The following is a 72,089-nucleotide window of genomic DNA, read 5'->3' on the forward strand; positions in this document are numbered from 1 at the left end:
ATAAACCATCTTTTCAAGCTCATCTGCAGCGCTGTGTCCTTTCGCAGATTTATAATGTGAAATGTGGAGATGCATAAGAATTTAAACAATCTTATGATGGAGAGTTGTAAAGTGTTGCAAAGTGGGAAAAGTATTTAGACATTTTACTCGAGTACAAGTTATAATCCTACTTAAGTAGCATGCCACAGGTTGTATATTCAAATGTATTTAAAGTACCTAAAGTAAAAGTATTCATGTGTAATGACACTTGGAGATTATTGGAACATAATCAATGAATTATTGATATGTATATTTCTTTAATGTTACAACTGTTGATGGTTTTAATTACTTATATGTTGCTCAGTAGCTTGACATGATAATAATGTTATTATTAAAATAATAAAGCTTTAAAAATAAATAGTATGGATTATGGAGTGTAATAATTCAGTATTCAGAATATACTGGAGTAAAATGAAAAATATAATATATTATATAAATTATATTCCTACTGGTCCTATCCATGGTCTCATCCAGTGATGTTGGGGATTGTCAGTTTTAACTTGGCTGTGTTGGGGTGGCACTAGTGGGGACCAATCATATTTAAAGGGGGCTAGTGCCCCCTTTAAATACTTCCTGCTTCCTGCTTTGTGGTCATCCTGATTGTTTTCACCTGTGTTTCCTGTTTCTTGTTAGTTTGAATCACAGACAATGTTCTGTGTTGTCCATAAAGCTCTGTGTATTTGGGTTACTGTTTTGTGGATTTTGTGTTGTTTTGGGACTTTAGGTGCATTAGTTTCCTGCATCCTGTCCAACACCTCTACGCTCCAATCGATGACGACCAACAACCCCAATGTAAAAGCTAATTCACAAGGGAGCTGCCGTTATGACAGGTGAATTAGTTAGCCGTCATTGCTAAGTGTTGCATAACTACGGTGATGACAGAGTGTCCTGAAAGTTTGCTTCTACATATAGAAGTGATGACATTATTACACAAAGAGGGAAGCAACAATGACAGGTAACATAATACAAGAGGTTAATCCAAAGTTGCACAGTTCTCAGCTGTGCTGTAGCAGTGTACCAGTAAGCATTGGTCTCTGGTGTAGTTCCTGTTTGGATACAAAAGCTAGTTAGGTACCTGCTGCTGCCACTGTTGTTGTTATTGAATGTCTAAATTTATATTCACTGTGTGTGCCAAGGAGGTTTGGAGAAAAGCTCTCTTAATTCCAGGCGAGCAGATGCAGACCTCATGTTTGATGTCCTTGCCAGGGAATCGGGAGAAAATGGCTGAACCCCCTTGTAAACAACAGTATCCGAGGTATGTGCAGTGTGGCAGAAGACAGGGTGGTGTTAAATGGGTTGTTTTGGAAAGTTGGGCAATGATACTGTGGAGGAGGAGGAAGAGGATAGAAACAATCAAAACCCCAGGGGACAGTCAGACATCATGCTCCCAAAAATACAGCCACCGGTTGTATAACGATAGCTTATCAGGCATACATAGCATTACATCAGTGGTGCATTGTGAAGTCATGTGATGATTTCCCTCTGCATGAAAAACTCCAAATAGAGAGAAAAGCGCAGACTGGTTGTCTGCAGGAGACGGACACATACGGAAATAGAAGAAGCTGACAGATTATTCAGTACCGTGTTTGGATACATACAAAATAAACACTCAAGACAGTAGCTTTTTAATGCAGAAAGTTACAGCAGGCAATCACTTCAATGAAATTATGCTGTCAATCACATGAGAACAGAAAGTAATAAGAAAAAGGCACCAAGTGCGACATGTTAAAATGCAATGTGTCATAAATATATAATATAAAACTACACTTTAGGGCACCTGTGTGAAATAGTGTTCTAATTCCATTGTTCTAACAACTTTTTTCACTCATTCCTTGATTTTATTGATTGTTTCATGTGACAGGCTAAATATAGAGATGCAGTGATTTAGAAAAAAAGAGGAAGAAAAAAAGAATGAGGCAGCAACACTACCTCCACCTCTCTCTCATTCTCCTTCTACCAATTAGCATCCAGTACTGTGCCTCCAGGATACCTGAAACCATGACAACAGCAGGCTACTGTTCCCATCTGAGATCTGGAGCTCCATCTGCTGTTGCTAAAGAGGAAATACACGCTGTGTATCCCTCTTTCAAGTCTCACTTTAGGAAAGGATTATGGAGGGGAGGGAGGGGGGAATTCTATTGAACACATATATATATATATATATATATATATATATATATATATATATATATATATATATATATATATATATATATATATATATAAGAAACTGTTAAGTGTAATGTTGGCTTTATGAATGAACTTTCATGCCCAGAAGACACCTATTTTGGGTCAATCGTTAGTCACCAAGCATTTCTGAAACTGTAGATACACTAAACTGATAAAATGATCTCTGAATGTCTTCTTAAGAAAGAACACTGATCTCAAACTGCATCACTATCTCCATATTTTGGTTATTTTTGCATCTTGTGTGCTTTTGATCTCAGCATTTCAAATGCCACAATGAGGGGTGCCTCTTACGGTTGCTTTTTCAAAAATTCCACCACCACATAACATGGTGAGTCAGAAAAACAAAGCAGCCCTTTCTCCAAGGGAACAAAATGATCCGGGTCTTGGTACATGCAAAGATCCCACAGCCTCCCTTGAGACTTGCTTTAAAAGGAAGGAGACTGACAAAAGGCCAGAAAGGTGCAGCCCACACAGTTTATATTCGTGGTCAGGTACCCAGACTGGCTGGGTACAGCGCTATTGTTTTCCATGCCTCACACCATACTGTGCAAAGGTATTGCCTCAAAAGCCCTGTTGTTGCATCAGCATTGAATAATGAGTAGCAGCTTACAGTTACCCACAGCGTTAGACTTGAATTTGATTGTGTACACCTAGCACACGTGGCCTAATTGTAAAAATAATTATAGACTTTTATAACAGCAATAACATATTTTTAATGTGTTTTTTAAAAAGCAGGGCATAGACCATGGAGGTGGCCACCTAAGGCATCACCAGCTGGACAGGCACACTCTTAAAAGTCTGGCACTGATATGCAGTATGCCCTATATATTGCTAAAAACATTCTTCACTAAACACCTAATACTGAGAATTACAGACAGTCTGTAGGAAGGGGAGGAGGAACCTAACGGTCTTTGTTTTAGCTTTTCCAACTTCACACTGCTTAACAATGTTACTGACCTTCCCTGCAAACCTTCTGATATGATCCAGACTATGATTATTTATAACAAGAATAATACTGGCTGTTTCCAGGTATGTCCTGCAGCAGGGTCCACATGAGCATCCTGCTGCAGGGTGGATTTACTCACACAGGCCACAACACTCACGGTAAAAATGAGAGATTAATTATTCCAAACACAGAAATGGGTGTCGATCAGAATCTAACAGCAAATCACAGTTTGTTGTTTTTGACACCTAAAACGTTTGGGTCAAAGGCATCAAATCCTAATTGCACCAAGAGCAACTAAATGGCTACAGCTGGCTCTACATATTAGAATCTCTTCTACACATGAAAGGTTCCCTTTATGGAAAAAAAAAGTCAGAAGCAGTGTTAGGACCATACGTACTTGAATAATGAATCATATTTTTGTAATTTTGCCTCTGTACACCACCACAGGGGATTGTAAATCAAACAGTCCACATGTCATTGAAGTGCAGGCTTTCAGCTATAATTCAAGGGATTTAATAAAAGTATTGCATTAACTGTAGCCATTTTAAAACACAGTCCTAGATTTTCAAAAAGAAGGAATGCACTGATCAGCAACACCCACAGGCCTAGAAGGACACAGGAGACAACTAGTGGATGATCGCAATTATTTCCTAAGTTAAAATAGACCCTTGACAGGATCTAGTCAAGAACACTCTTGGTGGTAGGCATGTTATTGTCAAGACAATCGGGAGATGCCTGTATTTACAACAAGCTGCAAACCACTGGTTACATTAAAAAGCAGGAAGGGCAAATTAGACTTTACCAGAAAATATCTTAACAAGCCTAAATAGTTGGAAAATTCTTAAAAATTCTTTGGCTGGGTGAAACCCATGTAATCTTGTAGCAAAATGGTGGGAAGATGCATACCACATTATCTGTCAAACATACTGAATGCAATGTTATGGTACTGGTATTTATGGTTCCAGTGGAATTTAATCACTAGTGTTTGTTGATAGAAGTAGCAGGATGAATTGTAAAGTGTAGAGGTCTATACTTTCTGCCCAGATTCACACAAATTGCAAAGATGATCCAATAAAGTAGATGCTTCACAGCGCAAAAACCAAAGAGTTTCTCAAGGCAAGGAAATCCAATATTCTTCAATGGTCAAGTGAGTGACCTGATCTCAGCACAGAAGAGCGTGCTTTTTAGTTATTAAATACAAAACTGAAGGCAGACAGAGCCACAAAGAAGTAGCAAGAGGAGAGGAACATTTTACCAGTTAATGGAATACTTTGCAAAATCTCATGAATCTGCATTTCAGTCATATCTTGACTGCTTAAATTAAAATCCACTGTAATGATGTACAGAAGCAAAATATTTTAAAAAAGCAAGTTTTATTGTCAAAATACCTACTGAACTTTATTGTTTGTCTACTGCTAAGACCTCTGCCACTTCCTTAATCACTGCAATATATCAATAAAAATTAAAGAGTATACTAGAAAAAAAAATGAAAAAATACAAAAACAACAACTTGCTGTTGCAGTTTCACTATTTAAGCGAGTAGTCCACAAATGAAATCTATATACGTTGAGGTTTGGAGAGAAAAGGGGAGTATCTTTGAAGGATACTTAAACCTTCTTCACCTCTTTCCTGATTTCATCTTAGGTGGAGCAGTTAAGAAAAAACTTAATCATTAGTCTTTCTTGGTACTATCAGTGGCAAGATATTTAACTCAAATCTAAAGGGAAGATATTTATGGATAGCACTAAACAAAAAATTCAATAATCACCAAAATCTGCTGGTTTTAGTTTTTGTGGCTAGAAAAATCAGTACGAGTCAGAAAGGAAGAAGATGGTTGATTATAGAGCACCTCCTAAAACTGTGATAGAATTAATTAAAAAAGGGCTTGGTTTAATTAATTTAAATTTCATCGCAGTCACTACAAGTACCAGTGCCCTTCACACATCCTAAAATCCAACCATGACACCAGCTGCCTAACACTTACCCAGTCAACTGTGAAATTTAATTACCACCATTGCATCAAAGCTCTAATGAGACAATTAGCTTGTGCCATCTTAAAGCTTTGCTCCTCATTAGCGCTGATGGCCGCAGCACATGTTGGTGGCTCAGTCACAGTCCTGCCCTCACACTTAGGTTGGAGTCTTCCAGCCAGAAGCAGGTTTCTGTAAAAACTAATGAGTCACTAGAGTGAGACTAATGCATGAGGTATGCAGGCCTGAGTGATTTCTCTATCCACACAACACAAAACAGAAGAGGGCAGGAAGAGATATATTAAAGGTAAACCACCCGAAGACTGCAGCTGTCTGATTGTACTTATTAATGCACCAAGTTTCATCTAATTTTGTAAACAGGCCTATCATATTAATGAAGAACATATTTATTTCAAGTCCATTAACATTTTTCTTTTCTGTTTCACTGTGATGAAAATAAGATTAATCTAAGATTAATGGCTGACAATTAGTTCTGACTCATCAGTGCAATTTTAGTTTATACGTACACCTTTAGCAGCAATAACCTCCAGTGATCATTGTCTCTATGACTTCATCAGTCTCTCACATGGTTGTGGAGGAACTTTGGCCCACTCCTCTTTACAGCGTTCATTCAGTTCATTGAGGTTTGCTCCCACCACGCATTTCAGTTAGGTTGATGTTTGAGTGGGCTATTGCAGCACCTGCATTATTTTCTTTTTCAGCCATTCTGTTGTAGATCTGCATTTGTTACATGACCCAGTTTTAGCTGAGTTGTAGCTGTAGGACCGCTTGTCAAACATACTGTGGTACACAGAAGTTCATGGTCAGCAGGATAACTGCAAGGTTCCCGGGTTCTGAGGCTCCAGAGTAAGTCCAAATCATCACACATCCACCACCATGCTTTACAGATGGCATGAGCTGTGCTGATATAATGTATTTAGCTTTCACCAAACATGGTGTTGTGCATTATAATCAAACATCTCTTTTTTGTTTTGTCTGTCCCAAAGACACTGCTCAAGAAGTCTTATAGTTACTTGCTAAGTCTTTTTCTAACTGTGTTGTCATGAAATCAACATTTAACATGCCAGCTGAGGTCTGCAGGGTCTGAGGTGGATTTTTTTGGAATTTCTCTAAGAGTTAGACGGACCGATCCTTGGGTGAATTTGCTGCGATGTCCACTGCAGGGAAGAGTGTGGCATCACGTTACACACGTGAATGCCACAGACCAACAAATCGCCAAAACGTCTGTTTTTATAGAGGTTCACACATTTGCTGAAGATCAGTTCATTTGATCAGAATCTGGCTGCTTCTTACCCTCTTAATTCCCACAGAAGGAGTAAGGGTGCACTTAACACACACACATGCACAGTAATGGTAAAGTTAACACAGTATGTGTTTATTTACTTTAATAACTCCCACGTGATTGGAAAGCATTTCAGATTGGATTTGTAAGGTTCAAGAAAAAGATTAAAGAGTCAATAACTTTTCTGATATAAACTTTGTAAATGGACTATGTAAAGTTTGCGTTGTATACACTGTAGTTGTAGAGTCTGAATGTTTCACTAAACCAGTTTCAGCAAAGAAAGATAAGGTTTTCTTTAAAACACCTATATGGTTGTATTAACAGTATGTTTGTGTGAGAAGGAGAGATGAAGAGAAACACCACTGTCCCTGTGTCTCGGTGAAAGTGAGAAAGCAATGTACTGTTTCTTTGCACTTTCTATTAAAAGCACCTGAGCTCAGCAGTGGTACGCTCTTCCTGCCTGTTTTGGCTGGATCCAGGCGTTTATCCAACTCCGACAGATAGGCAGACAAACAGAGGGTTACCCTTTTCTCCAGTAATCGACCAGAGAACGGCAAATTAAAGTAATGCCGTGTCAATAAATATAAGCTGTTCAAAAAACCCAATCGGTTGCACTCATAATAATGTTCAACATTTCACTGTTTCTCAGTGGATATAATCGGCTTCATCGCTGTTGATATGAAACCATATATAAATCAGTTTCTTTCCCCAAGAGCTTGCAAAGCATGGCAGGGTGAAAATGTGTTTTTCATTACATGAATGCTTTTCATTTCCAGTTATAGGGTGAGCTGATGCCAGCCACTTTTGTTTGTGAGTGACCTACATTCTCTCACTGTTAACAAAGCTTTGGCTCTATTGATAGCTGCAGACTGGACTCTCTCAAGAAAAGGGCCAAGAGAATAATTAAGCTAGATTAAATGGTCAGTTAGATTTGCTGAAGCTTTGAGTGGGATTTCACTGAAGCCCAGCAGATTTCAGATGACCCTGATGAGTTTTTCTGCAACAGCTCTCCAGTTTAAAATTCCAGTAAATATTGGCCTTTTCTCTGCAAAGAGCAGAGATGATGAAGTTACCAGTCAGTGGAAATATGACAAGGTGCTTTACATGCACGCTGTAACAAAGAAAACAATCAGATGATTAAATAATGTCACTTGTTTCTCAGCAAGCATCACACTCACTTACACAGAGACCAGAAATCAGAATGGATTAGAGCTGGAACTCATTTCTATTTTGGTGTTAGTTAGTCAGATATAGAGTCAGCGAAACGCCTCTCTGAACGACCACAGTAAATTTTAATTTTCAAACTATGATGATGTGATTGAAGTGGAGACCTTCTGTTTCATGTTTTTTGAGGTTCAAAAGTAACTAGAAACACCAAAAAATGTTTTTACATATAAGGATTGCTTTGAGTGCTTTTTGCAGCCAGAGTATGCAGCCATGCATGCCCATGTCGTAATACTGCCTCCAACATGACTGACAGATAATGTCAGAATCCTTCAGATCCTGAGCTATTTCTTGCTTTCGCCATGTTTTCCCACCATTCTGGAACGAGATAATCTTGGGTTCATATATCTAATTAAATGTTTTCTGATGAAGTCTGTTATGATCGTCTTGTTCTTAACTGTAAACAGTGATCTGTGCCTTGCTGTCCACCCTCTGTATAAAGGTCTCTATTGATTGGAGAAGTGACAATTTCACACCTGCTTCTTCAAGAGTGTTCTTGACTTGGTTTGATGTTGTGAAGTTGTTTTTTTAACCATGGAAATTATGCCATCATCCACTTTCCTTTCTTCTGTGGTCTTTCAGGCCTTTTGCGGTTGCTGAGTTGGTCAGTGCATTGATTCCTTTTAAGAATCTACCAGATAATTTTGCTTTCTCTCTGATAGGTTTATTTGGTTTTTCAGCCTTAATTTGCTCTGAGATCTCTTTGCACCTCATATTGAGAGTTCCATCATGAAGATGGTAAACTCAAGCTGAACGATTGGAGTTAAGTCCAAATCTTTTATCTGCTTAGCTTGTTGTGGAACAACGAGGGTACAGGCATCAACCAGTTATAAAACTGCTTGGCAGTCAATTGTCCAGTAATGGTTGAGCCTCTTGAAATGACTGTGTACAAAAATTGATGTAACTCTTAAACAGTTAATGCAATACTTTTGTTAAACCCTTTCTAAAAAGAACAGTACATCAACCAGTTTTGCATTATTTGAGTTATCATATGAGAGAAAAATAACACCTTGTTGAAGTCTGTAACTATGAATAATATTATCTTACAGGATTTTATGAAGACTGATTAATGAAGTGATTCTCTCTGCAAGAATTCATGTAACCATGTAAAATGTAAACTGTAAATAAATCGACAAGAAAAGAGCGCATTTAGTGTTGGGGAATAAAAACCATTGTGGTGAAGAGAGAGCTGAGCATAAAAGCGAAGCTCTCATCCATCGATCGACGTCCCTACCCTCACCTATGGTCACAAGCTGTGGGTAGTGACCGAAAGAACGAGATCGTGGATACAAGCTTCCTCCAAAGGGCGGCTGGCCTCTCCCTTAGAGATAGGGTGAGAAGTTCAGCCATCCAGGAGGGGCTCAGAGTCGAGCTGCTGCTTCTCCACATCAAAAGGAGCCAGTTGAGGTGGTTCAGGCATCTGACAAGGATGCCTCCTCCTGGGTGAGGCAGACATGTCCCATCGGGAGGAGGCCCCGGGGCAGGCCCAGGACACACTGGAGATATTATATCTCTCGGCTGTCCTGGGAACGCCTTGGTGTTCCCCCGGACAAGCTGGAGGAGGTAGCTGGGGAGACGGAGGTCTGGGCTTCTCTGCTTAGGCTGCTGCCCCCGCGACCTGGCCCCGGATAAGCACAAGAAGATGGATGGATGGATGGATAGATGGTTGGATGGATGGAATAAAAACCATAATAAAGATGCATAAGTTAAAACTGAAAGTAATTTGTAGAGGAAAGTAGAACACACAACAAACCATTTATAATAAAAAAAAAAAACTGCTATTGAAACAATAGGAGAAAAACATTTTCCTTTTCTTCTTCCAGACTGCAGGTACAACCACACTTACAGAGTGCTGCATTTTTATTTGGCCTGTTGTATTTGTAATATTTTGCTAATCACAGAGAAGCATGCAAGCATGAAAACAAAACTGGTTATTGTTATCTCATGCTAATAGCTTTCCTTGACCACTAGTGCACGAACATACTCAACGTCTGGGATCAGAACACCCTGAGTTAATGAAAAGGGTTGGCTCTTTATTTGATTCTAGTGCAGTTTCCTTCTGTGCAGCGAAGTGTAATTGTATTTATTATAGGCTGCAGCATGATGACAGCAACTGTATTCTCAGTAACTATTGAACTGTTCAAAAGTCAGAGGGTGTATTTGCAGACTTGATGTTAATCACTTCACAAGGAGGACCGTGCAGAGTGCATTACTACCAGACAAATTATGTAGATTTTAAGCTAAGCTACTTACCGCAGAGTGGATTACGAGGCCGATGCACATTAATTTTTATTTTCACTTGTCAGCTGCCCGCCCGTAAGTCAGAGTAGGTAGATTGTATTAGAGGGATGATATTCAGTCAAATCAAAAATAAAACACGTTCCATAGTTCAGGAAAAAATCAGGTAAAAATGTTTCATTCAGTCTCACTCTTCTGGGCTATTTTGTTCTCATCAGGGCAACATAGCTGAAAAACTTTGGCAAGACAGCAGCAAATATTTGGTTTTTAAGGTTATTAAAACCATGGCATTGATTGATACTCACACAGGTCTGCACCTCGCTGAGTTAGCACTCTTAAAGGTGAAATATTAATTGTACTGTTACCATGAGAACAGATGAAGTTGGTCAGTATGTGCAATGACTAACTCGAGAGAGAGAGTACTGTGCAAAAGTCTTGAGCCACCCCTTTATTCTTTATATTTTGCTAGAAAAATTGCAGAAATTGGAAATAGGTGAAATTTACAAATGGAAATGGAACTATCCATCCATCCATTCTCTTCGACTTATCCGATTCAGGGTTGGAGACCATAGGGCGAGATGCAGGGTACACCCTGGGCAGGTCATCAGCCACCGTGCAAAACTTCAACACAGCCTGGACTTTCTTAGGCTAGCTTACGTATAATTTCTTTAAGTAGTCTTCGGGAATAGTTCCCAAGGCTTTTTGATGGACATTCAAAGCTATTTTTTGGATGCTGGCTGCCTTGTGTTCTGTTCTCTGTCAAGATGATCCCACACTCCTTCATAATGTTGAGGCTCGGGCTCTGGGAAAGCCAATCCATGACTAATTCTGTTCCATTATGTGTTTTTCTATCCAGGTATGCTTTTACTCCATTGGCAGGGTGTTTGGGATTATTGTAATGCTGAAAAATGAAGCTGTTGCTAATCAGATTCTTTCCAGGTGGTATTGAATGCTGGATCAAATTTTAAATTTGGATGCATCACTCCTTCAGACCTTTTGCCACTGATTTTAGTCCAGTTGTTGTGTGATTTGCTATACCTCAGCCTTTTCCCCATGTGTTCCTTCCATAAGAATGGCTTCTTGACAGCTCACCCTTCCACTGACATCGTCTCTAATAGTGTGTGAGAATAGTATCTAAGATAGATAGAGAGATAGATAGATAGATAGATAGATAGATAGATAGATAGATAGATAGATAGATAGATAGATAGATAGATAGATAGATAGATAGATAGATAGATAGATAGACACTACATTTACCTCACATACATTACTAAATTATTATCATCAGTTGAGCTGAAATCCATGTCTCTGTCTCTCTGTAGGAGGAAGCCTGAGTAAGTCGGTTACTCTGGAGTTGGTCAGAAATGCAAACTCCACACAGAAAGGCTCCAGCCAGGATTGCAACCAAAAACCTTCTTGCTACAAGGTGACAGTGCTAATCACTGCCCTGTTTTAGATCTCATGTCCATTTCAAGGCACTCTCAGACCTCTGTGTGACCGCTGTTTCTTACATGTACCATATATGATCCCTCCTATGCTGTTTCCATACGACCCTTCAAAGTAACTTGAAAAAATGTGGTGGGAAAATAAAAAGTTCTCATGACAATGTCATGGTGCTCCTTGAACTCTGTCACCACTAAGTCCCATAAGAAAATAAACGAAGATATGGCATTTATAGTTTCACAGTTAAAAACACTATTTTCCCTTGATTTGAACCACAGTGGTAGATTAAAGAAAAAAAAAATCCATATCTCCACAGATATGACCTGGAACAGCCTGGATACACAGAAAATTGTAGCACAATATTAAATAAATAAACAGTATACATTTTAAATATATTATATTTTGTGTATTTCTGGGGCAGTTTGGGAAAAGAATAAGGGTTTAGGGAATTTTTTTGCTGCTATTTTTTTTTGTAGCTAAATTTGACACGAACAGTATGTAAGAGTTCCGGGTATTTGAGAAAATGAACACCACCTATAGCAAGAGTATCAAAAATAGTTGGATTTGCAGCTCGGAGGTGTTTAAATTAACGCTTTTACATCAGCACCGTTTGTGAGCTAAAAGGGGCTGTGCCTCTGTAAGCAACCGACGTCACCATAAATAGCTAAAGCTAGCCAGTGGTTCAGGGAGAAGAAGAAAAGAGCTGCAAGCGGAAGAAGTACCGGATTTTGTTTCCGACAGTATTCGGTCTATGGTCTTGGGTTATTATTATTGTTGTTTTTTAAATATCTATATTTTTAACACATTTTGAATTATGTCGACACCGGCAAGGAGACGGCTCATGCGAGATTTTAAAAGGTACCGTCCTCATCGTTTGGGCATCTCTGTGTAGCTTTAGCCCATGAAGCTGTCGGCAGCTAGCTTAGTGTTAGCTGCTGGTGCAAACAATGCTGTGCAGAAACCCAGGCAGGAGTTAATGTGAGACAGGCTCATCGGTTATGGTTTGTCTCGATATTTGATGGCTTATGAAGTAACCGAGACGCTAGGGGATCATTTAAACGCTGTTTGTGTTCTGCAGTGGGGGGAGGTTTTTGTACCGAGGGAATAACGTTTTCGTTTTTTATGGCTAGTTTTTTTTTTTGGTGTGGGATCAGCTTCACTTGCAGAGGTTTACTGGTGACCGTTTGTCTTGGCTTAACTGGCCCCGATTAGAAGCTAAATGTCACAGGATTTATCCTATTAATGCCCGCAGTCTGCAAGCTGTAGGTTTATATTGTGCTTTCAAATAAGTCAACCAGTCGGCATGGTCATATTTCATCCTAGGGTTGCAGGTTTTGCCAAGGTTTGTGGTCGGGGATTGCTCTATCTATATGTTCCTGATGCTTTATTTTAAATCCAGATATTTAATACATACAGTTAGTACGTGATGATATGATAACAAAAAGAATATGTTAAGGCTTCCTGGGGGAATAACACCTGGCAAGGGCCTGCTTGTAATACCTGCTATCCCCAATCTGTTGCCTCGCTCCATATGGCATCCAACTGTGTGTGCGTGAATAACAGACACACGCACACCTGTCAGTGGAAAAAAGATGCTAAGCTATTCTACTAAGAGCAGCCATTGAAGCAGAGGGGATAATGTGTCACTGTAACTGAACTCTGCTCTGCTAGTCCCCAGGTGGTAAACGGTGACACTGAGGCAAGGGAAACACAATTGCACATGCCCGAATCAGCATGTGTCCACGCCAGTGCTGGCTGATTGAATTCAGTCTTGCATGGTATTGCTTAACCTCACCTGTTTGACCTGTAAGTCAAAGTGTATGTTTCTTGAAAATGGGCCGCTACACTGTTGTGTGGGGTTTTAGCTCAGTAATTTAGGTGTAATAAGACGGTAAATAAATGCTGTGGTCCTCTTTCTTTTTGACTATATTCAGTAAGGCTTAAGCTTCCTTTCTTTGCCAGATACATTTTCAGAAATAATTTTAGTCCACGCTGCAGTGGGCTGTGGCATTGTTGGCATTTATTCTTGTACATTGTTGTCTGCATTGCTGCCTTCATGAATGAAACTGGGCCGCTGGAGCTGATAAACCACAAACTGCAGTTACTTTTACCGAAACACAGGAAGGAGAGAAGACTTCAGAGCTGACTCTGAATGTATACACACATCGTCAGAGCTATAAAGGAAAAGAAAGAGAAACGGGGCATCTCTCTGCACTCTTAAAATAGTTTTATTGTTTAATGGATGCATTCTCCATATGCTAATCAAATTCCGAGTTTGTAGGGTATATTACTATGAGGGATACTCATGATTATATGTGTAGTTACATTTTAGCGCATTGTAGCTTACTTTGTAGCATTAATGCAGTGTTGTAAATCAGATATTACCCTTTCATATAACACATGGATATTTTAAATAATAATAGTTTGTAAGCTCTGATTTCTATTAGAGAGCATTAAAACCTCTTTTGGCACATGTTATAACACTTTATGTAACTTTTTTAATCCCAGGTGTTTGAATGTGCTAAACTGCATCATTCCCAGAAGGCTTTGTTTGAGATGAATGATTATCTTGACCACACTGTTTTTAGAATAATAAACAGTTTTATGAGGGATTGCAATTAAAGTCCTGCAACAATGCAGTGTCTGATATAAAGAGTCTAAAATGACAGTGACTAATGTCACCTGAGACCAAGTTGTACTTTTTGTCTGTATTTAAAGAGAAAACATGTTGGATGTATTTCATGACATATAACTACAAAACGATGATATGAATGTTTCTGATATAAGAGCAGTTTTCCCTTTCTTAGGCATTGAGTCTGTTTCGCTAAATGCTTACTTTATTACTTATTTAATGCTTTCTATTGAGAAAAAGTCAAACCCCTCCCCAAAAAATGCGTAACCCCAGTTTTGGGGTTTATGTGTCTGATTTTAGTCTAAAAATGTGTTTTTGGAAAGTAACACTGAATGTACTACATGGGTTTTCTTAGTTTACAACAATACACAAAGAGGCTTTTAATTTGAAATTATTGGGCTAATTTCAGTTCAGGATTCAATCAAAGAAAGAGAATCAAAGAGGCTGGTATAGTACGGATAAGAGGCTAGTCTTTTAAATTTTAAATCTTAATTGGGTGTTTTCTGGCCTCAGCCATCGGTCTCTAGAGGTCAGAGAGCATGTTTTGGTCCACATATAGTTAAGGCAAATAATCCTGCTTTTATTTTTACATAATAGCTTAATATAATACTAACATAATAACTTGATACTAACATATTAAAATGCATTCCCAGTTTATTTTCTGACAGTTCATGTCAAATTTACCACGACACAGTCTCTTCATCAACAGTCCCGTACTTGCCCTAATCTTCCTTACTGCAGACTTGTGAGTAATCCCCAGTTTTCAATTAAAATAAACTATCGGTCTATCCTAGAAGATGAACTCAGTGGAGCTTCCCTTTACCAGCAAAGAGTTCAGGGAGATTACTGTAAATGAGGTTAATTGCAGTGGGTCCATCTACAGCAAGGGACTTAGACATGGATCTGCACTCACAGACGCACAAATCAGCCTACCTTGTTTTATAGCTATAAGCTCTTATTAAACCAGCTTTTAAACTGGGCCTGGAATTGTAGGCCTCAATAGCCTGTAGTGACTGCCGGACTTGGCCTATATAGATTTGGTGATTTGAAGCAAGACCTTTAATGTGGCACAATAATCTACCATGAGCTTCAGAAATCAGTTTGATAGCAACACAGATTTTATTGAGGCCGCTGTCGGAAACTTCATTTAAATTGTTGACCCGCTGCCACACCTCTTTTGATTTGCTGACGCCTCTGTTGCTAGGCAGTTGCTGCTGTGGCATGTCGTTTGTCAGGCACGCCTGGGTAGTTTTATTTGTGGAGCCTCAACTAATAATTATTTTTAATTATGATTAATCCAGCTGTGGTTAATTTGGGTTAACCGATAAATCATTTGGGGGCTGAACAGTCAAAAAAAACAAGTATACATGATCTCAAACCTTCTTTAGTTTCTTATTTTTACCTTCTCATTCTTTTACCTTCAAATTACAAGCACTATCATGTGAAAAAGTGATGGTTTTCAAATCTTTGACTGGCACTCATTTGACAATCTTTTACCTTTTCTTTTATGTTAACAATTTATAAATCAGATAGAGGTCTATGTAGAGAAGATATAATATGAAACATTATATTTGAAAGCATAGCAGAGTTATTCCACCTTAACTTGTTTAAAAAAAAAAAAAAATACTATAGTGATTTCATTTAGAGCCCAGTCTGCCAGGCCGGGTCAAGCTGCTGTGACACGAAGAAACATAAGTTTTATCAATTAGCCAGAATGTTAGGACATGTAGATGTGCCGGTTTTCATCACTTGTCTCCACATGGCTCCACAACCAAACTTGCTGAATTATTTAGCAGTGTAGGGCGTCTATAGAGGAAATGCAAAGGTTATGCATTTATTATGGTTGCAATATGATTCACAGTACTTTGATCAGCACATTGTGGAAGATGGTGGAAAAATATTACTTGTAGGATATTTTAATATGCTCAATTAAAAGAAATGTAGGTTTATTTTGTAGTACTACAGGCTTCCTGTTACTGGGAAGGTCTGGGTCCAAGGTCACAGTAGAGGTGAAAAGGTCAAACACAGATGATAATACACAGATTTGAATCAGTACATACTTTTTTTTTGCTATTGGCTACAAGCAGTCTTTAAATAGTTTTCTTTTGTGTGCGTGTGTAACCTTTAATATAATGACGTGATGCCAAAACAGGGCTTTAAGCCTTTTCTTGCTGACCTTATATAAAACTTGCACATAGGCTAAAACTGCTTACCCAATTTGTCTTCCTCTCAGAGCAGTGCTGTGGCTGAACGAGTGAGACTGAAACTGTTTCACACATATCAAACGACAGCCTGTACATTTCATAGAGTAAGCAGTTGTCATGACATGCCAGATCCTCCTGTGTCCTACACAGTCGACATTTTGGATTTGGTTAGATTTCTAAAATTGGATTTGATGTCCAAGTTTTTGATTGGTCATGTGTGCTCGTCTTGCTTCGTTAATGCTCATAGTGGGGGAAGCCTGGGTTGTCTTGTTATGGTGATAACACAATCTGATGATGGCTGATGGTAGGGTAAGGGAAGCCAGATTAGGAAAAGAGATCCTGGATATGTTGAGCTTGCTTTGTAGTGCAGGCTCGTGGCTTCCGCTCGTTTCCTGCTTCGACGTTGTTCTGATAGCCTGTCGGTGCTACTCTGAAGTCATTTCAGGTGAAGGTCGACTTGATGGCTTAAGTGCTTTGCATTAACAACACCAGAGATTTGATGGCCACTGTGGATACAGTACTGGTGCTGCAGTGCTTCAGATGAGCACTTATGTTCACTGACATGTGACAACAGGACTGTCATAGTGCTGTTGATCCTGTGAGCCTGGCTGTCTGTTGAAAGTCGTGTTGATACAGCAGTTCGTGTTTTGATTGCTAATTTTCCTGCAGTAAAGCTGTTAATTAAAACCACCACCCCTGCTCAGCTCTGTCTTTCCCACTTGCTTCTCTCCCTTTACATCTAAGGGGTTTTTATTTTTGCCATCATTCTTTTTCATGTTTTTCCCCCTTTCCCCCCCCTCTTTTGCTCCTTTACTTCATGTCCCTGCCTCCCTTTCCACTGATTCAGGGTTTTTTGCTGTGTATGTCTTCTCGTCTCACCTCTTTTTCTTCACTCTAAAGTCTCTGTTTCTTTCTCCGTCTTGCCCAGACTTCAAGAAGATCCTCCTACCGGTGTGAGCGGAGCACCATCAGAGAACAACATCATGCTTTGGAACGCTGTTATTTTTGGGTGAGTCATTCTCTAAATCCGCCCTGCCGTCTTGACTGTGCCACTGCGATTGTGATGCGCAGATTCTGCAACCCACCCACCCCCACTGTGTTCTCGTCCACCACATCCTTCTGCTTTAAAAAGTGTTTCTGATTGCAGCCCTGATTGTTGCACAGAGCAGTCTGGAAAATCAGCATGTGGAGTCACAGCAAGAGGGCTGGAAGACACTGTTGGAGATAAGAAAGTGTGTTAAGAATAAACCCGTATTAAAGAAGTAGCTTTTTTCATATTGGGTGTATCTCTGGTGGATAATTTGCTGTGCGTGTTTAAAAGAAGAGCAACTGGAGAAAAATCTACTCAGAAGTGATGTGAAATTTAAGTCGCAAGAATTAATAAAACATCAAATGCACAAGCAAATTGATTTGCTGAAAGTAACTAGAAATCCAACCAGGAGCAAGGATATGTAACAAAACCAAATTACAAATACGCACATGGGTTTATAAAAATACACTCGATCGTAGTTGCTCACCTAAATCAAAGGGGAGGCTGCTACAAATGTAAAGTATGACGGCAGCTGTTTTAATTGGCCCCTCAACATGTTCTGTGTGAGCAAGAAGAGCTTAGTAAATATGGACCCTGGTGTCTGCAGAGCTTGTACTCCTTGAAGGACAGACTGCAGTACTACTAGAGAGGGTCTTAATGGGGATTAGCAGTGGGGATATTTGGATTTTGGAAACATTTTAAATCTCTCTCTCTCTGCCTTCTGCAGGCCTGTGGGAACACCATTTGAAGATGGTAAGTTCTACATTTTGAGTCATCTAAAGTGCAGCCTCATGTTTATCTGAGTTCTAGATGTGGTTTAACTTTACCTTGAACTCGTGATGTTGTTGTAGAGTTGGAGAACTCAGTCAATGTATTATTACTTTTCGGGCAGCGTGTGTGTAGTGAAATGATTATGGGTTGCATGCTCAAATAATCAGTGTACCTGCGCACAAAATCCCACAATTATCGTGAGGATTGCCACACCTCTGAGTAGATAGCTTCTTTTTTTAAATTGTAAGTTAGAAATTATTACAAATTGAGTATCTGAAGTAGTTTAAGTGTCTGAAATGCATTTAAAATGACTTAAATTGAAAACAAAGTGGTACTTTAATCGGTCATCATATTTTGATCATGTGGTAACAACTAGACCTCTGAGAGTTAGGAACTGCTACAATTATTTTGAAGTAGAAAGGAGAACTGACATTTAATCCTTGAAAGTTGAAGAAGTTGTAGTCTAATTTATACACAGGCCACCCATTTTTATTTTTATTTTTTGTATAGGAGTCCTTTTGGCAAGTTATCACAGCTGCAGTAATTTCAACTGAACAATTATCAGGGGCCTAGTTTTGGTGGGCTAAAAGCTCGCTGCATCCACGCACTGGCTCTATAAATATGAATCAAAGTACTTATTTTAACTATAGTATGCTGTGAATCGAACAGAAGTTTGTAGGTCAGTAACGCAGCATCATAAAGTACGATTTTTACCCCTCGACCATAAAAGGCTGATGTGGTATTGTCGTCCCCCCCGCCAGGCAGGCAGGCAGCGTTCCTACAGTTTTTTCCAAGCTTGGATTTCAACACCGTCCATTGCTTCTTTTATAATAATTAACTTTCTAGCTTCTCTTTTCAGTCGAGCTGCTGATATTTATAGTAACATAATTGTTTCTCTCATTTTGTCTGACCCCCTCCATCCTTCACATCTGTATTCTCCTTGCAAAATTACTTACGTTCACCCCCCCTCACACTCCCTCTGTCTGTCATTTGTTATGCCTCATACCCTCTCCTTCTATCTTCGCAGGAACATTTAAGCTTCTGATAGAGTTTTCTGAGGAGTACCCAAACAAGCCTCCCACGGTTCGGTTTGTCTCCAGAATGTTTCACCCAAATGGTAAGTGGGCTAACAGCTGAAATGCCCTCAATTATCAATGGTGCAGCACCATGTTCACTGAAGCTTACCAAGTGTTCTGACCTTCAAGCAACTAAGCTAGTCTAGTGAATAAAATGACAGTGTAGGGTCATTTCTGAACACATAGTTTATACAGAAATACTTATTTTTTTTAAATGGCTCTATTTGTGTATATTATACCTATACTATATCAAAAAAACGTCTTTGTTACAATATATATAATATAAAAATAGATTTTAAAACTTCGGGTATGTTTATGTGATCTATGTGTTGAAGTATACTAGAATAAGTGTTCAACATGACACGTTTTGGCTGCCAGGCCAGTAGATCAGACTTTTACTGGCTATTTGAATTACTTCCTATACTAAATCTATAAGAATGTAGCACAATCTATGAGTAGATTTATATTTTACAGTATAACCTCATCCCTGTCTGTATGCTGCAGGTATATCTCATAGAAGGACAGTGGACTTCTACTGTCAGCCTGCAGTAAAGTCTACAAGTTTAAAGACTGAGGACTTTATCTGCATCTAGCCTTTATTGTAGCAGGTAGAAAGGAGTCAGGAAAGCTGGAAGAAAGAACAGTAAATGGCATCAGGGCAGCCTCCACATTAACCTTACGCCAAATGAGTCACATGCTGAACCCAGTGAGCTAATCCAGTGAGATAAACCAGCACTCCTATGCTTCAGTTTTAAACCCAATCTAAAAAAAATTGTAGATATTTGTAGATGATTGTGTAATATTTAATATATTTTGTGCAAATAAACACACATCAAGAATTCTGTAGCTTTAAAATGAAACCCTACAGTGTTTTATATATTTTTTAAAATAGAGTAAAAAAAAAAAAGCTTATGCATTTATGTCCAGGAGCATAAATGAACCACTGCAACTTTCCACTAGGTTTATACTAGCAGCACAATTCCTCTGTTTAAAAATGAAATTGTAAAAATGTTTATCTTTTTTACATTTTTACACAGAATAAATATCCAACTCTTACTAAACATGTTATAAATTTGTCAGTTTTTCTTTTTAATGGTTTATTATTTTATTCAGTTTCTGGAGGTAGACTTAGTCTTCCAGATCTCACAGTCTCAGTAAACATGCATCAGAGCCTAAAATGTATTTTCACACATTTTTATGAACTATAATAACCTTGGTGCATGCCGGCATTGTAATGAGTTATGTATGTAATATGTTAGACTTATTTATGGCTTTGTTTCATTTTTAAGTTTTCAGTTTGCAGCGCTACAATAAGAACAAGCACCAGATTACAATGTACTTCACCAGTAATGTAAAGAAACTGTCTTGATGATTTAAATTCAATTTAAATGTTTAATTTTAAAAAGTGTCATGTATTTATTTAAAGGGAGGGTGCACATTAATGTCTACATTTAATCTGTAGCCTCTGGCAGGTCAAACAAAAACAGTACAATAAGAAAACAAGGGGCAACAAATAAATATGAAAGCATACAGCATTAAATATAACACACATTAGCATAAAATGAATGGTCACGGATACACTCCTCATTAGCTTTAGTTGTAAATGTGTTGATAGTAATACATTCTCTTATTACAGCTGCAACATTATTCCAAATCTTGCTACATTAAACTGATAACACTTCTCTCAGATTTTACTAAATGTAGGGGAACTGAGCAGAAGGACACTGATGCTGATCTTTTTCTCTGCATGTCAGTTTACGCAGATGGCAGTATATGTTTAGACATACTTCAGAATCGCTGGAGCCCCACGTACGATGTGTCGTCCATACTCACCTCCATCCAGGTTGGTCGTGTTTCACTCCCTTTTCATACATTTTAATTCACGGTGAAGCATGATGATTCTATACAGGGACATCCGAAGTATCTCTCCTGGTTATTTAACCTTCAGGATGTCAACATTTTCATCATTAGTCTTCCTTTTTCTCTCTCGCAGTCATTGCTGGACGAGCCAAACCCCAACAGCCCAGCCAACAGTCAGGCCGCACAGCTCTATCAGGAAAACAAGAGGGAGTACGAGAAGAGGGTGACGGCCATCGTGGAGCAGAGCTGGGTGGATGTCTGAGCTCCTCTCGCTCTCTGCTCTCTACTCTACTCTTCTCTCCATCACCCACTCTTCACCATCCAAGTACTTCAGTCTCTCATTTTTACCTCATCGAGAAAAAAAATCAAGAAAAAAGAAAACACAGCAACTATATCAGAAGAACTTAAGTGCCACACTGGGGGGGGGCAAGAACAACCAAACCAGAATGGACATTACCTTGCTTGCCAATGCATTTTAGGGAAACAGGAGAGGGGAAATCAATCTTGTATTTGTTCCCTGTCTTTACTTTTATTTTTTTTTATTGCATGATGTGACATAAGTTATTGCTAACAGAATTTGTAATATATCTCTGGTTGGAATGATGCTGTTTGTGTTTCACAGACTCCTTCCCATCCCCCTCTTTTTTTCCTTTATTTTTGTATTATCCACAACTTGGCTAAGAAAGGGGCACATCAATGACTGAATCATTATTTTGAAAGTCGTGGGAAAAGCCAGAATCGGTAGCATCATCACCATCATCGTCATCTTTGAAGTCGACAGCAGATTCAGCTGATAAAGAGCAGTCCCTGATCTCTTCCAGCATATCTCTGTTTATTTTAAGAGATGCTGTAGGTTTGGGCTCGCAGACGTCACAGGCTGCAGCAGTGCCAAGTCTCCCTTGCACTGATGAATCATGACTGGCAATCTCTGAGCTTTTCTTTTAATCATTTCTGCTCCCGGGTAGAAGAAGGTTGTTTGAGAGGGTTATGAGAAAGTGAATATTAACATGAAGAACTTGGACTGAGGCTCTGCAGTCCCCGACAGTTTCATTCTTTGGTATATTAGAAACCGCATATAATGCTATAATCAAAATATATGTAGAGCCTGATGGCCCTTAGCCAGCGAGTTCAGATGTGGGTGGTGTCGCTGTATCATTCGATGTTGGGGGGGGGGGGGGACAGAACTGGCATTGCTGGAGGAACTCTGCTTCTACATCGTGTTTTTCTTTAGTCTGCTTTTTTCTATTTATTGAACCTTTTTACTGTTTGCAGTCAAACTGTTCTCTTGGTTTTTCTCATTTAGTTTGCCAAAGAAAGTAAATGACTTCTGAATGCTTTGTCGCCTGTGACATGTGTCAGCCTGAACACAGTCGGTGCTTTTGTTCTTTCTCTTAAAAATGACACAGCTGACATCTGAATTAGCAAATAAGCAGAGGATGAAAGCAGGGTGCTCCACTTCATACTTTCTTTTTTTTCCTATAATTTTGGGCATAAGAGAATTGATTGGATAAGAACAAACTGCTGCAAAGATCATGAAGCCTGTTCCAAGAGTGTGATGTCAACTGTTTTCCTAAGGGCTCAAGTTGTTTTCATGCCTGCTTTTTGCCCACCGCTTTATTTGCTCTTATTCCCCCATTTTAAAAACGCCACCCCTCAACTGTAAATTACTGACTTAATCCTGCCCGACTCCAGCTAAGTAATCAGTCATCATAAACCAGAATTCCTCTTTTCCTTGATAATAAAGGTTATATTGTGGCTTGTGACTTATCTCACCCAATAAGCAGAAGGGATATGTTATAAAAAACAATTTTGTGAATTAAACATAATGTATACTTAACGATATGCTGTATAAACATAATAAAAAAACACATTTTTCAGACTTTGACACGGGTTCTGGTGATTTATTCATCCATCCGGTTCCTTATGCGCTTAACCAGGCTGGGTTAATTCCAGGTGACACAGGTAACCTGGACCCACAGGGTTAATGCGAAGAGGCCGACAACCGGTCTCATAATTAACTATAGGGTGGAACTATTACACTGAGTTTTGTAGTTTTTCATATTGTCATGTAACTTAGTTAAAGCAAGGTACTGCAACATTTCTGCCATGTTTGCTGAGCCTCTGTCTTTACGCTTCTCGTCCCAAAATCAATGCGAGCTTCATCAAAACTTGAGATTAGTACTGCAGTGATTGATTAATCTATAAGATGTACTGTTATTAATGAGCAATAGTAAATATTGCCAAAAACTAAATCCATTCATTGTATTTGTGTGGCAATTAAATCAATTTTATTAAATGCAAAAATGAATCACAAGTACAGTAATGTCCAAAAATGTTAATGTTAAGCCACTAAACTGTGGCTTAAGGTGAAAAAGTCCCTTGGGAAGCTTTCTTATATTAGTAGAACTAAAAAACAGTTCTCACAGTATTGAATCTGTGGGATGAAGTCAGTTTGTTGAGTGCGTGTTTAACTTTGCTTGTGAATCACTTGGTATGAGTGTCTAAGCCTTTAAAGGAGAATGTGGTAGTTGCAATGAAGCGAAGCAGTCATATCAGCATTCTCAGAGCTGAGGCTTGCCCTGTGCTTTTGCAACACTTCCTGCTGAAGAAAACAGACGTTCTGACGGTGCACATGTTAATAATTAATGTTAATAATAATTGAGTGTCCAGCCTCACAGCCCCAGGCCAGCTGCTCAAGAGTTTTACTGACCTATATTTTCACTGGTCTCCAAAAAAGATTTATTTTCATATTTTTATACTTTTATTTCATATTTTGAAACATTATATTGATTAAATGTATTTAGAGAAATCTGCAAAATATGTTGCTAAAGCTTTGAAGTAAATATGGTCTAGTGCACCCTTTAAAGTCACCCCTGCTTGCTGCAGGTATTGCTGCCATGTAAAATAGGACAGCTGCCAACACACCGTGCCAGAGTAAGTTAACAGCTTTTATGTTAACCTCTGTAGCTTTACTTTTAACTAAAGTTCACTTTTCTACATGTCGGAGCTCGTTGAGCAGACATAGTTATAAGTAGCAGTATTTGTATTTTATTGCCGTGTATGATTAACCATGGAGTGGCTCCATAATGTAGTCGAAACAATGTGACCAGGAGGGGGCACAGACAGCAATGACAACACAAAAATGATAAAACAAGTTCTTTATTGTGCTTCAGACAAGAACATCAGTGTCATCTTTAGTTTGAAGTTACATTTAAAAAACACATTTTTTTTTTTTAAAAGTTAAACTGTGATTGAAATACTTGAGTAGTGGGGCTCACAAACTCCCGCAGACACCACTGCTGTTTGTGCACAAATAAAAAGGCTAAAAGTCTGAAGAGGCCAGTTTTTTCGCTCAAAATAGAAATGTCTTTTGATGTCTGAACTCCTCACGACTATTAAAAACACCAGGATTGTAAAACTATTAAAAAAATTTAAAAAAAAACCCAAACAGTCTGACTTGATAAAAGCTGAATCCAGTCTGTGTTGATCCACCATGACTGGTCCGGTCATCGACCCTGTGACAGAGCAGAGAGATCCATTAACAAAGACTGTCATTATAGCTGTATGTATATGCTGTGTGTGTGTGTGTGTGTGTGTGTGTGTGTGTGTGTGTGTGTGTGTGTGTTCACAGACATACCTGTTGCTTCTTAACGATCTCATCTCTCGTCTTGAAGACCGGCGCGTCCTCCACTACGATGCCTTCAGCCATTTCCTTCACTTTTTCCAGCAGCTCTGTGCTATACCTGCCATCGATTATGAGACATAACACTTCATTAAACTGTAACTCATCTGTGTGCTTTATATTCTTCTGTAAGAATATAGTGCACTGGGAAAATAACATCACTGAACAACAGAAAACTATAATACTGGTAAGAGAAGAATTGTTTATTCTTCGATAAAGTTAACAAATGTGAATGGTTTCTTCACCTCCTACACATTTCCCTTCATATAAATGAAATTTAGTCCTGCTTCTGATTCACATTTGAGTGCAAACTTATGGATGACGAAATAGTGATATCCTTTTATCTGCCATTTTTGCATGATTGCACCCTATACCAATTCCGAGGGTTAATGTCTTTTAGAAGGTGTAATCACAGAAGCCATCCAATATGCACTTCAACAGCCAGCGCTGCTCCTCGAGTGCCCTCAAACTCACTGAAATGAAAATCCAATTTTGTGGGTTTATTGCTGTCCAAAAGCTAATACCAGTCGCAGACCCCAGTGGCTGCAATTACAGATTACTACAATGACAAGTCGATCTGTTAAGTTGTTTGGTGTGTAACAAAAAATAAAGATTTTTTTTTTAAATAACTGGAAAAACAAAAAAACGATTCTGTCTAAGAGTCCAAAACATTCATATCAAGTCAGGCATACATTTCATAATCACAGTATATCACAAATGTCAGTAAATCAATCTGGTCAGGAAGAAGAAACCTGCTTTGTTGCAAAATAAAGTGACATGTGCACTGGAGAGGCAACAAAAAGACAGCCCACCCTAGTTCTGCTTTTTGCTAACATCCATGTAATTGCTAGTAGCGTGAGGCAGAACCATGAAGCCCATTCACATTGCACAGGTAGTCTAGCTTCTCTGGGATCGCACATCCATACTTGCTGTTGCAAGGTTAGCTATATCTGCCCGCACAGTCTCAACATGAGTTTGGAGAGTGAGGGTCCAATGGATGAGGAACTTATGTGGGTTACCCAGACCTGAATACTACCAGACCTTTTGAATCAAGAAATCACTTCTCATTTTAAATAGTTTTTCACAACACTGTGTCCTTTTATTTCTCCTTGGACTCACACTGCAAACAGTCAGAGGAGATTTTTAAGGGCAGATTTCCCCCTCAACTTTGGCCAAGTGCTTGAGGTTAGAGGATCGCTAAATCTTAGGGTTTCAATTTCTTATGTAGCAGAATTTTTACCATATACACCATATATAAAAACATAAGATGCCACCACAAACAGTAACAAAAATAGGGTAAAATTGAAAACAGACTGTAACTTTATAAAGAGACCCACTTGATAACCAAAGACTGTTTTTCCAGTGAAGAAAGACTGGATGTTGTCCAGTAGCAGGCACAAACATCTGATATACTGATATAAATGCAATATTGCATTGATATTTCCATTATACATACATTATATTTTTTCCCTGAACCATAATAGAGAAAAAGGAATTTTAGGGCCATTAAAAAAAATGTATAACCACATAATTTATCCAGCAGGACATCTTTACAAACTCAGCATCATCTGTAGCAAATGTAGCAGAGTAGCATTGCAGCTGATGCAGACGACTCCAGTGCTGCAGGGGGCAGCAGCGAGCCCACCAGCGGAAAATAAACCTCACTATAAACAATAAACTCTAAATCTCTAAATAGTTTGTAAATAAATAGTAAGTAAGCAGCAGGAACAACAACAATAATAATAAGTAAGTAAGTAAATACTATATCTAAAATCAAACTATTAATTTCAGAGAAAAGAGAACACTGGTTGTTACCCTTTAGCAACCCTTTAGTCTGTTTAATAAGGAAGACGAAACTTAAAAACAGTGGTTAGTCATCCCGGGCTGTGGGAGCTGTGGAGCGGCTGTCTTAGAAAAAGTGTCCATCAGCAGGCTTTAATTAGAGGCATGAAAGCACGCTGTGTTTACCCACCGACAGCCGAGGAAGACGTTGTTGGCCCACACCATGGAGAGGGAGAGCAGGTGGTCCAGCTGAGAGTCTTCAAAGTCGTTCAAGTTCCGCAGGATGAACTCCCGCCTGGGCTCCCAGTGCTTGTCGCTCTCCCAGTAGCCTCTGTATGTCTCCACCTGCTCGGCCACAGCTCTGTTTTGTTGGATAAAATCCTGAACGTCCAGGGAAGACATCTTGCTCTCCCTCGGCCAAGACAACAAAAGCGACTTCCTGTCCTTTCAAGCGGGTCTTTGAAGTCGTCTTACAGCCCTGCTTGTTTTACACAGCGCCACGCAGTGGTGGAGCAGAGCGGTGGTTTACATCCAAACGTGAACAGGAACTCTCAATATTTCATATGCAGTGTGCTTCAGAGATACTATGGAGTGCAATAATTAAGAAATAATTAATTAATAAATTAACATATAAATTCATTTTATTTAAAAAATCAATTTTATTATTTTACCATTTAATTGATTATTTTATGGTTCATGAATTTATTGTGTCAACCTCACCTCGGGTTGTGGGGCTAAAGCCGATCTAGTTAAACCCACTGTTTTGGTGTGGAGTTGTTTCTTTCAGTGGGTGTTTCTCAGTGACAAGTACACAGAGTTTGTACTTGCACACTTGTTACTTCCCACTTGGCAAGTACACTCAGAAGTCCAGACTTCTGAGGGCAGAAGACACAGCTTACAGTGCGCCAGCAGCATAACTGATGACATCAGGTGATTAGTATTTACAATGAAAAAAAAGAGATGTAATTACCTGTGTTCTTTTAAAATATATATACAGTTTTATAACCACTCTGGCAAGTTATCAAAGTTTATTTCAAATTAAAATTTGTTATCGATGCATTTAATTAATTGTTTGATTTTATATTTATTTATTGCATTCTGGGACTCTTGGCCCTCTACAGTCAGGCAGTAATGGACAGTAATTGTTAGCCCTCTCAGGTAATCTAGAGAGCTTTCTCTTACATGTATTCAGTCATTCTGCCTCAAGGTCAGATACAGGACACCTTTATGCCTCATGTTTCAATTCCTGCATTTATTTATTTATTCCAGATTTTTGTAATTAAGTAATAATATAGTAAATTATACTGTAACAACTAAAATCAACAACAACAAGAGCAAAAACAGAATTTGACATGGCTTAGTAAATGTAGCCTTGCCATGTACACATATTTAAAAACATTTTATTATATATAATATAAATAAAACATCATTTTTTCAACGTTATTTTTTTACTTTTTAAAAACTGAAACAGTGTCATTGCGATTTTATTGGTTTTAATATTGCTTTAAGAAATGTTCAAACTTATCTTTGGTACTTCAATCTACAACATAACACCTCATCTTAGCTCAGAAAATGACTGTTTTCTGACTATTACTTGTTTTTAATTTTATTTGATTTTTAAAAAAATATTGAATATTTCATTTATTGCAAAAGACTCCACCCAGGGACTGCAGATATAAATGAGATTTCTTTGTTAAATTCGTTGGAAAAATATTTTAATTTTTTTTGTTAAAGCACAGAATAAGTTAGCATTTATTAAAGTATTATTTTTTAAAACTCTGAACATTTACTGAGGTCTGAGTGTAGTGTGATTAAAAGAATTCACTTACATGGCAGGAATGCTTTTCTTCGCATTTCTTCTAATCATCTGACTTATCAAAGCAGATGAGATCACTTCCAAGGATAAGTCTGTGTTCCGTGTTAAGTGGTAATTCCTGGACCCTGACACTGATTCGCATGAATGAAACGAAGCCATCCGTAATGTTAATTGAATCCATGTTTTTGCTTTTTACGTGCAGCAGTCTCAAAATTTAAGGAGAGCCACTCACCGCCTTTAACGGCTGCCAAGAAGCCACATTAGCTGACTGTAGACTGTAGTTGGGCCAACACAGCTTTAGGCTTCCCGGGGCTTCTTCCCCCCCCCTTCTGTGCCGTCTTTCCATGTTTGAAATTCACGGAGCAGGTAGTGTGTCAATGAAATGTTTGCACCACATGCTCGCTCACTCGCTTTCATGTTTTTTTTTCCTTCTTACTTGAGTGAAATCTCTATGCACTTGACCAGCCTGCCAGGAATGATCAGAGAGAAACACTGGACCTCCAGTCTATGGAAAGGAGCTTATGGGCAGTCATTCAGGCTCACAGATATACTCAAACACACACAGGGACACACACACGCAGTCTCCATTTCCCTCTGTCTGCACAGATATGTGCGCTGCATAAGCCTACAAGACTCTTCCATCCTTATGACGCTCTCACTCGCTCACAGCAGAGGATTTGGGGCTTGTTTTGACATGAAGTCATTGATATGCAGAGGGATTCCAGAGAAAGGCAAGCCAACATGAATTCAGAGGGACAGACAGACAAGCACACTGCTCAGTCGCTGCGTTTCAGAGCACAGCGAAATCCAGCTAATAACAGTGAGATTAAAGGGTTTGGTCTGAGTAGCTTTATGCTCTGCATGGTAATAAATAATCAATATATTTGAAATGTGGCTTAAGGGCTGCAAAAATGACCACAAAGAGAAGTTGCAAGTTGGAATTGATTGAGAAGATAAACAGTGAAAAGTGAAAAACGATACATTTGTTTTCCATTATTGTTGTTATGTAATTTTATAAGGCTGAATGCAATAGGCAGGCAAATATTTATAGAAGACACACACACCAAGAGTATCCGGTTATGTAAACATCTAAAGCATATGAGATTTGTCTCGTAGGAACGCCGGAGAGACACAATCTAAAGGGACTAACAGGCCGAGCAGGTTGGAACAAAACTCAGACATGCAAACATGAAATAACGTCTGTGCAGAACCAGACAGGATTTTATTTAATGTGATGGAAACACTGATGAGAAGCTGATAAAAGATGTGGGGAAGAAGAAGAAGAAATATGGAGTCATCTTTATGTGAAGGTAAGGACCTTGTGAAGTGCAGTGAACACTATAGGCACTTATCAAAGGCCAGGCTGCTCTTTGCAGTCGTTTCACTTGCGCATGGCTGCTCAGTTAACCCTAATTTAATGGAGGTCAAATCATCAAGCAGCCAGTGCCAGGATTTATTTTTTAGCCTGATTTTTTTGGTGGGTTTCTCAAGGTTAGCGCCACATATAAAAGAGAGCAAAAAAAAACTGAATTCCAATATCTGAGCAACCAAAAATAATAATAAAGAAACACAAACTCTGTGATGAATGAGTCAAGCTGTTGCACTGGCTGTGTTTATTGGCTTTATTTGCTGAATAACTAAGTTGAAAATGATTTCTGACAGTCCCCTTATTTGCCTTTTAAACGCCTCCCAGATGTTTTATCTTCACCTCGTTTCCAGTGGAGCCTTGAACATTGCAATTCTATTTCCACGCAGTGTCAGTTTACTTCAAGTGGTTGCAAAACTTCGTCTTGACAGGCTGCATTCTCCTGCTGCTCCGAACTGAGTGTTTCACGCACCATCACAAAAGAACACGGAGGCATGAGCAAACTCCAAAGGAACACGGTGCTGTCTTAATCTTCCATCTGCCTGCTAAGTTTGTAACACAAAAACACACAATCTCTGCGCACTGAGGAGGGATTTTTCCTCATAAATGCACATGTATAACGCACGCATCTGAACGCCCATATTAAATACCGAGTGTAGCCTCTTCAGATGTACCTCGAGTCCTATAGACAAGAAAACTCACAAGTACATGCAGATCCACTTTCACCTCCTCTCGAATTCCCACAGAAAAACCACCAGCAGCACTCCGGGGTATGTTATATTTCTGGGTGGCTTCCAAGTCATACAAGTCACCACTTTATTGAGTGAACTAACCCATTAAGTTTATGGCTTCACTCTCCCCCTCTCGGCTTGAAATATACACTGATGCTTAAATAATACACTGTTCCAGCCAACACTGGCAGACAGCCGTTTTTGATGAGTCACCTAATGTATGCTTACTCAGGAGAATGCTGTAATTGGGGAAAGACAGACAACAGGTAGGCCTTTCAGCCAGAGACCTGGGGGTGCGCCAGTGAGGAAGAATTAACCCTCTCCTTAAAGTGTCAGTGGATTTACACCTCATGGGGAAGTTTGTTCGATCTTTATTAACATAGCAAAAGTTAAACCTTCAGAAACTGCACGCAGTCGAGTGAGTTATCATAAGGGGGCCAATACTGATCTATTGAATTTCATGCCTTGTCTCCCGATTCGCCAAGGAAGGTGCTTGAAAACAAAAGCAGCATCTGTGACGGCAAATACCCACAAACATCATGTGTTTCTGCTCAAATGACATGAATCCCTTCGATAAACACTGAAATTACCTTTTGCCCATCTGGAAAGGGAAAAAGTGACATCACTACGGCTAGTGTCATTGAGGCCACTGTTTACTGTCTGCTGTTATTTTAACTCAAATGTTGATGTTTCCTGAACCATCTTTTCGTCTAACTTGATCAGGTACATCTGCTCTGCTGCTTGTTAACACAAACGTCTAACCAGTCGATTGCATGGCAGCAACTCAACAGGACACGTGGACATGGTCAAGATGACTTGTCTCAGTATTTTAATACCTGCTGATATACAAATATATATACACACACATATATATATATGTATATAGGCGGCCATCTGCCTATGTATATATATATATAGGCAGATGGCCTATATATTGGCCATCTGCCGGAGGTTTCTTCCTGCTAAAAGGGAGGTTTTCCTTCCCACTGTCGCCAAAGTGCTTGCTCATAGGGGGTCATATGATTGTTGGGTTTTTCTCTGTATGTATCATTGTAGGGTCTACCTTACCTTGAGGCAACTGCTGTTGTGATTTGGCGCTGCATAAATAAAATTGAATTGATAATAACTGAATATAAAAATAATAAATATATAAATGAGCCACATTTATACAACTCCAAGTAGATGAGAGAACAACTTCTATAATGTTAAAATTTGACTTAAATGAAGATTATGAAATTTAAACTCACTGAAAAAGGGGTTTACTTTTTGAGAAGGAATGTCAGAATTAGGCTCCACTTGACATTGCATTGACTTTAGTTTCCCACACACGACGGGTGCTTTAAACATTTTAGGCTTGGGACCCGAGAGATGCAGTCTGTCACCCTGGGACCCCGACTAATTAAAAAGTAGTGCTCTTGACATGTAGTGATGCCGGAACAGTAGGGCCTGCTAGCTATTTCAGGTCCTGGATCCTGACCTAGTGTTTCAAAATTAAAGAAAGAAAATTCAGGGTGCATACACATCTATTGGCCTAATTGCAGTTGACATGGATAGCGGGGCCATGATAGTGTGCATGTCTGTAATATGTGTACACAAGCACTCTGTGGTAACACAAACCCACAGCTGCTTTCTGAGGAGCATTGTCATCTTCAGTATTCACATATTGATCTTATTTTCCGTAATATGTGGTTATGAAAATCAAATGCAACCTATGTCATGGAAAAATAGTGTAATGTTGGCTGATGCTGTGTGTGTGCGTGTGTGTGTGTGCAAGTGTGTGCTGTTATTGTTTGTTGTAACTGTGGTAGGTGGATGATAATCAGCGATTTTACCAGCAAGCTGCACAGACATATTTTGTTAAAGACTTTTACCCGTAAAAAAAACAAAAGTCCAAAGACAAGAAAGAGAAACGACAGCAAAGTAGTTTATACAAAACAGAGTCCAGAGTCCCAAGGTGATGAAAACAATTAAATATCTCAGATTCTTTGTTTTTGCCTACTCTGTGCTTTTGGAAACGACTCTGCGGCTGTCACTGTCTTTAATTAAATAAGCATAAGTTTTGAAAACTGACAGTACATTTGTTTTTTTCCGTGGCATTGAGCCTGCTACAGATAATGGACAACAGGACGGCTCCCAAAATAACTGTCACTGTTGCACCGATCACTGTATAAATGCTTCATGTCATACCACATAAGTCTCTAACCCAAATTCCCAAAAAGCTGTGACGCTGTGTAAAGTAGAAATAAAAACAGAATCTCAGAAATCTATATTTTATTCACAATGTAACATAGAAAACATATTTCTATGTTTCTGGAGAATCTGGGTAACAACTTATTATAATGACACACTATTAAGCACTATTTATTAGTAAGTGCTTAATTCAACATTTATAAAGCATGTAGTTTCTAAATACAGTTTATTGTTGATCCTAATTAATAACCTGATGTGTAACATGTTCATTACATAATTTATCATGTCTAACAATCATCAAGCTGTTAGTAGTTGTTATGTATTTTATGTAACCTCGTCTAAAGAGAGGACTATTTATGCCTTATAAAGCATTTATAAATGAAAATGAAAGTAGCTGAAGACTCAAACAAGTCTAAGCTATCTTCACAAGTGAAAAATGACACAGACGAAGCACAAAGAGACGAAGCACAAAAATATTTGTATGCACAACATACAAATATTTATTGGCAGATGCAAACATATTGCACCTGAGGTTTGCAGAATATTAGAAATGTTAGTGGGACCAGAGTCCGAGCTTGAGGGGTTTAAGAGAGAAAGACACACTAGGCAATACTACCACAGGTTAGTTTAAATTAGTATATTCTGAAGATTCTTCGTTTAAAATAAAATAAGAATAAAGTGTTCACAAAATAATAGTAACTATTTTACAGAACGGTAACCACCATAATTAGAGTGCTCCTCATGTTAAACTGATAATCCAGGAACATGTCTCTGGGATTTCCTGAGGCTCAAATTTCCTCTTGTTTGTAGCCTGTTAGCTAGCTTTAGTCAGATAAGTCAGCATAGTCTGGTTCACTCCGAAGAAGTCGGGGTTTCCGGTCCTGTGTTTTAACACAGGTGAACTCAGCTGAAATGAAAGAAGTTGTGTATCATCTCCTCCTCCGGCACACTGAAAACTCTGAGCAGCTCCTCGGGGTAAGGAGGTGATCCGGTTAAGAGGTGGTTCTCCCTCGTCAAAGAGAATCCCGAATCAATCGGCTTTCCCCATCTTAAAATCCCCAGCCTGCAAAACAGAGATGTTACTGCATTAAGTTAGTAAATACCAATATTTAACAGTCATGATGAACATAAGATCAGAACTGCTACGACACTATTTTAGCTTTTTCTACATTTGTCAGCTTTACTACAATATGCAATTATTTCCTGCATATAAAGGTTATTTAAAAGTAAAAGTGTAAGAGGATAAGCAGTACTATATGTTAGAATATTAATCTATTTCTGCCTGTATTAGCAGCAGGTCCATGTTCTGTAAACCTACTATACAACTAGCTGTATTTTGTTTAATGTGGAGAGGACCCAAATGCAACACACACAGGGTGATTCTTCAACAAAAGCTAAGCCTTTTCTGTGGCTGATGAAAAGTCCTAAGTAAAATACAGAATTCCAGCAAAACCAGAACAGAAGAATGTGAGGTGCATGGAAAACACATTGGAATGCACAAGAGAAACCAATTATCAAAGTAAAACAGGCAGTGAACAAACAACTCAATGCTGAAATGACATTAAAAAATGCAAATCAATATTACATGTGTTATGCCCCTCTGCAGCCCCTAATCTCTTTGCAGTGGCAGTGCAAAAGTGCAAAATTAGCTATTGCTAATTGACCACACCTAATCAGGTGTGAATAATGGCATACCTGAGGCAGGCTTTCATGGAGGCACAGCTATTTTAGCTAACTTATTATATAATTTAAAATAATTAAATTTAAAAATCTCTGTGAAATTCTGGTATTAGTCTCCATATTTATGTTGTGACTTTTAAGTCGGGTTTGACATAAATGGGGGCTCATCCGGGATTTGAACCCAAAAAACATTACACAGGAGTCCCAAACTTATATGCAACTCTGAGACCATGCGTGATTTACAACAATGGTAAACCAGTAAATATGACTATGAAGTTTCTGAAATCCCTTAAGGTGATTCTTTTTAAAACAAATTTACTTCTTTAGCATTTCAGATGCACACACCATCAAAGAGACAACTTAGCTAATATGGTTGCACTATGACGTTTCATCTAATAGAAATATTGCTGCTACACACAACAGATTTAAGGTAAATTGTCTTGAGCACACCCAAGATAAAACATTTGTTTGAACAAAGTGCATAGAAAAGTTCTCATGCTTGTTCATGACGTTCGGTTTTGTAAGTAATGTATTTCAGTAGGAAGCATCTTTTTAGTTTGTATTGTATGGTGTCTACAGACAGTACAAAAGATGGACATAGCATTCATGGGATCACCCAAATCCATTCTGAACACTGGATATGGTTGCTTTTGCACTCTTGTTGTTTTGAAACAAATGAACTGGTTAAACCTCCTTTCTGAAACTGAGAATGACCAAAAATTCACAAAAAGTTCTGTTTCATTCAGTACGATACAAAATGTGGGACTGAGCACCTAAAATCATCATGGTACAGAAGTGACGTTAAAGGACCATTGTCCCATAGACTTCGCTCCCTGGCGTTAATTGAAAAGAGTGCCAGTTTAAATTATTGTCACACTGGCTTTACTTTTTGGGGCCAAGAATTTTTATCCTTCTTTTATGCTGTCTATGATGTGGTCCACAGTGGGGTGCTTTGAAAGAAGGCAACTGCTTTTAACCAAAATCTTTTTCTAAACCTACCTGATTAATTTTAACAACCCCTCTGAGTTCCAAAGGGTGGACTTTAACAGTGGAAAATGTTAATTTTGGGCACAAATCAGTACAAATTGGACCCATGAGAATGAAAGCTGTTCTGGCACATGAAAATAAAGGTGGGAAACTCATGTGCAGGAAGACCAAAAAACTGGGGAAGTTGAGTGCAGTAACACTAGTCAATAGATGGTGAGACTGTGGTAACTTTAGGGGAGTTTAGAAAAACATTTTGCTATAATGTGGTAAAAAGTAAGCCTTCAAATGTATCCCTGAAATGTACTTAAGCAGAATGAAATAAAGAACTGGGCCTCCTGTAAGTGCCCTGTGTTTTTAATCTAGTTTTGAGGAGAAAGTATTTGCCCATAAAGATCTAATGAATCCAAGAGATGGAAATCATGTTAAAAGCAAATTTACTAACCAATAATTTTAAAAATCTAGGCTACAACATGGTACATAAATGTAAGAACAGGTTTACAAGCCTCACTAGGAGCTTGATACCAAACCCTGGAAAAGACTTACTTAAAGTGACTGCCAACATTATTAAAGTTAATAATTACAACTGTGCTTTCAGGGCGACTGCCATCAAAAAGTCTATTGTCAAAGCCTGAAATGATTTTGATGGCTAATACTGCAATCTACAACTAAATGAGTGCTTCTGAAAAGGCTGTAAGACAGTGAGTTTAAAAAAGAAAAAATAAATTGTAAAATTAACATGTGACTCAAACTGGCAGAGTACAGCAGGAAGAATACATACTTTATGAGCCGAATAATTGGGCACATCTGTTCAAATCCTGGTGTTTGTGCACCTTAAGGGCCACTCAGGTTAGTAGCGTATGCACCAAAGTAAAACGTCACTGCAATTATGTCGTATATGATTTATATTTTAGTCAGTAAATGTCACAATCAGCTGATCAGCTGTAAAATATTGTTAAGAAATAGCTAGCTATCAGCAAAATATATTAACATTAGCATATTAGCATAAGCTAATGTTAACTTAAAAATATTAGCCTAGCTTTAGCGTTTAGCAATTCAATTAGCATTACGTCCCATTACTGATGTTCTACACAAATGATTGTTTGTTTGATTGCTTTTTATTCTTGCGTTTTTGTTATTGGTTGGTTTTTTGTTTTTTTGCATGCATTTATTTTTATACCTTTCCTTTTATTAATTGTTGATAACTCTGAACGCGATTTTTTAAGAACTCTTCTGTCATGAACCGGCTGCGTGCAGGCAGGAATTGGATTCAAACGCAAACTCACTAAAGCAAAACGTGAACTCAAAATACAGTTTTATTGCTGGGAACAGAGGGACCGATACAAAACTAAACTGGGAAAATCTACGAATATGAACTCATGGGGAAACACAGGGAGAGACACGCAGCCATGAGGGAGGACGCAACAGAGAACTGAGGGAGACGCTGACCTAAATACACAGAGGGATAACAAGGAAGTGAGAACACACGAGGAACACAGCTGACACTAATAACCATAACGAGACAGGGGAGACTGGACTGAACAGAATGAACATGAAAACGCGGGACCTTCGCAATAAAACAGGAAACATGATGTGGGAGTGGAGGGGAGGCAGACGAAGGAGCGAGGGAACACGCTGGGGAAACATGGAAAAGATAACAGAAAAAAACATGAAGGGAACCACGGCACAAGAACTCACACCACAATATAAACACAGACACATAGGGAGACACAGAGGGCAGAGACACAAGGGGGAATCCAATAAACTCAACTGAACAACCTAGGAACTGTAGAATAAATAATGAACTAACAAAATACAAAAACACAAGAAAACTAAGAACGCTAGGTCAAAATGACCAGGGACCATGACATCTTCTGTTTTTTCATATATACACTTAATGGCCACTTCAATAGACACACCTAATCTATTGCTTGTTAATGCAACTATCTAGTCAGTCAATCACATGGCAGCAACTCAGTCTGCAGAAGTTCAAAATGAGCATCAAAAAGCAGAGAAAGGTGATTTAAGTGACTTGGTAAAAATTCCCATGGTTGCTGATGGTGTGCAGGTCTAAGTATTTAAATACCTGCAGAGTCATTTTTAGGGCTTACTTAAAATGGGATGGCCAGACTGCTTCAAAGCTGAATAGGAAAGCAACAGTAACTGAAATAACCGCTTGTTACAACTAACATATGCAGAAGAGCATATCTAGAAGTGCAACACATCAAACCTTGAAGCAGATGTGCTACATACAACAGACCACATCTGGTGCCACTCCTGTCAGCCAAGAACAGGAAACTGAAACTACAATTTTCACAGGTTCACCAGTACAGGATTTCTTGGTCTGATGAGTCTCGATTTCTGCTGCAACATTCAGATAGCAGAGTCAGAATTTATTGTAAACAAAATGAAATAATGAAAAATCTTCTGGTGTAAGGGTGTGGGAAATATTTTCTTGGTACATTTTGGCATCATTTAAACCCCACAGCCTACCTGAATATTGTTGTTGACCTTTATGACGACGGTGTACACATCTTCTGATTGTTGCTTCCGCATGATAAGGCACCAACAAAGCTCAAATAATATCAAACTGGTTTCTTCAATATGACAGTGAGTACTGATTTTTACTCAGATGGCCTCCAGAGTCACCAGATCTGAATCCAATATAGCACTTTTGAGATTTGGTAGAATGGGAGATTCATATCATGGATGTATAGCTGACAAATCTGCTGCAGCTGTGTGATGCTGTCATGTCAGTGCGGTCCAAAATAACTGAGAAATTCTTCCAGCATGTTGTTGAATCTGTGCCACATAGAATTAAAGCAGCTCTGAAGGCAAAAGTGAGTCGAATCCAGTATTAGCAAGATGTAATATAGTGGCTAGTGAATGCATATATCTTTTTGTGGTACCTTCACTGTACTTAAATGTTATATAATACAGTATTAAATACTTGGAGTCAACTACATTTCCAAATTTAATCTACCTTTTTATCCACCTGCTTGCATTTGACAGCTATAACATTTCCCTTTTCAGCTTTTTATTCTGGTATTGCTGCTCTTACTTAAGCAAATTAAGCACTTAAATTATAAGAAGACCTCTTTCACCACTGCTTAATAACTTAATAACGCTTCACATAAGCAGTCCAAGGATAGGTTTAATGTTGCTGTTATGCTTGACTTCTACAACACCTGTCTCTCTCTCTTGGAAATGTTTAATTAATTCACAGTTTAATTCATCGCACTGAAACTCCAGTGCAGAAAAAACAAGACAAATAGGAGGTTTGAGTTATCCCCTTAAAAAAAACACTTTTTATGTCACAGGTATAGATGCGATATAAAGCACTGTGCAAATGTTATGGATCTTGTAATAATTATGCCATGTATGATTGATCATTCTACAGACAGAAGAAAACACGCATAAGCTGTATTCGCATTCTTTACATTTAAAAGCGTTCCCCACCCAGCCAGCAGGCAGGTTCTTTCAAATGCTTGAGGAACTTTGCACAATTGTGTGAATTTAAGCTGTCTCAAGTGCTTCTGTCACTTTTGTAATCCCACACTGATTCCATCTCAGTCTGTGGGGGCCATACCATCTGGTGTAGGACGCCTTGTTCTTTTTGTAGCTGAAGATAGATCTTAATTGACTCTGGCTGTATGTTTGAGGTCATTGTTGTGTGCTACAGACTGCATTTGAGCCCGATCAGATGCCACCACGATGGTGTTGCATGATGGGCAAAAGTTTCAACATCATTTGTAATAGTTTTAAAAATGTATACATTTTGTAATTCGATGTAATCAAAATTGTGTTAGCCTGATGATTCCTAATAGCTACCTCTTAAAAACTAAAAACCCCATCCAAGAAGTGCAGCTGGCAGATTAAATAAAAAAAACTACAACTACCATTTGACCTAGATCTGCTTCCTAAATAAACAACGGAAATTGCATTAATGCACATTAAAGCGACCATGGAGAGGGGTCACAAGCTGTTTCCTCGGGGGACGCTACCTGCCTGTATTATGTGCAGGAGAGTGAGGGAGGCGAGGAAGGAGAAAAAAAACCTGGGATGCTGCTGTTGCATTTGAATGTGTGCCAGAGAGATCCCTCCTCTGTGTCCTTCACTGCCTCATTTCACTTTGTGCAAAACAGCATCACACCCTCTATTCCTCTGCCCCTTTCTCTCTGAGTGACACCTGATATAGCTAGGATGAGCACTGTGCATGTTTTTGTGTGTGTTTGTGTGTGTGTACTGCCGGTTGCAGGTCTGCATGTTTCATAAAAGTCAAATTGTCCCATTTGTTCATCCGAATGACCTTAATTTCAGCATGCCTCCTGGCTCTGCGTCTGTGTGTATTGACCAGACATTTTAGATTCGGAGCCAAGATGAGTTACAGCAGTGGAGATGATGCACTGTCACTGCAGAGGTGCAGAGTTAAAAGCTACACATACTGAATGAAAAGGAGACCTCTTTTTTCACTGGGAAATGAAGACAGATTCGCTTGTGAGCACCTCAAATGACTTCGCAAAAGACTGTAAGAGAGGGGCAAAAATAAATAAATAATCTAATCCTGCTTGATAACAGCTGAGGAGGACAGTGATTTAGAGACAGTGGATGGGAGTAGACTGTGCATTGATCAAACACCCTCTTCCCCTTTAAATATAGATTTTAGAGAAAATGTGAAGGAAAGTAATTTACTTGCCAGCCGTTTCCTATGGATCACTATGCACAAATCAATCACTTGTGGAGAGATATTATCACTTACAGTTAAAGAGTTTCTCACTTTGAAGTAAAGCGCCAGATGCCAGTAACTTTGACAGCAGTTAGTGGTGATGGCAAGAATTCAGAATTACCTCTTCTTTGGACGTTGGCTGTTGGCTTATCCCAAACTGCTTCAACAGTGTTGAGGTCTGGGCTGTGGGGAGGCCAATCCATGACTGATAGTGTTCCAATTTATGCTTTTCTATCCATGAATGCTTTTACAGTGCTTTGACAGTGTGTTTGGGATCATTGTCATATTGGCAAATGAAGCCGTTAGCAGATGGTTTAGAAGTTGGATCAAAGTCTGATGGTACTTTTCGGAGTTCATAATAACAATTTAGACAAGATCCCCAGGACCACTACCTGAAATGCTGCTCCAAAACCAGTAATCACTCACTGATGATTTAAATCAGAAGTTTCCCATCTGGATTCACCACTCCATCAGACCTGTTACCACTGATTTTCAGTCCAGGTCTTGTGTGGGGATACTTTAGCTTTTTCTCTCTGATTCCTTTCCTTAAGAAAGACTTCTTGGCAGCCACCTTTTTAACTGACATCATCTCTGAGGAGGCTTCAGTGATCAGCTAAAAATGCAGGATCTACCAGTGTACCAATGTGTCAGATCTCTGAAGAAAAGAAAAGAAAAGAAAAGAAAAGAAAAGAAAAGAAAAGGAACTGCTATAGGTAGTTTTCAGGCCTGCCATTAATTTTGTTCCCTACCTATCCAATTTCCTTATATTGTTTTAAAGACACATTGCACACCATGCTTAGATATGCTAAGTTTTCAGCTAAAACCTCTTTAAGAATCACCTTGTTGCTGTCTAAATGCTATTCTATGCCTTTATAACTGCGTTAGCGTTGGAATTTTGCATGTATTAAATTAAAGAAATGGGAAAAAAATATGTGCTTTGTCACAGTTAATAAAAAAGTGCCTAAAGATACAATGTAAAATTGGTTCTTTGCCGAGTTCTCTGTTCTGTGTAGACACAACACTGGTTCATCCCATTAGTTAGGTGCCTTTTTATGCTTTTAATGATTCATAGGTCAGTGTTAAGTAGCTTCTGAAAATTATAAGGAACATGGACTGGACTGGAAATGAGTAAAAAAGCAGCCAGTGTCCAAGGAAAACCATCCAGAGAACTATTGCTCAAGAGCACTTTATTCAGGCTCTAAACTCTCTTCTAAACCCAGTTATTGCAGTCACATGTCAGCCATTGTTGTTGTTGATGTTTGGTTTATCTTTTCATATACAGAGACGGTTTAGGTCGGCAGCACTTTGTCAGATATTTTTTTAACAGTTTTATTTTTCTTCCTATGAATGAAGAAGCTCCTTTTTTAGGGATATGATAAATACTTGGACACAGCTCAAGAAACTACATCTCTCTGAGCTCATAAAGCCAAATGTGCATTGACGGATGAGTCATCTATTAATTCTTAAGGATAATATTTGTAATTTAAAATAGCTGAGATTTGTTTTGTGTGTGTGCGTGCGTGCGTGCGTGTGTGTGTGTGTGTGAGTGCATTACATAACTTTCTTCCACACAGTAATGCTGTATCACTGTGACAGAACTGGCAGGTGAAGAAGGTTCAATCCCCGCGATCTCCTCTCCGAGGCGCAGTAATCTAGCGTTTGTCAGAGTAGGAAGTGCAGTTTGCGGTAACAGTGAATTGAAAGTACGCCATAAATATGGCGCCAAAAGAGTTTTCAAGCTGATGATAAGAGCTGATTTTTCTCCCTCTGTGTGTTGTCTTTTTTTTTTTTTTTTTTTCCCGGGGGGTGGGAGGGAGAGGGCTTGCAAGAGAAGACCCGCCTGTGCATTTGTGCAGAGCGGTGTGCACGTACACAGCACCGGGCAGAGGAGTGGAAGCGAGGCAAGGCACCGGAGCAAGTGAAGAAGACGAGGAGGAGAGAGCGCTGTGTTTTATTTTTGAAGGAAGGGGACGTTGCGAAACTGGCTTGCAATCTTTACTGACTCATCGCTTGGAAATAAAGCAGACCCTTTTTTCTTTTTCTTTATTTCTTTTTCTTTTTAAATCCTCGCTTCTCCTCCTGCTCCTCCTCCCGTGCGGCTGGCACCGGAGAGGAAAACAGTCGGATTTTGACACCACGTTTTGGGCTGCCTTTTGCAAAATGCGACACGCTTTCCTGTGAGCGCTATGTTGTGCGCACCTCGCAGCCCGCTACGCCGTGAACGGTAGCAGGACCGGCCGCTGCACCCGCTCCGTTTGTTATTGACTTGTGGCGGCTGTATCTCATCCTGGCTGCCACTTTTTTTTGGCTGGGGGGGGGATTTTTATTTCGGATTTGGACTCGGTCGTAGGTCTTTGCAGAGCTGACGCGCTGTCAACACACCGAGAGGTGAGGTGAGGTGAGGGGAGGGGAAGGGACAGTCCTGTCACCCAGCGTGGACCAGGAGCCAGCTTTTTTAGCTGCACTGCTAACAGCCTGCCAGGGCACCGAGTGGGCACGCTGAATTAGTCCTAAACCGCCTCCGCTGTTGAACTACATGTGCCTGGCTCCCAATGATCTCCTAATCTCTGGGAATCGCCCGCCGTCCAGGACTGAGGACGTCTCTGTACCCGAAGCAGACAGCGATCAAGGTAAAACAAGAAATAACGCTGATTTTATAAAAATATATATATATATAAATAAATAAATAAAAGTAGAAGAAAATAAAAGCAAACAAACATCCGAAGTCCACTTTGCTGCTGCTGCTAGTGCTATATCAGAGCTAGGCTAGCAGCTGTGTACGGACTTTCTCGCAGTGGACTTGTGAGTCAGTCGCGGCTGTGGCGCTCCGACACTGAGCGGGGCAAACGGTCTTGGAGAGGTGAAGATGTTGTGGGTGAGGCGTGGGGATATGCGCTTTACGTGTTGCAGTGAAGAGAAGACAAACAGCCCCTTTGAAAGCACAGCCGGTGCGCTCACTGCAGGGACATGAAATTAACCGGGGAAACTCGGGCCATGTTGTTGTGCTTGAAAAATGTGACGTGAACGAGCCAGCTCCCCCCGTGGGAATCAAAAGAGTGCGAGCTGGTTACTTGGAGCGTATCCAAGTGTGGTTATTGTTATTATTATATATTTATATATTTTTTTGTGCGTAATTGTTCGCGGCAGTGAGGTGAGTCGTGTGGGATATTTTAAATATAAACAAGGAAAAAAAACTTGCGGGGGTGTTGAGGTTCGCACACATGGAGAGGCGCATGAGGTGAAGTTGTGAATAGAGGAGGAGGGATGGGGTGGGGTTGGGGTGGTGGTGGCACCAAACAATTTGCAGGCCCTGGGGATTTGCAGGTTTCTTCACTGCTCGGTAAATGGAGGGAGGGGGGTTCGGGCAAAAGAGACCAGCGGAAGCTGTACTGCTTTTAGGAAGGCTGGGCACGCAAGCATACACACATCAAGGAATTAGAGCAACTTCTCTCTGCCCCCTTCACCCCATCCCCCTTCCTACTGCTTCGTGCTGTGCTGATCTAGCTGGCGTTAGAAAAGGGGGGGCTGTTGTTTACCTCTAAGTCAGAGCTCTCTCTGTGTGTATATGAGTGTGGCAGATGCATTCATACCTGGAGGGGGGAAACAACAACACCACCAGGACATGACACGTGGATGCAGATGGTGATGCTGCAAGTCAGATGTCTGCAGGATTAATGGGTTAGAACTGGGGCATTTGCCTCCTGTGTGATTTTTTTTTTTTTTTTTTTTTTAATTTTTTAGCAGAGCTCTGTGGCCACCTACTCTTCAACATTTGCCTGGAGAACCTCCAAAGAACACAAATATATCTGCCTATTAGTGCTAATTATTAACAGATGGAGCAATTTATCAATTTTTTTTTTTTTTAGTTCAGAAAGGCTGAAGTGGCTCTAGCGTTGAATCAATTTAGCTTGAATTGTCTGGAGAATTGTTAAATGTTCCCAGTTGTGACAGCCTTCCCTCCCACCGTACCTTTCCTCACACACACATACACATGTGCATCATCGTCATCATCATGATCGCCACTTGCAAGCAAGACCTATGCACATATGCCAACAACTCCACGTGCTTCATGCCTACTCTGATCCTCAAGTACAGCTGCAGGTAGCGATTGCACAGATGCACACACATACATGCCTTCACCTCAGATTGTCTTCCTCACACAAACACAGACACACAACCGTCCTCCTCCCGCTGGGTATGAAACCGGAGATGAGTCACGGTGTGTGGGGGTATAACAGCTCTCTCTCTATCCCTCTATCCCCTTCTTAATTTTTTTTTCATATCTTTTTCTGATGCAGTGCTATCTTGTTCTCACTCATGCTCATTTCTCTCCCGCTCTCCACCTTCCCTCCCTCGGGTCTCTCTTCGCTCGCCTAGAGACAGTGGTTGTTTACAAAATCAGCGAATGGGGATGAGTGCTGTTGTTATTTTGCTTCCACATTTTTGATGACAGCCCTCCAGCCAGTCATCTGTCTTTCAATTGCTTCTTCATCTTCCATTGCTCCATCTCATTCAACTCTTCCTCTCTTTCTGTACTCCATCCACTCTCTTGTGCCTTTCTCCACCAACTTATCCATCCATCATCCATCCATCGATCCATCCATCGTACCACCTCTCCCTTCACACTATGTCATGTGCAGACCTTTTAAGCCTCACATGCGCCCGTACTCACACGTGTGTCTAGGCGTGGGTGTAGTGTTGCGTGTGTGTCTGTGAGTATTAGTGTCTGCTGCGTTAAGCGCTCCGCTCTGATTGGCTGGAAAAGGGGGTAAGGTCCCCCACGTGGTGTGTTGTATCGCATTAGCTGGCTACGTAGGTGATGATGAGGAGGAGGAGGAGAGATGTTGTTCATGAATGGACGGCTGACGTCACTTAAACCGTACCCTCAATCCGTCACACACACACACAAATGGATGTTTTTACGCACATCGCTGATGAAGGCGGCGGAAGCGTGTATAGTTTTTGTTGTTGTTGTTGTTGTTTTGGGTTTTTTTTAAGAGTTAGATTTGGAGATTTGTCGTATAGGAAGGATGGGAACCAGCTAAGCGTGTGTGTGTGTGTGTGTGTGTGTGTATGTGTGTGTATGGCTGCCTTCAGGCATGTTGGCTAGCTGTCATGTTCATAGCTCTCTGCTCTGATCTGCTTAGTAACCAACTAACTAACCCAGCATCATGTGGGCTACTAGCTGAGGAGGATTTGTGTGTGTGTGTCACAATACTGTAACTGTTCAGCTGAAATTTGCTGCTTTGAGACGATTAAACATTCTTAATTTTGTTATTATTATTGTTACTTTTTATTTCCTACATACTTTTTCACAGCACTATTTATGTATTTGCCCCCTTCCTGATTTCTTAGTTTTTGCATACTTGTCACGTTCAAATGTTTATCATTAGACAAAGATCAGAGTAAATGCAAAATGCAGTTTTTCAATGGTGATTTAATTTATTAAGGGATAAAAAAGGTTATTCAAAACCTACCCCGTGTAAAAATGTGATTGTCCCCTAAACCTAATAACTGGTTGTGCCATCGCCACCCTTGGCAGCATAAATTGCAATCATGCGTTTGAGATACTCACCAATGATAGTCTTTTACATCACCGCGGAGGAATTTTGGCACACTCTTCTTTCCAGAGTTATTGGAGGGTTTTTCAGCATGAACAGCCTGTCTAAGGTCATGCCGAAGCATCTCAATTAGATTTAAGTCTGGACTTTGACTAGGCCGCTCCAAAACATTCATTTTGTTTCTTTTGTTTTTTTGAGACATTCAGAGGTGAACTTGCTGGTGTGATCATCAGTTACAGCAAAGTGTCCAGGTCCTGAAGCAGCAAAGCAGCCCCACACCATCACACTACTGCCACCATGTTTGACTGTTGATATGACCTGATTTAACTGAGGCAAATAAGACCAGCAGTCCTTTAGATGTTGTTTGGGTTCTTTTATGACAACCTGGATGAGTCGTTGATGAGCTCTTTTGGTAGGTGGACCATTACTGGGAAGGTAATACCAGTGTTTACTGTCACTGTGGTTTATTGAAGTAATAAAGTCTTAGAAATGCTCAACAGGTCTGGCACTAAGACTGGCAGCTGCTTGTAAAGTTGAACTCAGCTTCCCAAAAAAATATGGTTAATCAGTTTTTTCATGATTTAATATGAGGAGGGGGGTAATTAATTTTGGATAACTCAGGTTTGGATAACTCTTAATAAATGAAATCAGCATTTACAAGGTGTATTTGCCTGGATTGTCTTTGTAGAATATTAAAATGTGTCTGATGGCAAATTTAAGACACATTCAAGTGTGACAAATATGCTAAAAAAAATCAGGAAAGTTGAAAATACTTTTAACAACAAAAATCTTTTATTCAGAATAAATTCATATGTGGAGTTGCCATTAGTTCAATTACAGTTTAGCTTAGTTCAGTTTGTGTTAATTAGTTTGTCTTGCACAGATTTTTGTCGTGTCTTAGAGGTTTTGCAACACGAAACCAACCATGTGTTGGCTTAAATGCCGCAGGCATGTTTTTATGCATTACCCTGATGTGTTCTGTCAGTGTTTGCTCGAAGCAGATGACCCCGCTGTGGCCTAGAACCTCATTAGCGGCTTCTTGTGCGTGTGCATGCGCGCACATGCTAACCTGCTGTTCTGTGAGCAGGAGATGACGTCAGACTTCAAGGGGAGAGGGGGTGTTTTCATTTTTACATTTTTTTTCTTGTGTCACTGTGAGTCAGCCTTGTTATTAAGGGATAATTGCAAAGTCTGCACACCTGCACAGAACACTGGCGAGGAGGAAAATGTGGAACATATTTCAAGAGAAGACTTTTGCAGGAGTAATTGGAATGTGCTTAATAACTGTTTGGTCTGCAAAACCTGTCCCTTGTTGACTGAATGAGAGCAGTGGATGTTGTGGTACACCAGATGGTTTTTCAGAAAAATTAATGATGCTTTTTTTTTTGTTACAGTTTACAGGAAAGCCTTTTCGAACTACACTGGTTGATGATTATATCATTAACAGTATTGGGGCTGGGAGCAATATGGGAAAAAATCTTGTTATAATTTTTTCATATCAGTGAAATGACTATTTCTGTCAAACTTAAAAGTTCCTCGTTATTTCTAAGGTCAGTTTTAGTTGAAATGTTATTGATATGCTGGCAGACACTATAATTTTTTTTCTTTGTTTGTGTTGGGTTTTTTTTTTGCCCTGGATGTCTTTTCCGATGCGGCTCCAAAAGGATTTGTGACAGATTGAACCTGGGATCTTTGCTTGTTTGGAAAATTTGTGTGGAACCACAGACGTAGGTCTGACCGGTTGAAAGCTTCAAGTATTACGGGAGAACACAAACAAAATGGAAAACTTAATTATTTGATTAGTTTAAAATAAGCAAAGCAGGTAATTTTAAGAAACATTCACATGTAAACAAAGGAGAAAATAAGCAAAAATGAGCTATTCATTCAGCTTTGGTCCTCTTATGGCAGGACTCTCTCAATGAAGTGTGCAGTCAGGATTATATATGGACTAGATGTGCGACCGGATCACAGATATGATGTTGGGGTGTCTGTTGGGCTGTCGCTCGCACTCCTGACATACTTGCATACTGTGTACAGCTGCAGTGGCCCAAACATTAGCATGTGTGCTGCTGCTCGATGCATTAGTCTAACCTGTTGTGCCTCTAACTCTATACCCATCACATCAATGTTTCAGCACTGTGCTGCTCTCGTTGTCATTGGCCTTTCGTGTTGTCTGTCAAAACATGGTTGGAATGACTTCTGTCGACTTTATATTGGCCGCGTCTCATGTTGCTATTGAGTAAAGCTAGTTCACTATAATTATTTTTATAGTGGTATCGCCCAGGAATTAGCACATATTGCTTTATCCTTTTTTTCTGGTGCTGTAAACCAGCCCAAAGTTTCAAATGATGAGGGATTATGCTAGTGTTTCCCACAGAACTGCTGCAGTAGCAAAGCAGGGCATGCACGCTTGTGTATGCACACGAAAGAAAGCTCACCCACCCTTTATTAACCGAAGTAATATATAATCCCATATATGCTTTTTCAGAATAAATAGCAGAGAACAAAAATAATCTGTTGCAATAAGTTCCTCATCCTACAGACAGACTTCCGTGCTATCGTCTTGGACTGCAGCTGGTGGAGGTAGTCCTTGTTCTACTCTGTAGCCTCAGAGGACGACAGAGTAGCAGCACTAGCTGTCAACCTGCTGCAGGCTCTGGTTAGGGTGACCCTCCTGCTCACAGTGGATCTCCAGAGGAGTATATCATGGCCAGCTGAAGGCCCAGAAGGTAGAATTAGAGTTTGTCTGAGGGGCCACTGCTGCATGCAGCGACTGAACTGTCAAAATAAGAGCAAGGGTATTTAGCAAAACCTATTCGAGTGGCCCTGAATTTACACAGGCAGCAGATATCCTTAAGATATCTTCAGGCACACAACTTTGACTATGAGAAGCCTCATCTATTTAATGTTCAGACTTTTTGTTTAGGAGGGGCAGCCAATTAGCTTAAAGGGAGGGTTACATGGTGCTGTACCAAGGCCTAATTTAATGAGGATTATTTTGATCTGTAAATTATGCAAACTAACTCGAGGCAAGTGAAAATGGGGATAATAGGACCCTTTTAACTACATCAGCCGTACTAAGAGATGCATATTATATGTACATATGTTTAAGTAATATAGTATATCTGTGAAATATTTAAGTTAGTTTTAAGCACACTTTTAGTTTCTTCAATGTGATGATTCTTTCAAAGACTTTGAAGCTGCTGTTTTAAAAAAACAACAACTTTTATTCTTTTAACTTGGTGGTAAAAATGGAGGCGAACCCCACTGTTGTAGAGTCTCAGGTGACTCGTGCACAAAGTTAAAAATGTATGAAGCAGAAACATTTAAAATGTGTTATTATGCCTCAGACACATTTTCCCTTTTCTTCCTGGTTTGCTGGGTTATTCTCTTCTCTCTCTCTACCTCCTACTCTTATTTCCAGGGGAAAAAATAAAAATAAAAGTCTGGTTGTAAGCACATTGATGGACAGGCTGACAGATGCCGCCTGAGCTCCTGATGGGAAGAGTTTCAGGAGTATGTATGTGTATATTTGTGTGCTGAGCAAGGGGAGTAAACAAGAGATAGAAACAGTATGTCAGGCCTTCCTTTGCTGTAGGAACGCACGGTGATACGAGAGGAAAATAAGCCTTTAATTTACTGCACTTATTTGTATTTAATGTACGTGTGTTGAAATGCTAAATGTGTGTTTTGAACTGCCAGAAATTAGGATAAACTTAAAAGAGAGGCAGAACAAAGGTGATGAGTTGTTGAGGAGGTAGTTGAAGACAGCGATAGAGGGAGGAGAAAGGTAGTAATAGATGAAAGACAAGGTGTAGGGTAAAGGATGGGAGGTGCAGGTAGTCGGGGTCACTAGAGGGTGAAGGGCAGAATGCTCATCCTCAATCTCTGTCCTTGTCGTCCCTCCTTCCAGAGGCTAATGAACTCCCGATGGCAGTGGAGACGGGAGCTCTGGATCAGCCTTCCATCTCTCTGTGTTTCTCCCTCCCTCCCACCTTCCCTCCTCCCACCTGTCGTCCCCTTTTGCTCTTTCTCCTCCCGGGTTTTTGGCAGAGCCCGAGCCTCCCTGGCTCCGATTCACCTTCTTTATTGTTTGTCAGCAGATTTTAGGAGATGGAGCGGGAGGCTTAGTTAGAAAATGATTTGGACCTCAGCCTCGTTCCCGCTTTTTTTTTTTTTTTTTTTTTTTTTTAATTCCCTTTCATTCTCTCTCCTATCTTTCTGTTTTTCGCTCACTCATCCCTGCTCCCATACTGCAGCGGCAGCAGCAGGAGCAGTGGCAGCATCAATAAATATTGTGTTAATGTTCTGGTGGCTGGAGCCAGCAAGGTGATAAAGGAAATCTATTTGATTTCTGCGGCTCTTTTGTTTGGCCCAACGCCTCTCAGGTTTGTGTGCATATATGTGCGTGCACATTTGGTGTAGCAGCGTTAAATGTGTGTAAAGGTTTTTCTCTTTTGCTCCATTTATTCCCTCTTCATAACGCAAGCGCACTTCCTCTCTTCTGCTGCCGTCCTCAGAATTTCCTTATTTTCTTCCCGAGTTTATTTAACTAACTATTTCACTGAGACAGATTCCCTTAAGGATTTAACTGCTTCTTTATAGCTAGCATGAGGATTGTACTTAGAGACAGACACTGTCGAGGGAAGCTGCTTGAGGTAGTGATATGCATAAAGTAAACTAGTTTGTATGTGCGTATTGCTACAAGGTATAAATGAGATCAAAGGCTTCAGGTATGGTCTGTCTGTCAGGCAGCTATTTTTAGACTGTCGCTATTGTGTAAGGTATTCCTAGAAAGCATTTTATAACCCTACCTACTTTGTCAACACTGCAATGCTGGCCAATTATTGATTTACGTGGGCGTGATTGTCTCATTCTGATTCTGATATGTTCACTTGTACAAGCCCGTTTTGCTATTTTTGGTTGTAATCCTAAGGATGTAAACAAAGCAGTTTGTAACTCTTACACATCTCCCTCCATGAGCCCCGTCCCATCTGGGAATGCCTGTACTTCCACGTATGTGTCATATAATTGCTTCTACGGCCGAATTTGATCGCACAGTCTTTCCTCAAGCTTGTCCATTTTGAAAATAGCTGTGGTGGCAATGGCAAATGCACAGTGTTACCAATCATGAGAGTTGTACAAGCTGCCAAAAGAGCACCAAAGCACAGCTTGCGTCAGTGGATGTGATGTCATTTTTGTGAGAGAGTGCTTTCAGTTTGGTGTGTTTTACGTGATGTGTATTTTTATATTTGACTAGGCAAGCACTGCTCGTCTTGCTTACCCTGCTTGCCCTGATGGAATGCCACTGCACCCACCTCCCCAACCCCCGGTCCGTCAGTCGTTTGGTACCGTGCCGCGACAGTTGAGGCTTGGGTGTGAAATTTATGGTTTTCAGGGTTTTTATCGTTAACTCTGTTTCCCTGGGTCTTTTCCCGTGTTGTAGTTTCGTATCTTATTTTGAAAGAAACATTTAAGTGTTACCATAGCGACCAGAGAGCATTAAGGAGCAGAGAGGAGGATGTTACTCTCAATGTTGTTGGCGCATTTCAGGAGGACGCTGCTAATAAAGTTACACAGTTACACAGTGAATTTGCGTTTTTTTAAAAAAAATTATATTTACAAACTACCACAGTTTTTGTCTTGGTCGTATCATTTTATTTTGTTGTATTTATCTGCGTCAAGGTTGGGGACCGCTGATGTAGGTGGTATCCTGTTATGTGACAATGCCTCAAGGGCATATAATTTGGTCAGGGTACGAAAATAAATCAGCGTGCAATAGACATCAATTCTCAAAAGCTGATATATTGATCAAGTCGCCTGAGTCTATAAATTACTGAAGCTGCTTTTCTTATTGCTGCCAAAGTACATTCAACCAGTGGATTGGTACATGTCAGTGGAGGAAAAAGGGAAAGGAAAAAATCATAATAACAAAAAATAAAGTTACTAATAAAGCACCTAAATCGTAATCGTGAAATGGAAACAATATTCCTTTCGAAGCCTTTACAAACTGTCGTTTCTAGCATCGTTAACGTTCTTCATTTAAACCATGCTACTGCTGGCAGGGGGTCTTTGTCTTTTGCTTCTCTCTTATGTTACGCTTCACTTAGGGAAGCTTTGCTCCCCTGAGAGCAATACCAGAAAACTAATTCACTTTGCGGAGACAACAGTCTTCTGTATTTGACATGAGTAGCAAGTTTCCTTCCATTCGGTGGATCCCCACGGAGCGTTCAGCGGGAGGGGGGGACCACGGGGGAGAGGGCTGATGGGAATGGTGATGGTGATATCAGCATCAGAGAGTGACTCATGACTGCTCTTAAGTGGCTCTGAGCCTTCCAGTCAGTTAGATGTGAAGGGGTGGGGGTGTCTATTACCGAGTGAGGTCGTGAGCGCATGAAGTTTCCGGCTGAGATGTTGAGTACAGCTGTGAGCTGCGGTTTGTTTTTTTCACTTCAGGTTTATTGGTGGTTTTCTACCTTTGTGATGGAGCTCTCCCTGTATCAGTGGGTTGCAGTATACAGCGGCCTGTGTTAAAAAATGTATTGAATAACTGATCCACAACTTATTCCTTTTTTTGTTGAAATGCTGAAGGCTAGTTTCTTAGATATCCTAAACCCAGAATATACGTCAATCTCCAAGAGCTGAAAGTTAGCAGCACCATTTTAGCAGAGTTATACCATAATATTAAAGCAGCTTTTAGATGTTGCCTTCACATGACCTTCTCACCACCATAAAACCCTGGAAAGAGTACAGACTGCACAAACACAAGGAGTCCAACTCAACTCCTAGAGGATGGAGGAGTAAAATCTAGTTCCCTGTCACTGTTTATACAGGATGCTTTTGGTCACATTATTGAGTTTGGGCCACCAAAGGAAGTGAAGCATGAGCCTGTGCACAGTCTGCGCAGACAGCTGTATTGATTACAGCAGAAGCGTACGTATCTGTTCCTTCTGACGTGTGAGATGGACAAATGAAAAACTTGCTTTAAATACCTCATGTGTTGACAGGCCATGATGGTCTGCAGCCATGCTAGCAGCTATTTGAGGCTTTGCTTACACATACACGCACAAGGCAGTACTTTAGGTTTAATGCTTAGTGTTTGTCATATCCCAAAGTACTGGATGTTTTGAACTGACAGTGATACTAGTTAAAAAGTTAGGGGGTAGCCAAAGGGCTTGCATGAAGATTTGTTGAAATGTTACTGAGATACACTCAATTGGCAAATTTCTAATTAGCCAATCACATGCTAGCAACAAAGATGACTTAAGTGATGGCATGGTTGTTGGTGCCAGAATTGGCTGGTCTTGGCATTTCAGAAACAGCTCATCTACTGTTACTTTCCCCACAACTGTCCCTAGGGTTTACAGAGAATGGTCTGAAAATAGAAAAAGTCCATCAACTGGGCGATGTTGATGCCAGAAGTCAAAGGGGAATGGCTGGATTGTTTGAAGGTGATAAGAAGGCAATGGTAACTCAGTAACTGCTGCACAGAAGAGCATCTTCGAACACATAAGAGATTGAACCTTGAAGCAGATGTGCTACAGCAGCAGGAGACCACACCAGGTGCCACTCCTGTAAGCTCAAAAGAGAAAAAGGAGGCTATAATTTACATTGGCTGACCAAAAGTAGACAAGAGAAGTCTGGAAAAAGGTTGCCTGGTCTGATGAGTGTTAATTTCTGCTGCAGCATTCAGATAGTAGGGCTAGAATTTAGTGTAACCATAGTGTAACCATGTTTTGATGGCAGCTTCCAGCTGGATAGCACACCGTGTCACAAAGCTTAAATCATCTCAAACTGGTTTCTTGAAAAGGACAAAGAGTTCACTGTACTCATATGGCCTCCACAGTCATGAGCTCTCAATCCAGTGGAGCACTTTTAGGAACTTTTCATCATGGACCAGAATTTCTGAGGAATGTTTCCAGCACCTTGTTGAGTCTGTGCCACGCAGAATAAAGTCTGTGAAGGTTCTCAGTCATCCAGGTCATCGTAGTCCGAGAAGCTTCTTCAGTTCTCGGATGAGAGGTGAAACGTCTTCAAGCAACTTAAAGAAGTCCAGACGCTTTTTCTTTGCAAACTCCTTTGACCACGCAGAATAAACTACTACCAAAGACCGTAGGCGCACCATCCTTCCAGAATCATGAATGCCTACACAAAATTTCGTGGCAGCTTTTCTCAGGACCAAAATTGAAATGTTCCCTCTGAATGTTTACTTGATAAATTTCTTTTTTGATCAATCATCAATCATTTGCAACAAATTTACCGTATGCGCCGGAACAGAATTGCTGCATTACACTTCCTTGATGGTCTAAACTAGAATAGCTTCCAGTTATATTTTTCACACAGTGATGCCATTGAGTCCCCATGTTTGCCAAGATTATCAACATCTTAATGCCAGATAAATCACAGATGGGAGTGACACGTCCAAATAAAAGAACTACGCACAAAACTTGTTCCAACCCGTAGCACTTCATCTAAACAGAACACCAAAAAACCCCTCGCCTCTTTCTCTTGAAGTGTCAGTGTTGAAAGCTGGATCGCAGCCTAATACACTTAGCAGGAGAAACGTGCGCGTGTTTTGCTACCTTTCATGTTGCGATGTGCGAGTTAGTCGCCGCCTCCTTTCTGGCACACCTGTTAGCATGAACCTGATGAAGATGTTTGATGTGTGTGTGTTTTTTCTCTTCTCCCCCTTTTTTTTTTTTCATCAAGCACATACGTCTCTGTGTGTATGCACATACGTTTGATGTTGAGGTAAATACTTGATACCCAACATCACACACTTGTACACACCCACTCTGACATTTTGATTCTTTCAGCTCATTCACAACAGTTGCCCTATTTCTCCATCTCTGTCTCTCTCTCTCTGTCTCATCTATCTGTCTCTTTTTCTCTCCCTGGTCTCCCCGCCTCACTTTATGAATCTTTGTGATTCCTTTCTTTGGTGCTCTTTCTCTCTGTACCTGTCAAACTCTCTTTTTCCTACCTTGTCTCCAGTGACTGTCCAAAAATAGCTGTGTGTGTGTGTGTGTGTGTGTGTGTGTGTGTGTGGGTGTGTGGGTGGATGAGAGACGGGCTGGGGAGAGTGAAAATAGATTTGGATGTGTGTGAGTGTAAGCGTCGCAGTCTTCCCTGCGTGCCCCCTAGCAGTTGTCTTGCTTGTACATGCAGCATTAGCTCTGCACAGGAACACACACTTCATTAATTGATTCCTGTCCATCACATGTCATTTTTTACCCCCCCCCCCCACACACACACACACGCCCCCATGAAGGACAGGAAATAGTCAGTATTGATGAGGTGATCAGTAAACAGGGTTTGAACAGAGGATTGAAAGTGAGAAAAGGTGGAATTTACCAAAAAAAACAAAAACTTGAGGATATAGAGAGCAGCAGCGAAGGAGATTGGATACTGTGATGGAAAGAAATGATAAGGTTAGAGGTGGAAAAGTGAGTGATGGAAAGAAAGCGAGTAAAAGAAAAAAGAAGGAAGAGAAGAAAGTCGTAAGGGGGGGCGCAGCTCGGCGTCCTCCAGGTTTGGATGTTGCCAAAGGCTTTTAAGATTTTTTTTTTTTTTTTTTTTTTTTAGGCTCTTTGTTCCCCAGGCAGGCAGGTCTTTACTCTGTTCAATCAAGCTACACACAACATTAGGATCATAGCTAAAGAGACACACAAATAAACACACACATTAAATGCCCAAATACACAAATCCTCTCCCGCACGCACAGGGAGCACTGCCTCAGAGAGATGGCTTGTTATGAAGCAATTTATATGCAAGGATTCTTTATCAAACTGACTGACCTCTGGCAACTCGAGGAGTGCTGAGCACTGGCCAACTGTTTGTGTTTGTGTGTCTGTGTGCGCGTGTGTGCGCTGAATGACAGGAAGCTTTACTTCCCGGGTTTTGTTGTTGTTGATGCTTGCGTCATTTCGGCGTGTGTACGTGCGTGCAGCTGCAGAGCACCTTGCTCATTTGCACTGTTTAACTATTCATTTTTATATGCTTGTTTCTCTTTATGAATAATAAACCAGCATGTATCCCAGCCTCTCTCTTAGGTCGTGCATATGTGCCCAGATGTTCCAGCAGTCACTTAATGTGTTTTTATTGTTGATGGATCTGTTTTCTTCTGACAGCCAGACTGCATGCTCATCTCAAGAGAGGGCTGTATCTGTGTGTGTGTGTGTGTGTGTGTGTGTGTGTGTGTGTGTGTGTGTGTGTGTGTGTGTGTGTGTGTGTGTGTTGCTCACTGGGCTTCTACAGCTACAGTCTCTTAATAATAGATCGCCATCATGGTAACCGTTGTTGTGCTGACCTTAAGTGCTGCACAGTGCTAAAACAGACACCAGCCTCCGACTAGTGTTTTCCTGCTGAAGTAAGTGCACCGTCATCCACAGTCTGTCTCTCTCTGACTGAGGACAGACAGACAGCCAAGCAGAGGAGTGACATACTTGCAGACAGTTAAACAGATGGCAGGCAAATGGGTAGACGGGCAGAGAAGCAAAGAGTCAAGCAGTCAGACAGACAGAAAGACAGATGGCCAGCTTATAGGCAGACAGACGGATGGACAGGATGACAAATGGGATGCAGCCAATCATAGATCTGGAAGCTGCGGGACGGAGAAGAGAGACTTTATTTTTTTTGAAGTCGGACTAGGCCAAATAAAAGCTCGAATAATCTTTTACGATGCAAATGTGCGTTGAGCTGCACACGATCACACGTGGGTTAACTAGCTGTGATTAATCTTAGACCCTCAATCAATCGCTCAGTTGAGAGGAAGTGACATGCTGTGGACTTTGAGTATTGATAAGGTATTTAAAGCAAAGCGAGCACATTTCTTTATTCCAGCGTTCCTTAATGTATTTTCTGCTTTTTCCCTGGTTTATTTCCTTGTTTTTAGAATTTTATTTTTTTATTTTTAGTTTTATAGATGAAAGAATTCATTCAGTTATCAGAAAAAAATCATCCGTCAGCTGCTCTACAGGAAAAATCTTTGTGTTGCATCCCTTGTTATTTTAAATGATGTGAAAGTTTTAGTTTTGCTTTTGTTTAGAGTAAACTTACTTCCAAAGGAAGTGACAAAACTCACGGAATATTTGAAGCACGGAAAGGTGGCACAGTCCCACTCACGGTGTGATTGACAGATCGGATTTGACTATCTGAGTGCAATACCTTTACACATTTACTCTTGCCCGAGGTGGGCCGTATGCTGCTGTCAAGATGTTCTAAAACAAACAGTGCTTTTTTATGACACCTTATTTCCCGTTTTCAGCTGTAGTAGCATCTGCTCACTTAATAACGGTGCTGATGAAGTTTTACTAGCTGCAGCGACACACAGTGATCCCTATAAAATGATCACAAGAGTGGATTGGGAAACTCTGCAGGATGCCATGCATGCTGTCAGCATTAGCTTTACTTTTGGGAACCTTTTTAAGTGTTAACATGGTTTTAGAATTAAGGTACTGAATAAAACTTGCAGCTTTGAGGCTTTGAATTTTCTCCATGTCCAAACGTTCTTAGGGATAAAGAGTTTAAAGCCTGTGCTAGCATACACACAATTAGGTCTGATCACTTTTAAATGTATCCTATTACTTTAGGATTTTATTCATGTCACTTCATGAGGTTTTCTGTGCTATTACTGGGTTCAACCCTATTTTTTCTTGAGAACTGTTTTAATTTTTTGTGACTGGAAATCTCAGAGATTTTGGTCCATATTAATATGATAGTAAACTTTTTTCATGCTTCTTCTATTGCCCAAATTTGGTGATCCTCTGAAAACTATAGCCTCAATTTCCTGTTCTTATCTGACACCAGTCCCATCTGGTGAGGTCTTCTGCTGCATTCAGAGATGGTCTTCTGCATAACTTGGTTGTAATGAACAGTTATTTGAATTACTGTTGCCTTTGAATCAGCTCAAAGCAGTCTGGCCATGCACTTTCCGTGAGTTATCAGCTTTGGAGATCATAAGAGTTTCATGACTTCAAAAATCTGTGTTTCTTATAGTATTATTTGGAATGACGACTGCATTAGCTACCCAAACGTTGTAGGAAGGCATCGAACCTCCTTGCCTTAGCAGGTTACCAATTTACATCATATATTTATCTATGCCTTATTTTTTCTGGTAACTAAACCCTGGTCTTTTAATTCAAGAAATTTTAATTTGGTGTGTGAACATTCCCAAGCTTTGTTTACTTTGGTTTTGCCATTTTTAGATTCTCAGTGGCACCTCATGAGAAACATCACAAACAAATTTAAACAAGTGACGCGAACTCACAAAAAAACCTAAGGGACATTAGCTTTTTATGACTAACTGTGGTAATTTTACCAATAAGTACTTTCTTCTTCATTTTGATGTGAGCTGACAGGCTGCACCTCCTTTGCTTGCTGCTTTCACAGTGCAGTTTGATTGGTGAGTGCATGCACTGGAGCATTTTTAATAAATGTGATTTCATTGTACAGACTCATACTTCAGTTCAGCAACACTCGATGGTACACCTTTCAAAGTGAATAAAGTTTCTGAAATCTTGCTTCTAACATGCACAAATGTGAATTCAGCCTTCGTCCTTGAGGAGCATGCATACTTGGTGTCTGTGCTGTAGCTTACTCTACTCTATATGAACTGCTAAAACCAGCTGAGTCATGAATTTCTTTCCCACCTGCTGTTCGCTGCCCGCGTACGGCCTTTTTCTCAAGCCTGATATGTTGCACATTTCAGAGGACAGTCCCCTTTAAACATTCAGTCAGACACAGTGCTCTCAGCAGTGTCATAGTCAGCCAATTAATTAGCTCCCCAGGCAACTTGGCTTTTCCCAGCATGCATTAGTCAACCTTCTCACTGTAAATGGTTTGGGCTGACAGAAAAACTATGAACAGAAAATGTGGCTTATACCAGCTAATACCTAAGGTGTCTTTCTAAGCCCGGTAAAACTCACTGACACATGCGCATGCACACATACACGCAACATACGTGTGTGCGTATACATATTTGTATCCAGAGCATTACGCAGCAAAGCTCCACCTAGTTTTAATCTCAGCAGAAGTGTAATCAGCCAGAGTAACTGGGGAAAAAATAAGTCACACCAGTGGATTCTGCTAGAGTAACATGGACTAGATTGCACATGACAGCTAATCTGAATTAATCTGAGCTGAAGGAGACCGGACTGGTTTTTGAAGGCAGACTTTAAAGGCTGATAGTAACATCTTAACGTTAAGCAAAGTGATGATTACCACTGGATCAATCACACCATTCCTACACATTAATTGGGACACGCGGTGGAAACATTTTGATGGTTTTTGTTTCATATGCAGGAAAACTACAATCAAGATGCAATTAAGGTGCAGATGCTCAGCTTTAATTCATTGAAGATAAGTTAATTAACCACTGAGGAATAACATCTATTTTTATACACACTATCCTATTTTCAGGGGCTTAAATATAATTGGAAAAATTACCGACGGAAACTGATTATTTATAATACTTTGTTAAGACTGCCTGATGTCTGGAAACCACAGACATCACAATTTGTAATGCATTGCTAGGCCTTTATTGTAGCTGTCTTCATTTGTAGTTTGCTTTTCTGCCTTCAGTTTTGTTCTCTGGTTGTAAAATACATAGTTGATAAGGTTGAGATCATGTGATTAGCTCAGCCACTGAAGAAGATTCTGCTTCCTTACCTTTAAAAACTTCTGGGTTTACATTAACAGTATATTTCAGGTAATTTTCCATCACTACTGTCACATGCCTGAAAGTATAGCTCTATATACCGCAGAGAGCTTCTGTCTGCTTCTGCTTTCTGTCACGCCATCAATAATTATAGTAACCCAATGTGACTGGAAGCCACACGTCCATGCATCCATGTGACACCGGTATGTTTTGCAGGTACTGCGTTATGCATAGGCTTGTAGCCCATTCCAAGTTCCCACTGTTCGGGTACAGGTTGATCTTAGTTTCTTCTGTCCACTCTGGTGATCATCTGTATGAGCCTTGTGTGAAGAAGCCTTCGTTTTTATGATGGGCTTGGATAATAATATTCCTCCTTCCTGGAGCAAAACTGCTAATTTACATCTGTAGTCCCGGGGCAGATCACATAAAAATGTAAATCATTGAAAGGATCCTGCGCTCATCTACCTTTGTGGGAATCTGTGGACATCTAGGGTTGGTCATGATGTCGAGGTCAGCGGCCACTGATTTGGTCATTCCAAATGATCCTGCATTTTGTCTGAGTTATTATAATTATTATTAATTAAGTTAAGTATTTGCCTGTTTCACATGCATTTGGTCCTCCTGTGACTGGATGTTGTTGGTTCCCAGAAACCGCTTCCAATGGCAAATACCACACTTGGAATTAACTCCAGACTTTTAACAAGCTTTATTTATGGGAAAAAATGAAGAAAAAAAAATCACATCTGGCTCATGAAACAGGGAATTGTCCAATTTCATTCAAGCCCTAAGTCCTCACTGCGTAATACAATAATTTTGGGCAACCCTTTGAATTACAGCTGAGAGTCTGCACTTCAGTCGCACTCTGATTGTTTCCTCTGATATCTGTTGTGGTGCAAAGAGGCAAAATGGTGAAAATGAGAGAAAAAGAGAAACCATAACCAACTCTTTTGCCTCTTTTTTTGTTACATACTTGGGCCACAGGGCAGCGGATAGCATGTCAACACCTACAGTGTGTATGAGTGAGTGTTTGAACGTGGTCTCTGTCTCTTTGCCTGTACGCTTGGTTTTTTTGGTTACTGAATTTAACTAATTCTGAATTAGATGAAATGGAGACCAGGTTGTGATGCCTTTTTTAAATGAACCAGATCAATAGGAAATGTGGTTTTGTTTAATGTACTTTAAAGTTCTTTTATGGTTTAAGTGTGTTTAATATGTTTGTTCATACTTATTTTCGAATTTGTTGTCATTCCACTCAGATTTCTGTTCTGCGAGGCTAACAGACTGCTGTTTGCCTCTGCAGCTCCTCTGTCTTCCTCTGAATTTTTTTTTAATAGTCTCCCGGTCGGTTTATTTCCCCTTTAACTTCCGAGCTCTGTGAACTCTCTGCTGTATTGATCTGGAATTCCTGATTCCTCAGTCCTTCTCTCTGCTCTTTCCCAAACTTAATTCCTTCCTTTTTCTTAGACCTGTTTAGCCACACCAAATCACATTAGTTCGTGACATAGTTAAATATTTCATTCTGTTTGATGGTCTTCTCCTCTTTGTACAACAGGGTTTCATTGATTCTGACAGCTGGCTGCCTCCAGCTATTGTCCTGCTTCAACTCTGACAAAGTGCAGAGCTATTATAGTAGGGGTTCAAAATGCAACACAAACCAACAGCGTGGTGATGGAGTGAAACACACGAATGCAACAACGTGCTCCGATAGAGCAGTATTTAAGTCATCTATAATTTAAAGAAAGTACTTTCCAGTATTTTTCCCAGTGCTTCAGATTGTTTGGAATTTGGATTTTTGACTGTTTGCCTTTTAATAAAGAATCTTAAATCCAAACATATCATAAAAGACTGTCTCACATTTATCCATTAAAAATATAATATGTTTTTTAACAGATATCGAAAGTTGTTGGGTAATCGACTACTTGGCTCTATATTATCATGTATTACATTATATCTAAAATGATGCGTTGATGCAGTATAATTCGGTAAATACATCCAAATGTGTTGCAGCTGTCGACTCATACACACAGCACTGCGTCATAAAACATGGGGCAGTTTGATGCACTCAAATAAAACAGTCTCATAGCACTGATAATAAATGACATCAGGCAACAAAGTCCTGTAATTTGCTTTTTGAAGGTTCCTGCAACATAATGCCTCGGCCTTTGCTGTTGTAAATATGATATGAGGATGTTTCTCTTTGCTGGGATTCCCCTCAGTGGCTGCCAGCCAAATATCACACTGTTCACTTAAAGCCAGCTGGCTTCTTTTTGCAATTCTTTTTAATTCCAATAGTTTTAATGAACAAGTTGATATTCACGTATGTTTTATGGCTACAGTAAGCTGGCTCGATATTATGGCAGTTAGTTTGATCAGATTAGACATCATTACCTAGAAAACAATCTACTTAATGTATACTGTATTTATCCCTGTAGGGAAATTACTCTCTGCATTTAACCCATTTACTCTAGTGGAGCAGTGGGCAGCCAATCCACTGCCTGGGGACAGTACCTTGCTCAGGGGACCACTCTACCTACCGAGCTATCCCTGCCCCATTGCAACTTAATGTTCATCCTGCTCCTTATCTGGGCCCAAAGCACAGCTACAAGAGTCTCAAGCTGAGAGATATAATCTCTTCAGCATGTCCTGCGTCTGTTCTCCAAAACTTTACCAAGGAGGCCTCCTAGTGAAATATTTCGACTTGGAGCTACTCCCAATCCTTGAGAGAAGAGAAGCTAGTCCGAAATGGGCACCCTCTAGAGGAAGCCAATTTCAGTAGCTTGTAGGTGAGGGAGGGAATGTGAATCAAGTGGTAGATTCGTACGTCATCCCCATCCCTGCCAATGCTGTGCCAGTCCGTAGGTCATTCTTCTGCTCCTCTGCTCTCTTATTCTTGAATAGGCAAACCGACCTTTTCCAGCTGGGAACCATGATCTCAGACTTGGAGGCGGTAATTCTCATTCCTGCTTGGCTGTAGACCGTATCAGTGTGATCAGGAGGTCAGTGCCCGATGAAACCAAAAGAACCACATCTGCAAAAAACAGAGTTGGTTCAGAGGTCACAAAATTGCAAACGTTCCGGCATTTGTTGTCTTGAAATTCTGTCCATTAATAGTTTGGTAAGCCCAGGTGGAGTCCTCTCACTGGGAAAAGGCCCGACTGATATCGTTTTTTTTTTTTTTTACACTGATATAGTGGCAAATAGCGAATGTTGAGCTCTAATTTCAGTGTGTTTGTACAGGGTCCTCATGTGTCAAGCAGAATAGATACAGATGAATAAATAAAAAAATGCATCTTAATTCTGACAAAAGACTTGTACGTACCAAAGTTTCAACCATTAGTTGTAGGTGACCATGATGTGTAAGCATTAAATGTAGGATGGTTGTTTTTGAATGAACTAATCTGCTCCTAGAAATTTAAAGTCATGGTGTCCTTTACAATCAAGTACTTCATTCAGAGGGGCTCGCCAAAAAATAATATAAAAGATTTCATAAACTGCTTTCATGTTTAGCTGCCATTTTAGTCAGCACTTTGGGTAAGCAGCAAAAGGAAAGTCAAATTAAAAATAGATTCAATTATATAAAAAAGTGATTTAAACCATTCTGGCTGCAGAGATAAAAGCATGCCGTACCATCTGTTGTAGCCTTTTGGCAAGAAGGCAGACCATCACATACTCCCTCTTGTTTCTCTCCTTTTGTCTCTTTCTTTTTGCTTTTCGATTCAGGACGTAACCCAGTGCAGACCTGGTGTTTGGTTCGCTGCACTGATGGATATAAAGTTGTACATTTGCGAGTCGTTTCCCTCTCCTTTTCTCCTTCACCCACCCTGTCTCTCTGTAGAACACAAAATATCTCAATCTGCAGGCTAAGCTGGGGTTCACTGAACTGATTGAAGACACGGTTGTGCATACTGCATGAGAGGAAGGAGAGACATAAAGTAGAAAATAGGAAGTAAGGTCGGGCGACTGAGCGAAAGGAAAGGAAGGGTATCAGGTGCAGATGTAGAAAAAGTGAGGCAGAGCGGGAGAGAAAAATTGAGAAAATGAACTTAGGGGCTGTTCTTGGCAGTTGTTGAGCCGTTGGTCTGCTTTCTGCCTCAGGTGATTCTGCTACCCCCCAAAAAACAGGAGGGGGAGGGGGATTTTTAAGGCGATACAGTGACATTTCCAATTACTGTCAAGTCTTTCTCTTAAACGGGCCAGCAATTCCCCCTTTACACATGCATTGAGAAATGCTGGGTTACCACAGGACAGGAGGTTAAAGAGACTGTCCGCTTAGCTTACAATCACAGCTTCAGCGCTCATGATAGCTTTGTGTCAGGTTAACTAAAGATACCAGCAGTATCTTAAATAATAGGTGAGTTTTTAATGGGCAAAATAGAACAATTAATCCTTTATTTTTGTATTGTGAAAATGGTTGGTAGGTTAAATAACTTGCGCGGCCAAAATTTGCCAGATTGGCTGACAACGCTTCGTCGTTCTGGTCAATTCAAAAGAAAGGGAAATGGTGCAGCCTTAAGAGGAAAAATCTTTATAATTCAGTCCAAAACATATGAGCGCCTGGCTACTGCTTAGATGTACTGCTTTTATCCTAACAGGCATAGTCCAAAACAGTTGCAGGACTAAAAAAACACCAAAATTGGAACCAAAAGTGGGCTGTGAGTAAGTAAAATGAACCCAGCTCTCCAACTGCTACTCTAACATTATACAGAGAATCGCTTTGGACTGTCTTCACACAACGGGGAATAACTTTCGAGATTTTGTACTTCACTAAGTAACAGCTTGTTAGCATTAACAGCAAACCAAATGAAATCCAAGTGTCAGAAGCTAGCCATGAGCTCACAGTGCCAGGGTGCAAACATTCCCTTCCTCTGTAAAGACAAGAGTCTGGTTGAATGGCTCTGTAATCAACCATCTGTTAAATGCAAAACCTCCTGTGCAATAATTGTCGCATTATTTACGCCTATGCTGTTTTGCAACCAGCAGCCGCTACCTCGAGGCCTTGGTCAACACAAAAGACATGCTGAAAGATTCGCTTTAGGTAATTATTTTATTCCTTCAGCTTTATTTTAAAACTAAACAAGCAGTTGACCTTTACCATTCAAACATTTAAAGCTAAATATATTAACGACTCTACAGCGTTCCGACTGTGTTGTATGCAGGGGTTTTTTTTCCTGGAAATATCTTTTTAACGTGTTCTAGAAATATTAGAAGGTTTGCCATGACAAGATTTTGAGTTGTGATGGTACCAAAATCACACTTTCTATGCATTACATCAACCACGGGTCGTGACTGTGAGCCAGGATAAGCAATCCCAGAATCCCTAATTTTAATATTTCCGGCTTTCTCTACAACCCCAATTCCCAAAAAAGGGTGCCTGTTAAATATGAATAAAAACAGAATGCAGTTATTTGCAAATCTTATAAACCCTTATTTTATTCAAAGTGGAACAGAAGAAAAATGGCATGGCAACACGTCTGAAAAAGTTGGGACAGAGCCATGTTTACCACTGTGTAACATCCCCTCGTCTTTTAACAACAGCGTGTTGATGTGTGGGAGCTGAGGAGAGCAGCTGCTGGACTTTAGAGAGGAATGTCGTCCCATTCTAGTCTGAAAGAGGATTCTAGCTGCTCAACAGTCCTCTGTCTTCTTTGTCATTTTTTTTTTCCATTTTATGATGTGTCAAATATTTTCAATTGGTGAGTCCAAGTCCAGCATTTGGACTCTTCTACTGTGAATCCATGCTGTTGTAACAGATGAAGGATGCCGTTTATCGTCTTCCTGAAACATGCAAAAAAGACATTATGGGAGCATATGGTGCTCTAACACCTGTATATATGTTTTAGTACTGATGGTGCATTTCCAGATGTGCCAGTTCAGTAGGCACTGTTGCACCCCGATACCATCAGAGGTTAAAGTTTTTGAGCTGAGTGCTGACAAAAGCCTGATGGTCCCGCTCCTCTTTAGTTGGGGAGATGCTGCGTCCATGTTTTACAGAAAGAACTTCAATATTCGTCTTCTTTAAACAGAACATTTTTCCACTTTTCCACAGTCCATTTTAAATGAGCCTGAGAGAAGACGGCGGTGTTTCCCCACCGTGTTCACATATTACCTCTTCTTTGCATGATAGAGCTTTAAGTGGATACATCAGTGAACTGTTTGTAGTGATTTCTGGGAGTTTTTCTGGGCTCATGCTGTGATTTCCACGACAGAATCACGTCTGTTTTTGATGCAGTGCCACCCGAGGACACGGACATTATTATTATCAGCCTTTTCTCCATATTTCCTGAATCTGTGCACGGCAGATGATGAGATATTCAAAGTCAGTTCTACTTCAGGGAACATTATTCGGAAATTGTTCCAGAATTGAACGTGCAGGTTTTTCTGTTTTTTCAGATTGAGGAACCTCTGCTCATCTTTACTTCAGAGAAGCTCTTCCTCTCTAAGGCTACGTTCACTCTGCAGGTCTTAATGCTCAATTCTGATTTTTTGATCAAATCCGATTTTTTTTGTCTGCTTGTTCACACAACAAGTAAAATGTGACTGCAAACGCGCTCTAGTGTGAACCCTCAAAGCGGCCCACATGCGCAAAAGAAGACGTCACACACAACACGCTCTGTTTAGACCCAGTTGTTTGACTGATGGCCCTTAATATAAAGACTTCTTTCGGACTTACGTTTCCCAATTTTGTTATTTTGTTATTTACATATGGTCTAATAATGATCCTTATTGCTGTTTTAGAGAGGAGCGGTGCTTCAAAGGATAGTTGCAGATTTCTGTCAGAATCTGCAGAAAATACAGTACAAATAAAATGTTCACGTTTCTCCAACGTCGTCTTCCCAACAGTTTCACTAACATCTACACTGGATGGCCAGGAAGCGTTCTCGATGTCTTCTCTTGTGCTTCTCCGGCGCTGATAATTGGCGTCTGTCTTGTGTCACTGACGTAAAAGACGAATTTAATGCGACGTGACCGTTCAAACAGCAGTCGCTTTCATCAGATATGTGTCGGATTCAGTACCACATACGAAAGTGACCCAGGTCGGATTTGAAAATATCGGATTTGTGCTGTTCAAACACTCATACCATGATCGGATATGGGTCGCATAGGGTCAGAAAAGTCGGATTTGATACGCTTTCACCTGCAGTGTGAATGTAGCCTAAGATGCTCTTTTTATACCCAATCATGCTGTAAATGAATCCAGTTAGTTGCTTTTTAGTGCACTGGTAGAGCTGTAGTGTGAGACGTCCTTGGAGACAGTTTAAAATGCCAGGACATTTTGCATACCTTGATTGATGCTCTTTAAAATCTCGTGGGATCCAGTGAATAATCCTTTTGTGTCTCTCGACTCGTGGCTTGACTTTGTTTCTTTTTTTTTCTTTTTTTTGATCGAGCACCTGCAAAAGGTTTCCTGACGTACGCTCTGCACCGTCTTCTTGGTGTGTTTTCATTCAGTTTGGGTTTACCACCTCGTTCTTGTCATCACCAGCTCCTGCTGTTGATCTTTGGTCAGGCTGTTGAGTGACATCACCGTGTATGTTATTAGGCAGCTGGAAAAGGAGATGCTAATGCGCGCACGCTGTGGTTTGCTCAACTCGCACAGAAAAATAAATAAATAGAATAAAAACCGGTGCTTTACAAGAGAGACACCTGGCTGTTTTTAGTGCTCAGTAAATTGACCGGCTGGCTCAAACCGCAAATCAGGTCGTCTGAAGCTCAAGCTCTGACTCTTTGTGTTTATTCGAGCCCGTGCCACAAAACGTCTCTGTTGCAGTTGCTTTAAAACACTCCCAAAATGACTCATTTAGCAGGTTGGTGTAAAAAATAGACCCTCAAACATATTTTATGTCTTATTTTCTCAGTGTTGACATTTTCCTTTAAGCGGTCAGGAGAGAAATGACTGAGCTGCACATGGAAAGAAAGAAAAAAACAAAACACATTGGTAGCCTGAGCGTGGTTTAAGTGGGTCGTCTGCGAGTTTAATAGGCGAGGGGAAACCCTGAGATGGATCCAAGCGTGCAGACTCGAAGTCAGACAGTCGTAGCCGGAGGAAGTCAGTGATGTACTTAACAACTCCCCTCAAAGGCAGGAAGACGAGGTAAAGCTAGACAGATGGGAAGAGGTGGAAAGACGGCGAGCGAGAGAGAAAGGCAACAGAGGTTGAGGAAGTCAATAATGTACTTAACCTTACTCCACAGACTCCGTGTCCCTGTTATTGTAAGGCAAGTAAAGACGGGAAAGGGGGGAGGAAGAGGGGAAGAGTGAAATGGCAGGACTCTGGAGTGGAAATGGTCACAGGCAGCAAAGAAGCGCGGCGTTTCTTTGGTTTTTTTGTTTTCGTCAGCATAAATGTCAGAGTACTTAAGACTGTGCAGGACAGGCGGGGAGGCCAGGCTACAGGAAGAGCCCCATATAAAAGGGAATAGCCCAGTTTTACTGGCACATAAATCTCTCCTCCCCACTCTGAAGATTGCAAGACAGCTCTTCTTTTGGGCTTCCTCCTTCAGTCTGGCAACACGCTAAAACCTCTTTTTTCTGGACTTTATCTTTTCCTTTTTCTTTAGCTCAGTCTCCTTCAGACTCTCTTGACCTATACCCTCTTTTTTTCCCCTTTGACCCTCAAGCTAACAGCAGGCAATAGATTAACAACATTTTATTGGGCTGTTTGTCCCCACCCCCTTTTTCTCTTCACTATTCTTTCTATTCACTTCTGGCCAGAGATGGATTTTAAATTAAACTCAGTTTGTGAAAGTAAGCTTTATTTTTAGTCTCCCATTATATTATACCATCATTAACATTTATGTGTCTGACTTTGTATTTATTTGTGTGCTGATCTGACAGCATTTTGACTTTCATGCCTGTGGGTTCCTTCTGATCTTTGCCCACATTTAACAATTAAGAAATGTTCAAATTCAGGGTGGCAAAAGATGCCGAAGCTTAAGTGATTTTTGACACGACACAGACTGTCAATCTCTTTGCTTGAATGCAATTTCCTCCTCACAAATATTATAAACACATCGTTTATTTAATTACGAAAAGAGGGTCTCCAGATATTTTTAAATGGAGTGTTTATTGAATCTTTTGACTAAATTAAAAAAAAAATTTAAGTATTTTGTTGAATGTTATTTTTAATTTGTATCATCTGTTTTCCAATGTTTTTTTGCATAAAATGTGCCATTTATTTAGCTCTTTTTACATCTCATGGTGTCGAAGTCTCAAAACCTCATGTATCAAATATACATTTGGCTTCAAAGGGATACGTTTATGTACAAAGTTGCTTAACAGCTTTTGGGAAAACTTTTGTTGGCTAACCAAAACCAATTTTTGGCTAAATATTTGAAATCAACAAAAAGTTATTTAACAGGATTTTGAATTTGAATTGAAAAAAATATTTCTATTTCAATATTAGAATCATTAATAAAGCCTGACGGGGCTTTTCAGGGGCGTGCCAAGTTTTAGAGTGTTAAAAAGAAGTCAGAAATCAATCAAGCAACAACCAATACAACTACTTCTTCTAAATACCTGTAAGTTATTTTATCTTGATATAAATAAATAATACTATTGTGTTTTACTTTTTTCTCCTTTTATGTAAAATTTGTAAATTTGTGCAAAACAATCATAATTTAGCTTTAAAATGATTATTTTAATTAAAGAGTTTTCGCATACTGGAACACAAAAAATGATTTTGGTAATTACCATAACTGTTAATCTATAGCAAACCCTATATTGAGTGGTTGTCTAATTAATATTTTAAGCACTGTATGTATCATTAACTAAACTAGCCACGAACGATGGTGATGACACTAGTTGACATCAGTTTGCTGCGCTGCATACTCTGCTACATGTGGACGCATCTTTTTCTGCATTTCTTTCTCACATCACTGCATATCGGATAACATTTACCTATTCTCCAAAACCAAGCCGTACTTTTAGACTTTGTAGATGCTTGCTGTAATATACACAAGAAACTAAATTACATAATTGGAAGGCTACTGTGGATATGGGTACCCGGTGGCTTTTAATTTTGCACTGCATGTATCTGTTCTAATTAAAAAATAAAACCAGCTTGAACTGGTTACATCTGAAATTAACGGTTGTTAGATAATAAAGTTGAGTATCTCCCTGATACACTAAATGCATCTGCTGTGTTATGTACAGTAAGCTGATCTCTGGGCAGAGGCCCATTCATATTGAGCGATACCCTTTATGACTCAAGTGTTTTGCAGTCTATTTGTGGAGGAGGCAAACTTTCTGTATTCTTGGTTCTCATAAGATGAAGGAGTCCTTTGGAGTTTTCTCGCTTATATCTAGTGTTTGCAGTCTTTCACGTCATATAATCGCATCGAAGGCGTTTCCGATCTCCAAAAAACACACAAAGCGGAGAATTTCTATAGAAATATGCTTTTACTTCCAGTCTGTTTACATTACCTTGCTCCTTTTAGTTTCTGTTTGTTGGTCTTTTAGACCTAAAGACCACCGCATGACTTTTTGTTAACCTCCCGCCGCTACTTGTTGAGCGATAGTGAAGCTGTGAAAAATGCGACGCAAACTAGAAACACTTTGATGGTACAAGTTGTTCCTTAGTACTGCAAACATGTTTCGAAAGCTTTACTTTCGAGCAGATGCTCTTGTCGCACTTTTCACACTTTGATTACTGTTGATGACTGTTTGCAGGCAAATCACTGCCTTATATACAAACACCTGCAAAGCAGTAGCGAGGAGGTTTCGGTACAGCACCGTATACCTCTTTGCCACCAATTTCACCCGCCAACCAACCAGCGCTCAGCAACTCTTCTTCTTTTTCCTGTGACTTCATCTTCATCTTCTTCTGATTTCCCCCTGGCATCCTCTTCTGCCTCAACCACCCTCTGCACACCCTTCTTCACTATATCCGTGAACCTCTTCTGTGGACTTCCTCTTTTTCTCTCGCCTGACATTTCCTCTGTCGAATATATCCACTACACCTCCTCTGTGCACGTCCAAGCCATCTCAGCCTTGCCTCACCAACGTTGTCTCCAAATTGCTCAACCTGAGCTGTCCCTCTCATGTATCTGATGCTCATCCTGGTCTTTTGAACTCGTAAGCATTTTGTAGACCTTCCCTTTAACTCTTGCTGTCACACATTGCCCCCAACACTCATGTCCAACCTCTCCAACCTGCCTGCGCTCTCTTCCTTACCTCTCTTGTTGCTTTGGATGGTTGACCCCAGGTAATCTTCACTATTACACCTCCCTCTCATTCCACAATAACCCCACAATCAGTGAAACTCTGAAAATGTGCAGGAATTTGCATTGAGTTGCTGTGCTCTTGTGCGCCTTCGCGTCTCTTAGTACAGTAGGCTCCCAGTGGATTTGAAGAAAATTGAAAAATGTTGCAGGACAAAGTGAAAGGTGGTCAAAAATCTCACAATCTTCTATGCCTTTACAGCTTGCTTGTCCACTTCTTTAAAAAAATATCACCGAGTGAAAGCAGAAGGTTTTTCTTTCCCCGTCACTGAAACACTGCTGTGACTTTGCAGTAGAACAAATTCCTTCTGAATCAAACTGAATAGCGGCCCAAAGCTCAATTTTAGTTTTCAGTGCTTATCTTAGAATTAGAAAGATAAGGTGACAAATGAACATAATGCTGTTATTAGAAAGAGATGTCCAGATGATAGAGGTTGCTTTTTAGTGCGCTTTATCACAAAGAAACACAGCTGCTTAGAGCTTTAGAAAGCGTCCTAGATTTTATCTGGATGAGAGAAGCCTGTGTTTTGTTTTGCTCTCACTTGATTTGGTTTCACTCCATTATAATGAAGAAAGGAGTACCTTCAGTATTGAAACAGATGCATAAGAAAGGGTCTTGTGCCAAAGCTGGCAGTGAATACAACGCTAATAAAAGGATGGATTCATTGTCGACTAGTACAAGGATTCCCTCTGTATGTGCGGTGGTGGTGGTGGTGGTGGTGGGGGGTGGTGGGAGGAAAAAAAATGGAACAACTGTATCCCAGGGAGTCCAGAGTGCTAATGTGTAACGGTGATCAAGTCAGTTTATTCTGGCAGGCTGCCTGCTGGAGGCTCTGACAGATTGGTGCCATCAGCACATTATTTCATTAACACTTGTGTTTTCATGGTGAACATCTTCTCACTCGTCATTTTTCTCTCTCTCTCTTGCCCCCCTCCCTCCCTCCCTGCCCGCCCTGCCTGCCTGCCTGCCTGCCTGCCTAACAGATGGAGAGCGAAAAGAAGAGGAGAAAATACTCCACGAGCAGCAACGACTCTGACACCACTGACAGTAAGTTGGGATTCAGGGAAAGGGTATCTGTGTGTGTGTGTGTGTGTGTGTGTGTGTGTGTGTGTGTGTGTGTGTGTGTGTGTGTGTGTGTGTAAGTGTGTGGTGTGTGTGTGTGTGTGTGTGTGTGTGTGTGTGTGTGTGTGTGTGTGTGTGTGTGTGTGTGTGTGTGTGTGTGTGTGTGTGAGTCCTGAGGAATCCTGAAAGTGTGAGAAAAGCGAGTTCCTCTGCTGCTTTCATACGGTGAGCTGCCTGGTCTTCGTCAATTCCCACTGAGCATTTCTCGTATTCACTCTCCATATAGACTTTCCTCCTGTCTCATGGTTGTCCTCCCTCTGCTCATTAAGACTTGCCATTTTAAAACCGAGCTACACTGGAAACATGAGCATGATTTAACCAGTTAGCATAACAGAAATCACCGGTGGGAATAAGAACTTAAGGTTTGAAGAATAAAGTCTTTATTTTTAGAATAAGTGTGAATTTGTCGGAAAATGTCGTTCTTTGAGAGAGATGTTGCTACGAAAACAGATTGTGGTGCATCATTATTGGACGAGCAGATTGCAAAATTTGAGGCATTTTGAAACGGAGCCTGCAAATACAGGTGGTTTACTTGGGCAATACCACAAGGAATGCCATCTTTTTCAGTTTATGCAACACAAAACAGCCATCTGTGTAGTAAGTATGACTTGGGGTCTCAGAGGCTCGTATTGTCCCTTTTAAC

The 72,089-nt window shown here is 40.1% G+C and overlaps 3 protein-coding genes across 5 annotated transcripts in view; 2 read left to right on the plus strand and 1 right to left on the minus strand.

Moving 5' to 3' along the window:
- The first annotated feature begins 12,021 nt into the window (after positions 1–12,021).
- ube2b (ubiquitin-conjugating enzyme E2B (RAD6 homolog)) lies at positions 12,022–22,814 on the plus strand. The gene is made up of 6 exons (XM_031734259.2): positions 12,022–12,214; positions 17,121–17,201; positions 17,950–17,975; positions 19,021–19,110; positions 20,824–20,912; positions 21,063–22,814. Exons 1-6 carry the CDS (start codon positions 12,171–12,173, stop codon positions 21,189–21,191), a joined length of 459 nt encoding a protein of 152 aa, XP_031590119.1. The 5' UTR covers positions 12,022–12,170; the 3' UTR covers positions 21,192–22,814.
- Positions 22,815–24,070: 1,256 nt separating this feature from the next.
- cdkn2aipnl (CDKN2A interacting protein N-terminal like) lies at positions 24,071–26,829 on the minus strand. The gene is made up of 3 exons (XM_031734112.2): positions 26,584–26,829; positions 24,567–24,672; positions 24,071–24,444 (listed from the first exon to the last, which is right to left on the minus strand). Exons 1-3 carry the CDS (start codon positions 26,793–26,795, stop codon positions 24,436–24,438), a joined length of 327 nt encoding a protein of 108 aa, XP_031589972.1. The 5' UTR covers positions 26,796–26,829; the 3' UTR covers positions 24,071–24,435.
- A 14,840-nt stretch (positions 26,830–41,669) lies between these two features.
- The window catches only part of jade2 (jade family PHD finger 2), a 222,592-nt gene continuing 192,172 nt past the window's right edge, over positions 41,670–72,089 (plus strand). For all 3 annotated transcript variants that reach the window (XM_039617918.1, XM_039617919.1, XM_039617920.1), the window contains exons 1-2: positions 41,670–42,516; positions 71,308–71,371. In XM_039617918.1, coding sequence (XP_039473852.1) covers positions 71,308–71,371 — 64 coding nt within the window. In that variant the 5' untranslated portion in view covers positions 41,670–42,516. The remainder of the gene's footprint in view (positions 42,517–71,307; positions 71,372–72,089) is intronic.

This window comes from Oreochromis aureus, linkage group 10 (genome assembly GCF_013358895.1).
Source record: "Oreochromis aureus strain Israel breed Guangdong linkage group 10, ZZ_aureus, whole genome shotgun sequence".
NCBI classification, from domain to species: Eukaryota; Metazoa; Chordata; class Actinopteri; order Cichliformes; family Cichlidae; genus Oreochromis; species Oreochromis aureus.

Bases quoted from the DNA above. Each gene is read 5' to 3' on its own strand.
- ube2b (XM_031734259.2), top strand. From the start codon at position 12,171: ATGTCGACACCGGCAAGGAGACGGCTCATGCGAGATTTTAAAAG. The intron at 17,976-19,020 runs GTAAGTTCTACA...CTATCTTCGCAG, and splicing joins GGGAACACCATTTGAAGATG to GAACATTTAAGCTTCTGATA. The intron at 19,111-20,823 runs GTAAGTGGGCTA...TCTGCATGTCAG, and splicing joins CAGAATGTTTCACCCAAATG to TTTACGCAGATGGCAGTATA.
- cdkn2aipnl (XM_031734112.2), bottom strand. From the start codon at position 26,795: ATGTCTTCCCTGGACGTTCAGGATTTTATCCAACAAAACAGAGCTGTG. The intron at 24,673-26,583 runs GTGGGTAAACAC...AATCGATGGCAG, and splicing joins AACGTCTTCCTCGGCTGTCG to GTATAGCACAGAGCTGCTGG.